Below are 72,089 nucleotides of genomic sequence, written 5' to 3'. Positions count from 1 at the left end.
TTACTGGAATCAGTGGGCCTTTTAGAGGGAAAAGACCATAAAGATCATACACAAACCAAGAGAGTTCTAAAGGCAAGAAATTCAAGTACTTTTAAGAATATTTGAAATATACACAGGGAAATCTAAATATTATAAGGATTAGTTTTACTATTAGAATGAAGATTTAATTATTAGAATTATTTCTCAAGTAATTTAAAGTGCAAATGAAAGTATTGGGCCAAATTCTGATCTCACAGTTTTGTAAATTAGAAGTAACTTGACAATGTGAGTCCATTAAAAGGGAGACAGCATCAACCTTGTCATGTTCAGGCACAGTACAAATAGATTTAAGTATTTAAGTAAAAGACAGCTTCTGTGACACACACATTATGGAACTATATTTCAAGTCAATGCTGGCTCATGACCAGTGTATTACAACAGGCTGGTAAAAGAAACCAATGAAATCATTAGATACTGTGGCCTCGCATTCTATTTTCTGTGTACATAATATGAAACCCTTATTAATATCATCATCATCATTGTTATTGTTCTAGTGTTGGGAATTCTTGTAGTTTTCTCATGATATTCCTTGAAGCTCCAGCCACTGGAATGAGGTGATCATCAGGAAAATTGCGTATTTTTTTTTTTAAATGTAACTCCCTAGTTTTCCTAGTTGTAGAAGGAAGTTCAAAACCATAATTTGAGTGCAACTCAAACCATCTGATTTTATATAACTATATCAGATGAGTCAAAGTACAAAACTCAGGAAAACCAGTCTGTGTGAAACGTAGAAGCTGCCCTAAAGGCCCCAGCATTTAATTTAAACTAACTCTGTTGTCACCAGTGCCAGTAATTACAATAAGCCTGGCATTCCTTGTTACCCTGTGAAATTACCTGCAAGGCCTTTTCATATTGTTTCCATGCTGTTGTTTTCATGCTCAGCAGAGCATTAAGAGTCAATGATGGGCAGCTCTTGTGTTAGTCTATGAATCGTGGAGCATTTTCCTTTGGACGCTATTGAAAATCCTCAAGGTGTTTATTGACAAATGTTTCCTATGGACCGTTATAATAGAAAATTCTCCTTTCTGCCTGCTCCACAGTTCCTACAAGGTCCATCTGCTCCACATCTACGCATGCTGTTTCAAAAAATATAAATATTTTTTTTCAGTACCCTCTGTAATATGCCTTCAACAGAAGCTATGGATCAAGTATGCTTCCAGACCAAAGGCACTCAGTCCTCCAGCTCTGAGCAGTGCACTGCCATTTCCCCTCCATTTGTTTCTATGGTGCTGACTATGTGTGCGGTCATCCATAAGGGTGCTGAGATACCCTGGAGAGAGAAGGAATAGCTGTAGCTATTTTTCATTATTATATACTTCACTTCGTAACAAATGAGATCCATAGCATGTGAACACTGGTCTTGTAGATCATCATATCAGCAAGCACAAGGAACCTTATGTGCCACAAAGCTAAATAAAATAAAGTAAGCCTGCCTGAGAAAAATAGTCTGGTGAGACAGCAGAGTGTTCAGAACTGTACGGTGCATCCTCTCAGACTGAGAATGACGTTAGGACTTACAGTAACTAGAGAACAATTAGTTTTAAAGCTAAAGCCACGGTCCATATTTCTAGCTTATCACTATCTCTATTAATATACATAGATAACAGAAATGTATAGGCTTGTGTTTCCATGGTCTTGCAGATGTCTTTGGGATAACAGAGACCAGCAAACAACTTGTGATTCAAAAAGAAAATCACAGCACAAGCAACGGGACTCTTGTTCAACACTCTAATTGATGGTGAGTTGTGGAGTTTCTGTATAGAGCAGACCAGATCAGATCTGAAATTTTAAGACCATGGTTATAACAAATTCATGTTTTGCAAAACCTCCCTGGGCTTACAGGTAGGGTATCTGTCTGCATCAGAGCACATCAGGGTTGGATGGTTCTGCTGAAAGCCTAAAGTAAATTTTTAACCCCAGTAGACATTTTGACCAATAACCCGAGGATGGGAACTATTGAACACCTAACCAGTGCTAAGAAAATTATGGTATCTATTTCCTGAATAGCAGTTATACTCCAGGAGATGAACTTTGTTGTTATTTCCTCAGATCGGTGATGCTTTCGTAACTCCAGCCTTCTCACAGTGATCTATTTATTGGAGCAGATAAAAGCCAGTCCCACGGCTGGACTGATTTTAGGGATGCAGGCAAGTGTTAGCACGAAGCTCCAGAATACCAAAACCTAGTTCTTGAAAACTAAATTTGGGGTCACAAAATCATCCCAAAGAACAGGAACAAAGAAAATCTATGCAGCATTTAAAAGTAGTGCCAATCTATCCAGACCAAAATGATTAACGCCTTAAGACTCAGGTTACAGGAGACAGACCCAAAACTTTTAATTTTGATTGGTTTGTTCTTTTCCTGATCTATTTTTACTGATTTGAAGGTGTTACTCCTGTTCTGAAGAAGGAACAGGACTTCCCTTTTAAACCGCTGAGTCCAGTGGCTCCATCTATCTACAGCCCATAGCCTTTCACAGTAGAAGAGGTTGGCTTTCTATTTTTGGTGGGGTTTCAAACCTCATGGTGGGTTGCAAACAACAAGCTGATAGTTTCATTGTAGTTATGGCCACTCTGGTGTATGACTTTTGAATATGGGAAAACAGATAGCTGGGAAGTCAGTCTTTCCCTTGAGGATGGTGCACAGAGTCTAGGGTTCCACAGAAAGAAAAGCTAGAATATATATTGAGGATTTCTGGAGGTGAGGACACTACCTTATGATTCATTTGGCATCATAGCATTATAAAATCACACACAAAATCTGACGCACACACACAGTTCTCCCACTGTTTGAAAATTCAGTGATTTTCTTCACTGTTTGCCTTGGAGTGAGTTGAGAGAATTCTGGTTTGGTTAAACTTTCTGCCTCTCAGATAAAAAACAGCAGCAATTTTCTGCTTGAATTTCTCTGTGACTAAATCCATTGATCATCCTTTCTCTCTGTGAGTGAGGAGTGTGTTTTCTCTTTAATAACTCCTATCCTTCTCCCTGAATATTTTTTCTCTCCCCTTCGCTTGTTTGTGTTGTGTTGGTCAGTCCACTGCACTATTCCTCCGAGAGACAGAGAGAGCGCAAAATTGAAGTTATTTTATGCTTGGTCTCCCTCGGTCCCAATTTTCAAATCTTCATGTCAATTTTCACACATCAGTGTCATATGGTGAATGCTATGGAAATTTCAGTGGGGTCCTTGGGAGACAATTTATACATGACCCTCTATTCCCTCCCCCAACCAGGCTGCAGCCCCCGCCTTTACAACGAATAAGTGGATTTGTAATTAATGTGGATTTTAAAATATAACTACATTTGGAAATTTTCCTGTTATTTGCCTCTTTTGTGATATGAATTCAAAGGAATACAAGCTCTCTCCCTCTCTTTCTCCACCTCCCCCCCCCCCCCAATTGGCTCAAATTAAGTTAATAAAAATCGCAGCATGTTGAAAGAAAAGATCAACTAATCATTAATTTTACTTTTTTTCCCCAAAATGTACGTTGATAAAGGTTTATCATGCAACTAATTTGGTAATCACCAGTTAGCAAATGCACTCATTGCCACCTACCTAGGTGAATCAGAAGGTTAGTAGCAAATGAAATGTGGTATAGTTTGGATGGGTAATTATATCTTCTTGTAAACTAATGAACATACATTGTCTTAAGAGTCCTTGGTGAATAAAATCCTAGCAACAGACACAAAAGCTCAGCTGACACCACCAGAGCATTTCAATCATTGACCTTAAAATGGGCCCCTGACATTGGAAAGGGGTACACAGAACCTGCTGCATTTTACAGTATTAATTATCCTCTCTGTGGGGGGGGAAGGGATGACAAATTGTCCAGATTATATCTCAGAGCATCTTAAACCTTAGCCATTCAGGAGGAGACCTAAACTGCCCCTGATCCCCAGTCTTTTGATTTTACTTAAAGAAGGTACCAATGCATCACATGTTCTTGCTTCTCTGCATCACCCACCGCTGGTACCTAAAGAAAGACTTTCTAACACTGTCAGCCGTGCAGTTTCATTTTATGGAGTATTTTTTTTTTTTCAAAAGCAGAGTAGACAGTAACAGGGAAAACCTGATGCCTGACTTTGAAAGAACTCCATCTTCCCTCAGCATCTGCAGCCTTTGTGGACACTCAGCACCTTTTGCAGGTTCACTGCTCTACAAAAAAAGACATTTTTATCCCTCAGTCCCTGTATGTCCTTCCCCTCATCTTTGTCTGATTTTTCAGTTTTGGAAAACTGTCTTCAGTATCACAGTGGTAGTGTAATGGTTGAGGGAGGTTTTCTTCTGAAAACTCTGGGGATCAGGTTTAGGCTTTGCAATGCAACATCTCATCCAGGAGATGTAGAAATCAGAATCACATCATCCTCCAGTTTGTTTAACTTGCTTCAAAGCCAACTGGAATGTGTACAACATCACATTGCAAACCTCCACGAAGCCCCCTTCCCTAGTGATTTCGTGAGCAGGCTCTGGATGGGACAGCTTTATCAGGACCGTTAGCCTCCTTCAATGTGGCCAGAGGGAAATGAACTAAAGGAGCACTCTGCTGCGCCACACAGAGACCAGCCAACGCTCTCCACAGGGTGTGCAGGCAACAACACACTGTAGCTTGAAGTTGTTTTGCTAACACGATCCTTGGAAGGGCTGTTAGAAAATATATTTGTTTGGCATGCTGCCACTTTACTGCTGGCTGCAATCTTATCCCGTCTCCCAGTCTAAGGCAGGGGGAGGCCAGGTGGATTCCTGAAGGTCAGTTCAAGAGGGGAAAAAGAATATATGGTAGGTCCTGGGGCTGCCTCATCCCTTGAGGTGCTGTTGTCTCTGGAGGCACTACTCAGCTGGTCTTAGAGGTCTTTTGGGAAACTGAGGCCTGGAGGAACGGTCTAATGTAAAGCTGAAAGCTGTAGGAAATGTTCACTGTAAACCATGTGAAGACCTCAGTTTTCTGCCTTGCTAGGCACAGGTGTCTTGGAGCAGTGACCAAGATTGTCCCAATTTATCAGGGACCTGCCCATAGCACTGTTCTAACAGGTCTTCTGGTGGTGGATGAGGTGCAAACTCTGGGACAACTTTTCACTGTGCAGTTATAGGACCATCAACTAGAGAGCTGCAAAACCTGCTGTTCTCACCAGCGCCACCGAAAATCAGAACTGCCTGTATCTGGGGTTAAATCATCCGAGGCATACTGACTGCTGGAGGAGTCTGCCTTACACTGATGTAGCTGACAGAAGGATAGAGCCCTTAGCTATATTGCGTACAGTTCCGTAAAGACAGAGCAATCCACCAGAGCAAGGCACTATAGCACATAACTCACAAACGGGCGCGTGCCTCTGTGTGTGTGTGTGTGTGCGTGCACGTGTGTGCACCTGGGTATGTGAGAAACAGAGAGAAAGGTGAGCTATATTGGGAAATGTATGAGAGACGGGACTGGAGAGAGAATTTCCAGAATGTACAGCCACCATCAGAAACTCTGTCTTTCCAGCTGGAGGGTTTTGTGCTGCTGGTGCTTCCCTCTTAACTTGACAGCTCAACTCTTAGCTCGGGTCATGGTCACCGCCTGTAAATTTAATTAGAATGGGGGTAGGGGAGGTACAAGCCTGTACGGTACTTGGCACAGCACTGGAAATAACCAGCTTTAATACCTTTGACATTGAAGCACCTGCTAAGGGCACAGACTGCTGTACAGCTGACCGACCCTTCTCTGAAAACGGGATGTGTCACTTCGCTTGTCCTCAGAATGTGCAGCCCACCCTGACAAACCAGGGGGTCGCATGCACGGCTCTGAGGCTCGGCATTTTGCACAGCACCACGAGGCAGCGCTTCACTCTGGAGTAATCAGAGAGGGATGTTCAGCATCCCTGACCATGTGAAAAGGGAGACACTCAGCCACCGCAGCGGCCAGTCTGCCTCATGTATTTCATTTTTCTCTTTCTGATGTAGCGGGCTATTTTCCGCGTCTGCAACTAAGCGCTGCACTGCAGCCAGCCGTGAACATTCCTGTTGGCCCAGCTGGCTTCTTGGTTTAATGCTGTTCTCAGGGCTTTCCCTAGGTAAAGCAGTGAAGTAAACAGATTGGAACTTTGCCCACGCATATATATTTAATTGTGTGCTGATTTTATTCTAGGGAAATGTAATAGCCTGATCACTTCAGGCAGAAAACTCCCAGCTGAGGCAACAGGTTAGAGATTTCCCCCACTTCTGGTGCTTCTTGAGTTGTATCAGCTCTCACATAGGTACTGACTCCTTGACAGAGATGGAACCTTTTACACCATTTCTGATAACCTCCAGGCAGTGAGGAAGCAATTTAGGGATTTGAGGGTTATTTGGCCTCTTCTGTACGCATGCTGCAGGGATCTACTTGTGATCATGGCTTTGGGTTATGATGTCTGGAGATTTCCCAGCTGAGAAGAGAAAACCCCCGAGCTCTTCTCACAAAGTCCAGTGGTGACACAGTGTCAGAATACAAATGCAACCTGGACCACATTTGACCTTTCTACCACTGGTAAAAGGCACCAAGGATGCTGCTAGAAAGAGTTTTCAAAAGTGTGATTTATTTTTTTATTTTATTGTGGTTGAATTCAAAACAATTTTAGTTCAAATCAAGTTAGTCAAATTCAAATCAAAATCAGATTTAACTCCCTGCCCACACACACAAAAAAAAAAAAAAAAAAAAGAAGAAAAGAAAGAAATGCGAGGGTATTTTCATAGCTGTCAGGGAAGGATTCAGTGGACCTGTCCTTAACTTGAGGAAAAGACTGCTAGTGTCTTGAAACCATCTTCATCAGCTCCTTTCTTTTTAGGATCCCTCTGCCACACATCATGCTGCCTGGCTATGCCCCTCTGGTCTGCAACCGTGAAGCAGCCGCCACATTTGCTCAGGTCTGGGCCCAAACCAGCACAGCCAGCCTCTGAGCGGGGCACTGCACCAGCAAGAGGGATGCACGCAGCCTTTGCATAAACCACGCAAGACCTCAGAAGGCAAGTTCAATACAGTTTAAATGTGCTATTGAATCGTGCAGTATTCGACCTATTCAGACTCAGCAAATGCCTTCAGGAGATCAGAGCACCGAGCACCACGAGCATAGTTGTGACTACGCAACAGTCCATAATGCAACAGCTCTAATGTGAAGTTATTACCGGAGGCACAGTGTTGATACCTGTGTTAAGCCTCTGAGCATTGCCCAGTGTGAACTATGTGTTTCCACAAGACTGAGCAGACCCAGACAGAGCTGATTGCTCTTGCAGTTAATAAAAAGCACTGCACTTTCTCTCTTGACAATCCCGACACCTGACTGCTTCCTACGTATGACAGTTAGCACATTCTGGTTGCTCAGTGGCCTGTGAGAAATGAGCCTCTTCTCAATTTAGTTCCTATCATCAGACAAGCCATACACACAATAAAAAACACACCTTGACAGCCAGCCCCCAAAGTAGCCCTAGGGACCGAGGGTCCGGACTTCCCTTTCTCTCATACGCAAACCCCATAAAACTGATATAATTTATTGGGCTGGATTCTGCTCCCTACTGCCTTTAGGTAAATCAGGGTAACCTCACTGAGGTCAAAGGAGTTGCCCTGGTTCAGTGTCAAAGTGCAGAATAGCCTAGAGGAGGGGAACCTTTCCTGACCCCACCATGTTTCTTCTTTAGATGGAGCCTGCCAAGCTGTCCTGACTGCGGTGGCCTGTCACAAAGTCTCCTCGGTCAGGACAAGGTAAAAGCAATGCCTCCACTCGTTAGCTGAGCATTTGGCCCAGGAGCTGGCCTTCCTGCAGCAGAGCGTCAGGATGTGTATGGTCTCTGTCCTTCCCGGAGCAGTGAGAAGGGCGCACAGCCCAGGCGCCAGCGGGCTGGGGCAGAAGTGGGTGGATGTTGCGACGGGCTTCGCTCCAGCCCAGCCCAGCCCGTCAGGCCATGTCAAACAGAGCTAATATAAATGTCAGTGTGCCACTTTCCATTGTGAAATCTGTTTGTTGTAATGCAGTTCATTTTCAGGCTTCCAGCTCTATGGATGCTATCAGCTGACATGTCTGGCTGGTATCCTCTGCCAAAAATACACGCGCGCTCAACATTTCTCAGGAGTTGTTTCACCACCCCCCTCCCCATGACACACTCATGTCAAATTTCTTCCTGGCTCTGTGAGACACAAGACTGTCCACACCTACCAGATAATGAGTTTAACATTTCAAGGACAGAAGCTCTCAGTCTGAGCGAGATACAGGGTGGATTTGCAGGCCTGATTTGGAGTAGGTGCCAAAGGCAGCAGTGCTCTTTTAAGCTTCTCTGGCATGTTCTCTTCTAAGATAGTCAAACCCAGCAGAAATAGATGATGCGTAGCTCAGCGTGCCATCAGCATTATTGTTACAGTTAAATAGTATGTTGTTATTAACTGTAGCTTAAACTCTTCCCCCATTGTTCCTTGCTTTTAGAATAAATTCAATGACCTTTTTGCAGGCCAAGCTGGAGCTGGAAGCTATTCGGCTGCCTGGGTCCTCCTGAGGGTTGTCCCATCCTGACCCTCCGATGGTAGAGTTATCAGGTCCACTCCAGCCTCACTTTCTCCACACCTGAGTCATTTGCCTCCTCTCTCCTGGTGGTGATCTCTCTCTGCCTTTCCTCCAGCCCTTGGTCCCCATCTCTCACAACTTCTCCCAACTGCATTTTTTACTTCCTCCTCAACTTTCCCCTTTTTGTCTTTGTTTATAGTAGTGTACAGGCTCTTGCTGATTTTTCTGAAGAGAAAATTGAATCACGTTGTTTTTCCCTTCTTCCTCCCTCTCCCACCACAGTCACAAACATTTTTCTTCTTTTCTTATGCTTATAACTCAGAAGTCTAATTTCATCTCTTGATCTCTTGTTTCCCCTCTCATTTCCTTTCTCATACTACTGAACCTTTCACTGTTCTCTGTTCTCCAGCTCTCAGAATAGAGTACTTTATTCCTTCCATTTGCAAGTGTTTTTCTTTGTTTGTCTCTCTGGAAATCCTGCTCCCTTTCCTATCTAGGCTTGCTCAATGTGCTTTCCCCACTTTCTCTGTCCTGTGTACCCAACCTTACATCCCACTGAAATGGCTCTCGATAAAACCTTTCTGTATTTCTTGGGCAAAACTTGACAGCAGTATGCCAGCCCCAGCCTCTTGACCCATCAGCAATTTTCAGCATTATTGCTTACTTTTTGAAATCTGTTCTGAGCATCTGTGACTCAGTTGTCTATCGATGCTGCTCTTGTTGACTGAAGGATCCCCATCATCTCCCCACTCTCCAATTTTGTGTTGGCTTCACAGGTACCAGTCCTTAGCTTCTTCCTCTTCTGCTTCCATACCTTTCCCTAGGAAACCTTATCTGCATATACAAACTCAAGCATCACTGCTATGACAATGACTCACAAGTCTACTCCAGACTTGTTTTCTTTTGTCTAAAAGTAAAATTTCATACAGTGCCTTTGACATTTACTCACTCATGGTGAGCCATCATCTTAAGCTGACCATGAATTTCTAATTTCCACTAAAAAAATTCTACCTCTTTGTCTCTCCTTTTTTCTATCCTGACCTCAGACCCACACTTACAGTTACTAAGACTTCTAATGCAAGCAAAGTCTTTAACTTGCTCACATCCCTCTGATTTATTACATACAGAATGTTTCTACGTCTTTCTGAGTTTTATTTATAACAAACAGAAAAGATGCTGACTTTCCTGGTCCTCCACACAACTGAAACTCTTACAGAGGCTCAGAGCGACTTGCATTTTATCTGTGGAAACATCCTGTTTTCTGGACAAATTGGATCACATGCCTGTTTTTCAAAATTGTTCTGTAAATGTAATTTCTCTATCTTATTGGTGTGACCAAGTTGTTGCTGCCTTGGCTTCCTTCCCCTGGATTCATGACAGTTCTGTTTCAACAAATATAAGCTACTCTTCAGTTGGAAGACACTATCCTAACGCACTTACTTTAGCTTGGTCTGCTGGAACACTGCTGCTCACAGTCAGAAACAGGTCTTAGGGGCAGCCAAGGAGCCAGAGCCCTGTCTACTCTTTCAGGCTGGTTGGCTAGAACATACAAACTGTCTCTTTACTGAAAGCAAGAAGTATGTTTGCAAAGGCTCCCTTCCCTGGGTGCAGCTGTATTTTATGCTGGTGCAGGTTACCCTGCTATTTCTTCTGCTCTTTTGACAGTTCCTCTTCCCTTGGTTTTGCTTGTGCATTTCTTGGGACAAGAACTAAATTTTGTATTTCTACAGCACAAAGCATCGCGGCTTACTGTGAAGAGGACTGTGAGATGCCTCATGCAATGCTGGTAATAAATAATATAAAATAGAAGTGGAGTTTGAAATGGCAGTATGGGGAGAGAATGGGACAGTAACCAAAAACAAAGCTCCAAACCTTGTGTTTGAGACAGCCACATGTTGACCTTGATAACTGGTGGATCAGCCCACCTGACTTCAATTGCTGTGGCTATTACACCAATGTTTGCAGAAATGTAGGATCACAGAGATCAGAATCAGTTCCTCTGGCCAGTGAGTGACAGCAGTGCTTTTATTTTGGCAGGCCAGCGTAATTCCAGCAACAAGCACGGGAAAAAACATGCACACACGCAGCCCTCTCCTGCCCATGGCAGCACAGCACCTTTCAGACATCCTACCTCACCTGCTGACACGATCCATCAGCGCCCACCGAAATCAAATGCAGCTAATTGGAAGGTGATGACAGCCAAGGGACTGCTGGATTTGCATGCTAATTTCTCTGTTTTACCATCACACAGCCAAGCTACAGGTAAAATGAGACTGTGCACTTCATTCCAGACGATTTCCTGTCTTCTCCACAGCACACATTCATACACACACATACACTTTCTCTTGGGGTTTGCTGTCCTGAAGCCAAAAATCAGCTGGAGATTGCATTACATGTGCTTTCCAAAAAGCTGGCCAAGAATTGCAAGGGGCAACATGTCTTTGTCCTCTTGTTAGGATAGGGCTGCAAACTGCAACCGTAGATGAGTCTTTAAATGTCACAGCAGCACAGCGCACGGTGGGGAGAACAGAGCTCTTTCTGCAGGCTGGGTTACAGCTTCCTCAGGCTTTTTATGCCAGGGCTTAGAATGGATTTGTGGCTCTTGTTTCACACAGTATTGTTGAAGTTTTGTTTCGAGTATCCAGCCTCCTCTCCTGTTCTACCACTGGCGTCTGCCCCTGCTCTAAGTCTACCAATTATTTCCTTTAAGTGTCAGCAGCACACCAGACACACTGAGATATAACCTTTCTTCAAGTTGATGCTGTTAAACTATTACTTGAAACTGAAGTCGCAGTTGACAAGTGCTACTTCAGTCACTAATAACTACTTCAGAAGTGCTAGTGGTGTCTTGGCTCTTAATGTTGTGGCTCAGGGCTCAGGGAGTGTCTTTACAGGTCATTTAGAGCCATCCATCTGATCTGAAACAAGATTAGTCAATCTCTCCTCTGGCTCTGGGCCTCGCTTGCCGCCAGGTTCTCTGTTCATCCCCCCCAGGTCTGCAGCACTGGTATGTCTGGGTGACTGTAGTGGCTGCCCAGATCCTAGAAGACCCCACTTTGGGACACACTTGTGAGACAGAACCTGAATGTCAGTGTTTGCAGCAAGAGGAAGATGAGGGCTCCAACCCCTGGAGGCTGAATATGGCCCTTTCGAAAGAGAGGGCTCTCCTCTCTGTGCCCCAATCACTTTTTTTCTTTTTAAAGCAGGTTGAACACCTTCCTGAGCAAAACAGGATTTCTCCATGGAAAGAGGAGGAGTGCTCAGACACACGCCCCGGCTTTGCAGCAGCAGGTAGGAAATAGCTTTCCTTTCCTTTCACACTCCGCTTTTTTAAGGCTCAACTCTTTCAGTCTAACCAAAACATCTGAGATATCTCAGACCCAAAGGACTCACAGTTTGGCAGAGGTCACAAATATTTCCCTTATATTTTGGCAGGTTTTTGGCACAGTCGTAGGATAAATTGGGAAAAGAGTAATATAAGACAAGGCCAGACCATCTCAGTCACTGAGCCTTACGCCCTGTTGCTGCCGACAATCCTGTAAAAAATGTTAAATCCAGAACAACCTCCACTGTTCCTTTGCCTCCTGCACATAACAAGCTGGCATAACAAACTAGGTCTGTTTTTTTTCAACAGAAACAAGATATGTCAGGTTTTAAGTCTCCTTGACATGACAATGTCTTCATCTAAATCCCAAAGCCATCCTTTGGACAGCCCAGCCTTGGTCTAATGTCTTTTAGAAAATGATGCTCATTTAATTCCTGAAATGTGAAATCTCAGGTCAAGAGCATCAATGTTGTTTAGCTGAAAAATTCAGATCCGTCAGATTCTGTCTGTAAGAGACTGTAACTTTTCAAACTTTGTATTGCAACTAGACTCTTACTTCTATATATAGTCTCTTGAAGAGTAGGATTTAAATAAAAATATCCTTGAAGACTGGGGCACTTTTTATGCTCCTACCCCCACAATTTGTTGGGAGACAAAAGACTTCTTCAGGGCCAAAACTTATTTGCACAGAACAAATAGCCAGACCTCAGCTTAAACTCTATTCCTCCTTTTCTCTGCATCTAGTCCTGAATTCCTTCCCCAGGCAGGATTTTGATGGGACTTGATGGGAGAATCCCTTAAGCCAGGCAGGGTCAGATCATACAGATGAAGGGACCTGCTGTCATGGGAGATATGGAGGCACCTCAGCCAGACTAGGGCAGCTGCTTCATGGGAAAAATAAACCAAGTTCTTATCTTAGTAATTGTACAGACAAATTAAGTCTAGTCCCAAGCAATTCAGGAATCACCCCTTCATTGTGACAAGATGACAGACCTCTGGCCAAGCCACATACCCACTGGTAGTAAAGTGATAAGCTGAATCTCTTGCCAGGCAAATTTCTAACCCTCAGGAGCTATGTTGGTTATGGGCTGGGTGTATCTACAACACAGAAATTTTCATCCTCAGTGGGAAATACAGCTGGGCCAAAGGAAAGCTCATATTGTACCTGTATCTAGCACAGATCGTATATGCATATGAGTATCCAGAAGGCAACAGAAAGTCTATTCATATGGCAATTGGGTCTTTATATCCTCTCCATGTGTATGAATTTATGGTTGTATGAACAGCCATATCCAGTTATTGAAGTATTTGATGATCCAAAGTGCTCAAGGCCTTCTTATTCCATCTCATTCACCATTGAAGTTTTGCACAACCTTTTTACTAGCTTTCAGCCCGCAATAAATACAAATGACTTGCCAATAAAAGCTGGTGTCTCCCTTCGTCAGGAGGACTATAGCATCATTGTTATTTAAGACGTGGCAGTTTTGACACAATGCTTATTTAAAATTCGTAAAAGAAAAAAAGATGATGTAATAAATCTGCACGTTCTTCCTAAGCAGTCGTTGAAAGTCTGAATGCTCTTCCCCTTTCCAAAAGCATCAGCCGTTTAATGTTTCCTAAGTTGTTTTTACATGAATTAGGGCGTTTGAGTGAAGCGCTGTCAGTTACAAAACCACACTGTTGTCTCCAGCTAATTTTGTGTTAGCAGCTCTTTTAAACTGCTAAATCTAGTTTTTAGTGTATGATGATTTTGTTTTGTGATGGTGTAAAACAGCTGCTACTTTTCTGATGAGTTGCCTGTTTTCCATTTTATGTCTCTGCAAGATGTTGGGTTTCATCATGGCCCAGTCTGACAGGCAGCTGAGAACAACCTGCAAAAAACCCAAAACACAACAAAAAGCAAAGATCCCCAAACCCAGGGGTTCTGCCATTCATAGATCCGAAATTCAGGGTGATCGGTCCTCCTCCCTCTTCACTTGTACCCTGAGATCATCTCAAGTTGGACCTATACTAGGATGATCTAAATGAGAAGAGGAAAGCAGGGTTAGCAGGAAAGCAGACTACTTGCTGCTTTAAGAGGACATGTGAGGACATCCAAACCCTTCTGGCCGTTTCTGGGGGACTAGTGCAGACTGGGATGGCTGTGCTAGTTGTATCACTGCTCTGTGTGCTGCTAGAGGGGGAAACTGCAACTCCCTTGCAGCACCTGACAGAGGAGGTGGCACCTGTAGAGGAATGAAGCTGGGTTAATTAGCACTGATAATATATAGATGTGGGTTGGCTTGGGGGGGGTGGGTTGGTCGATGTAGATAAGGTGAGGTGTGGCTGGTTCTGTTAAGGGGTTGTGAGCCAATGAAGAGAGGCAGCAGAGGAAGAAGCAAGAGGAGAGAGAAAACATGCCCTGGATGAGGTGAGATGAGGAGGAGGCAGCAGAGGGACTGGCATGAAGAGCATGTTGGTATGAGATGCTAAAAGACCTTGTTGCAGCTTGATAGCTTGGAGAGTGCTGCAACAGGAACCTACCCAGGCTTTTCTGTGCTGGGGGTCAGAAGAAAGATGTCAAGCAGGGTGAACTGCACTTGAGCAATAGGTGCTTACTTCACTTGATTCACCCAAATACCAGAATAAGAAATTAGAGCCAGACACCATTCTAAGACTAAGATCTTTCCAATAATAAGCCACACCCCATAAAAAGATCATAGACTTGCATTGACAGGTTGGAAGTAGCTTGCCTCCCTGATTGTTTCTTCCCTTTGCCCTAACACCCCTCCCCAGCGTAATACGCCGGCTTTTCCAAAAGCTGTGCAACCCACAGAACAGCGGTGGTCTAAACTGTTACGGAGCTTTTTAAACTGCTGAATTGTTACAAGCTAAAATTGATTGCAACTGAGCCTGTGAACCAAAGTGCTAGAAGTGCATAGAGAGAAGTGGGGACAGGGTGCTAGGGATTTTGCTTCTTTATGTTTTGCATTCTTTTGCATTCAACACCATCATAAGCTTTCCAAGAAATCATGCCTTAGTGAGTTCTGCATATCTATCAATAATCATCGGACAGTTTCTCCTGGTATTTCCAACATAAAAGGTATTTTCAGTTTGTCTTCTAATTTGCTTGTTGCGGTGTCATTTCTGAAGCACTGTGCAAATGCTTCGAAGTTGGATCCAGAGGGTAAAATCAATGATGTGGCTACTATGATATTTACTCTCCCTCGAGCTAAAAAAAGCCTTTTTAGCTTTTTAAAACTGAAAATCCTTTCTTAGCCTGTTTCACTTTATTCTGCATTGGTTTTATTTGTACCCTCATCACCAGAGCATCTGAACACCTTCAAGTAGTACATTAAACAACTTGACTAACATCTGTCACGTATAGTTTACTCGCGCTCTCAGCATCCTTAAAATGAATTTCGTGTTTGTGCTGGATCGATAGCGCTGGAGACAGACAGTCTCTGCTTAGCCTTGGTGCAGGCATGGTGTGCCTCTGACCCCCCCAGTGGGTGCCCCCAAACTGCTGGCCCTTTGCCCTCTCCCCCATGTGCCACCTCATGTGTGCAGGGAGCAGTCTCGAAGCAGCAGCTCTGGACCAAATTTTCTCCCAGTGGGAAAAGTGTGAGCAGTCTGGGGAGATCAGATGAGGCTGTCGGTGTTTGTTTGCTCTCAGCTGCATGCTGAGGGACACATGTGTGATCTTGGGTGCCTGCAGTAACAAAACTACTCGGGAGTCCAGGTGGATCCAGCCACCACTGATTTTTCAAGGTTTTCTGCCTTCCTTGGGTGTCTCTGCTTACTTTTGTATCAGTTACAATTTACGGTTATTGATGGACAATGGTTTCTCACCATTAAAAGCTTTTCTGCTAGATTTCTGCCACTGAAAGCCTTTGACAGAGAGAGTGGTCTCAGACACTTGAATTCAGGACAACACAGGTCCCATGCTGAACAGGGCTGGCAGCCCTCTCCTGAGAGGCAGGTACCAGGAGCAAGATCTAGGCGTCTTGAGGCACTGTAATATCAAGCAATATGTTTTCTTAATGGGCCCAGTACACTTTGCCTAATTTTTCTTTCAGTGCATGGGATTGTTATTGCTAAGTGGCCTCAAACAGGTGTTTAAGCAGCTCGGTGATGTGATTTTTTTCAGTAGCAGCATAAGATTTTATTGACTGTTACCTAAAGAGCAACTTCAGAGGAAATGAGCATTTGCAGCCAGTTGTGATGGGTACATGTGGAGCTATGACAGAACGCTTAGGAGCCGGTGACCTCTCTGTCATGGTCTGTTGTGTTTGGGGTAGGAGTGCAAAGTAACTGAAAAAGGACATGGCTTTTCATGCAGCAAGAAGACTTTGGAGGAATGAATTTACTAATTTATTTGTTTCCCCAGAAAACTGTTGGCTTCTCAGCTCTGATAATACAAACATACCAAGGATAGGTCAATAGGTAAATTAAATTCCAATGTTTGTGAGGATATGAGGGTGTGGGGTTTATTTTGGTCTATGAACGTGCATTACATGGCAAACTAGGGGACTCTGGTCTCTGAGTGGTTGCCTAAATTATAGAGCTTTTGGCAAATAAGAGACATCTGACCCACAGCTTGGCCTTGTTCCAGTTCTATAGTAGGTCAAAACTCAGGTGCGTAACAGCCATTTCTCCTCACTGCCACCAGCCTGTACCTTGCCATCCACAAAAAGGAAACCCAGGTGCCTGGCTGGTTGGAAACCCTGCACCCTCCAGTAGGACCCACTCAAGGCATGTTCCACAGCTTGTTTCTCTGGACAAGATCTGAGACTGTGCTACTGTGTCAGCAGCAATGGAAACATGAGTTATCTGATGAAGAAAGATTAATACGTCTATTTCAGAATACATAATCTTACCACATATGTGAAGTAGTTTAACCATTAGCAAGTTGTCAAGCATTATTGAATGGAATTAGCCTCTTTATTTCTGGTCAGGATCAATCTTTCTTTCCCCTTCCCAGTACAATGAGTGCTTATATGTTACACATTGCAGTGCCTGGGGCAGATGACACTTGCCAAAGGGTTTGATGATCACTTCTGAAACAAATCTGACATGAAGAGACTTGAGAGAATCTGGATCAGATGATCAACAGCAGAGGTAAAGCCACATTTAATGCTCTTAAATATCTGTGTGTGTTGTATCCACCTCAAACGTATTAGTATCCAAAAGCAAGAACAGTGCGCAAGGATGGCTAGTATGTGGATGAAGTACAGGGGTGAGGATGATATTTCACATGGCTTTCTGAATTGAATATTGTGGCAGTGTGGGATTGACAGTCCTCTACAGAAGTATGATATTAATTACAAAACTGTGGGGCAAAAAATAAGATAATGGCATCTCGTCCACCAACTCTGTGGTACGGAGACCGTGGGCAGGAAAACCACTTTCCATGGGTTTTATTCATTGAAATTCTCTGCTAGATTTGCACCTCCAACTCGGAGATGAAAGAGAGACCTATTACCAGTCCCAGACCTTGGAGCCATGCCTTCATTTACCACCAGTCGGCTTTGCTCCTCTCCCTTTTTCTTGCCAAGCCTGGCTGTATATGAGTATTCATGAACGCTCTTTATTATTTTTCCCCTCACAGTTGCTTTTTTCTTCCCACACCTGCCAATATTAGCTCCTTCCTTTGAATCACGCTGCTGTACAGCCTAATGCATGTGATCTCCATGCCAAGATGTTATTTAATTTCCCAACAAAGTTCTTTTGGCGTGGAATGAGCCGAGCAGTAAAAGCACAGGAGGGGAGGCATAGACGAGGGTGGGAAGGGGAGCAAGAAGGAAGGGGGACTCAAATTCACGTTGCCTCTGGCTTCGCGTATCAAAGTTTTGTTGCAAGTGGCTGGGGAGCGGTGTGGGTGGGGTGGAAGTGGCAGCAGGGGGTTCATCGGTGGCAGGTTGCTGAATCAGGAACCCTGACACTTGTGAAGTACTCTGTCAGGAACATTAAGTATCCAAAAGTGATAAAGCTTCAATTTGCTAGTCCATTAGACTAATTACTGCAATAATTAAGTAACTACTTGATTAGAACTAATGGGTACCTAATTATCCAGGAGAAAAGTATCAGGTGGCAATTATCAGGTGGCAATTAATAGACTGGAGTTAATGTCTTAGCACTGTCTTTGTATGAATTCATAAGCAAGGTAAAGAAAACAAACAATAACTTATTAATATTTATTGGTGCCACAGTGTTTTTCAGCTTGTTTCATTTACACAAAACCAATTAGTGAAAAGACAGTTAGTGTTGCAAAGATGTAAAGTGACTGAAGCAGGAGTTTGATTTTAAAGGAACAGGATCACATTAGCACTTATAAGCAAAGACAAATGTGTATCAGCCAGGGAGTTGGTTCTGGTGCTACTAATTCATCAACAGAAGAAATCGGAGTAATTGAACGCAATATTAATAATGAAACACACAGGAAGGAAGCTCCTGTCTTAATGGGGTTTACTTTAGTTTTGGTCCCTCCCTGAGTCTTCATCAGCACTTTCTACATTTCACGGGAAATGGAGGGAGCATCTTGGTGAACGAACGGGAACTTCCCGCTGGCGTGGGTGGAAGACACCATAATAAAATCTTCTAGATCAATGCTGCACACTCTATGAAGGAGACAAATTTCCTGGGCAGCTAATGCTTGTTGCAGTGCTGCTACAAATGCAGTTTCCACAATAAAGGCAAGGTGGTAGAACTGAATTCCTGCCCATATGCTGTGTTTACCTGTGTAAAGAAACCATAATGACATCTCTGTTACCGGCAATTTCCCCTATAGCTGAGCACCCATTTGAAACATCACTGCTAGGTCCCACGAGTGAATTCTAAAAACAAATCTAACCTGATTTAGACCTCAGATCTTTGGGTGGATTTGTGTTTCTTATTTTTTTGGGTTTGTTTTGGTTTTTTTTTTTCACGCCTGTGCAAAGGGTCAGCTTCTCAGATTACATGTATTGACATCGAAAAAACAACAGCAATTTAACTGCAGTGATTTATGCAGAATCAAACTATGGCCTAAGATCTACTTTTGCCACTCTCTTCCCCAAATTCAAGAGGTTTTAAATTTCCCAGCAGAAAAATGAAAAATCCCAGGGAATTCTTTCCTACAGATCTTTATGGCCCTAATGATCATTGCGCCTCTTAAATGAGCTTCAAACCAAAAACCGTTGTGCATGCAAGTTGTCTCCTTGTCTCTCTATGGGAGCGCTTATATTAGCAATAATTACTCTCATGAGTAATAGTTTTTACAGTGTGATATGCAATGAGCTGGCAACTGCTTTTAGAGCACAAGATGGAGAATTCCATTATAAACCTTAATCCTTTAAAATTCAACTGTTGGCAAATGAAAGACCAAATTCTTAGATGGATTTATATCAGTGTATTGAGATGCAGCTTTGCACACTACATGGGTTTCTGGAAGTTGAAGATCTTGCCCCTACAATAGCTATTTCCCCCCCTCCATCCTTTTCTCTATGGTATAAATAAATGAAAGGTGTCCTAATAATATTTTAGACTGTGCGCAGAATCACACGCTAAACTGTAATGTCTGTATATTAGAACATGAGGAATGATAAATGGAGATAAATCTAAAATTTATAGAACGTGAACATTTGCATAAACTGCAATATCCAAACATATAGGCTGTTAAGTAACAATTGTCACAAAGGGCATAAAAAATTCAACTTTGTTTCATGAAAAGAACTCAGATTCCTAACATGATTAAGATAATATATCATTTGTTCCTATCTTATTAAAGACATAATTGTTGTTAGACACAGAAGTGGCATTAACTCTAATCTGGCTTTATATATGTACAAATAGGACGGGAGGTGAATGTGAAAATTGATGCTTTTGGTGATCCATAGGCATTTTATTAATGTTTGAATAATAACTGCCTGGAGGGCCTGTTATAAATTAAAGGGACGAATTGAGATATAAATTTTTATGAGGACTAGTTATACATTTCCATTATGTGTTTAAAAATGAAGGAATTACTGTGAACACAGCAGAACTCACATTTATTTGAGGTGATTTGGACGGGAGGGAAGGTGCAGTGAAGGAAGCTGCATGCTGGCTGTAAGAAAGATGTATCTGTCCCTTTGAAAAGATATATCATATGTCATGCGTGAACTCTGTTCTACAGGAGACTTTTCTCTGCAGCTGATTTTGCATGATTATTTATTTGACAACAGCAAGTGATGATATAGCAGCAAGTTTTAGGCCACTTAGAGAAGAATTCTTATTCCTAAATCATAGAGGAGTTCCCAAACCCCAACCACTGTCAGACTAGAGTTAATGTAAGAGAGGAACCCGGTAATCTCTTTGGTATTTATTTCTCATTATTCCTCCTGTCTGGATATACACATCTTCATTTGCTGTGCATCTCTGGGACCAACAGCATATTTCAGAGCTTTCTCCTGCCTGGTGCTGTGGCTCTTTGTGGGAGCTCCGCTCTCATTGCTCCGCGAGCACCAGGCCCCCTGTGTTATCCACCAGCACAGGTGCCCTGCAAGATCCTCAGATAGTCCCATCAATGTGCTTTTGATGTGACATAGTGGGTGATGATAACCCCCTGTCTTCACTCAGGCAGGCACTTTCACCCCAAACCACGTCTGCTCCTAAGGGAGAGGATGCACGATCCCAGTACTCAGCCAATCACTTAATATATGGGGATCTGTTTTCCACCTCCTTGTTTATTGTGACTGACTTGGAAGGGCAAAGGCTTTTCGATCATGTTATCCAGGTTATTTAGTGTTTAACCCCTGTTTAAAGGCTGGATTGCTCTTGATTTCAATAGGTGCCAGCAAACTGATGCCTTGGAGGTGCTGAGCTGTATTCTCTGTGCCTCAGTTCCCTGTCTATAAAATGACAAGAGGCACAGGAGTGGTTTAGGGGGGAATGTGTTTGTTGCCATGATGCCTGGAGAGACGACGACGTAATATTACCTGCAGACATGCCACACCACTGTAGCAGCGGCACTAGTGTGTTCCAATGGTGCTTTACTGTAAGATCTGCACAGGGACCTTCCATTTTGCAGTCTTTCCTGTGAGTGAATTAATCAATTTAAATTTTATAAGCCTTCCCCCCCCCCCCCCCCACTTTAATCAGACTCACAAGGGCTAGGTGGGTACCTTCTTTTTGGACTAGGTCTGACTCATTGGGAAATGAGTTTTGCTGATGCTCTTGTCTTGCAGAGAGCCTGAAGCATCAATGAATCTGATAACACGTTGAGACCTAGCTCAACCTCATTTCCCACCTTTGAAGCATTGCCCTTGGCTCTACCGTTCGTGGAGATCACTGTGCACACTGGGAGAAGAGTGGTTGAGAGTGTCTTTTGATCTACAAACAGTAATATTTCCCCACCACCACCACCCCCCAAGGTGGAAATGAGTTGGTCTACGAGAAATATGACAAAATGTCCTCGTGGTTGTCATTAAGGTTCCTACTTTTAGCAGCCCTTGGAATTTGGCCCGGGTCCCCAGGCAGCTCACTCTACGACAGTAAACCTCAGCTCTACCAAGTTTCTTGTTCGTTGGCAGAGTTGGTTCAGCTTTCCATGACCTCAGTTCTTTGCCTCCAATCTTTCAGCTGAGGAACCCAATTTCTAACACTCCTAATGTTACTCAGGTCAGGTTCCTTCTGCTACTTTCAAGGATAGTACCATGGCTGTGTCTATCCCTTCTCTAAGGCTACTTACATAATGCAGGTTATTTCCCATAAAATCATACAAACAACCTGATTGCCTGGAGTTGTGAAAATATCATCCAACAAGCACCAAAGCAGCAAAAAATATTCTTCAGTCAATAGGAGCTTTTTCTAACTGCATTACAGTGCTGGACAAGTGACTACTTAGGCAAGAGTCGTACTGTCTGTTTTTCAAAACTATGTTTTTTTCTGCTTGTGTTATTGAAGGGACAGCTTCACAAGAGTTTCTTTAAGGAAGGTGCAGGGGAATGTTGTAGAGAGTAAGTTCTATGACAGAATTAGCAAATGTATTAAGTACAGTGCCAATCTGGTATAGCAGAAATGACTAAATACCCATCAGGGCCTGTCACTCGTCAAGAAGTGAAATCTTAGACCCATTTAAGTCAATGACAAATGTTCACAGAATCTGGCTGCAAGTTAATAAATGTTTGGAGCCTGTATAACTCAAACTCTGATATTTGTCAGATTAATTATTTGATTGATCTTATTGTCTGTCAGATAATTTCTTTGTAGAGTGAGAATGCTTTGTGTTTTATTATCCATAATTTTGATTAAGAAAACATCATACAAGTACAGAGATACATCATTGCAAGTTTTATATCGGGTCATAGACAGTTATTATACATAATATGAAATCATATAAATAAATACAGGACTGTAAAATGTTCAAAATGGGCCACAGCTGAGGCTGCATCTTCTGCCTCCTTTGGGTCATTTCCTGGATTAGGAGTGCTTTACTGGGCGACCTGGATTTTCTTTTATCTTATTCTTCTCATTAGGCTGCATATATGCAAAATGAGAGAAAACAACTCTACATGCTCACCAATTCCTTCAGCTTACCCTTGCCTTTAATACAAAACAGAGGATTTCAAGACTATATACATCAGGTGTTTTCAGCAAAGTAGCAGCAGCAAATCATAGACATTTGTCATTCCTTGGAGCTGTCTGACAGTTCTGACAATTCATTAGGCTGGGCTGAAAAGGGGTTTAGAAAGCAAAGGAAGGATCACAGGTAGTGGAGTTGCTTTTGCATGATCCAGTAATAGCTGATTTCTATCATTTTTGGTGATGGATACACTGTTCAGATTAAACTCAGCTGAATTTTTCCCCTTTATTCTTCTCTTTTTTTTTTTTTTTTTTTTTTCCTTTCTCTTTTTCCTCCAAGAGGAACTTCTGGGCACATTATTCTAGATTTAGACTTCAATTTATCCTAAGAAGGAGATGCCAAGGAAATTCTTTCTGGTAGCTACTGATATTTGTGGCTTACCAGAGCTAAGGGGAAGTGAAGTGACTTGCTATTCAGTTTCTACCTAGCGAGGTTTTTCTTTTTCATCATGTTCGAGTTTCATTCTTTTCTGTGTTTATACCATGACATGTGCCATTCTTCAAAGTCAGAGTCATTCCTTCCTGAATGTATGCAAACCAAACGCATGACTCTGTTCAGCAGTAAGTGCCTCCATTATCCCACTCCTTCCACTTACTGATTTGCTTTTGAGACTCATACACAAGCAAATTTTTGACTTGACGGGAAATCCTTTGCAATAACGCTGAATCTGCAGAATAGGCCACCTGGAAAACATTTGATCTTCTGTTGGAAAACATTTCCCTTTTCCAGGTTGGTGGACTGTCTCAAATCATGCGACAATGTAAAATGCTTGGGTCAGATTCTGAGTTGATGAGGCAGTGCTGTTCGGCCAGAAAGTGTCTGTGGGGTCCGACAGATGATGGTCTCAGGGATCAACTATATCACGGAGCCCACTTAGCCCTGCAGAGAGTGAATAGCTTTCTATCTCCATTCTGTCTATTTTATAGCTGCCACAGAAGAAGCAGTCTGAGGTTGATCCTGACCCAGTAGTATTATATGCAGGTTCTACAAGAGCAATATTTGCTCTTGGTGACCATTGGAACATACTCATTTTAAGAACTCTAAAATACCCTAAAAAAACCCCCTCTAAAATAAAAGAAGGCCTTGTGCACAAGGTTTTTTTGTTTGATTTTTCACACATGAGGTATCCCAGACCCTCAAAACCATCTGAAAGTTCTAAGTACTTTCAATTATTTTTTTTTTTCTCTAAGGTCCAAAGTGCTGACAGCACCACCTCACCATCCATCTTGGATGCAATTCCTTCAAGCAGAGTTGCCTACCTGTCTCAGCCAAGGGCTTTGCAGCGTTTAGCTGCTGAATACCCGTAGAGACATGAATAAGGCTTTTCAGCTGGACAATCCCAGAACTAACTGCAAATTATGTTAGCATGCTGCTTCTTCCAGTGTGTCTTTCTGGGCATAAAGTCAGCCTCTTTCTTGTGGAATTAAAGATATTTTTGGCTGCCTGATCCTATGTGCAGGACTAGGCAGTATAAAGCAATTGATGCTGACACTTGTGGATGCTGGCTTATGTATCATGTTGTCTGATGTGCCTCCGTATTTGCTTGTAGGTTGTGTGATTTTTGCAGTTGGTCGTGAGCAGCAGGCTGCACTTGCTGGTTTATTATTCTGGTGTTGTGCATGTGGGTTGAACTGTTGGCATTAATTATTTTTAATAGTGAGTCAGACACTGAATTACAGGATCCTACCCACGGATGTAAGAGCAAACAAAGAAACAAATGGCCTTCCTCTCCCTCCCCTGACATAAGTCATATTTTGTCTCCTACGACCTCAACCGGCCCTTTAAATTTCATATCAAACATTAGAAAGAAAGAGGTCAAAGTAAGAGCCCTGTTGGAAAATAACCCACAGCCAACCCAGATATGAACTATGGGAACTTGTCATCTTATCATCCTAATTGAAGTCATTCTGCAATGTATGACAGTCCATCATATATTCTGCCAGTCAGTGTGTCATACATGATGTGTAACAAGAGAGCTCATAAACCCAGAGGGGAAGCCCCTTCTTTTTTATTACTTTATTTGATCATTTTCATAAAAATTCCCCTTGCTCAATACAGAGGGACGTGTTTATTAGCCCCATTAAAGCTTTGTCCATTCATTTGACACTGTGATTTACACAGCTTTACCCACAAAAGAATCCCATTATTTCCAGTCTGGAGAGGTGTCTTTTTTATTGTGTGATGAAAAATAAGTATTTAATTCCACAGGTGAAGGCAAAGAAAGAGGACGTTGTTGTCAGAGGCTCAGAAGTAAACAAAAAGATGCTTTAGGTATAATTGACTCAGAGAAAGAAAACATGCCCAGTAAATATAGAAAAATAAATAAATAAAGATGCTCTTCCCAAGGAATAGGAATTGAACCGGGCTCAGCTGAACTTTTTTTCCCTGTGTGCCTTCATTAAAAACAGCAGAATTTGGCAGAATTTCCCTCTGTGTTCTACTCATGAATGTTTCTAGAAAATATCAGCTTTCATACGCAAATATTCTTGAAGTGAAATTGGTGGCTTCCTTTGAACACAGTTAGTGCCTCAAATCCCATCTGCTTTTCCTACAACACGCCCACTCATTATCTAGCTTATTTGGCTTTATTTTATTTTTTTAAAATGAACACAAATTAAGCTATTTAATCAAATATGTACATGATTACATGGCATTTTTGCATAAGAGTTATACACCCACGGAAATCATTAATCACAGATAACAACACTATGTTAAAATTAGACATTTTGCTTTCTTTTTGTGTGTGTGCTTTTTAACATAATATCCTGTGTAGCTCTAATTTCACCTCTACCCTCATTTGAATAAAGCAGGACAGTTCTACATCAAATTATTCATTTGTCTGTAGCTCTGATAATTTGTATTTATGTTTAGGCTTGATCTCAGAGGAACAAAAATGCAGCCCTTGAAAATAAAATTGGAATGGGTCAGGTCTCTTTTCTTACTTACTTCTTTATTTATTTTCCCTCTTTTGCTTGCACAGAATGTCATCATGAATGTCCATTGGCAAACTGGATAAGAAAGAGTGTCACAGTGCAGGACAACCTAGAAGATGACAGGTATTTCCAGGCATAGCAATGATGAGATCAAATTCCCCTCAACCTGCCTTGTTTGCTGATCTTTTAATCAGATTCAACTTCAGTGCAGCTACAGCACAAGATTCCCTGACAATGTATGACAGCATGTGACAGAATTTTTTTTTTTTGGGGGGGGGAGGTATTTGATACTATTTCAGATAGATGCTGCTGGGGCTTCAGATTTGATAAATCTACCAAACTATTTTAGTGGAGGTTTTAAAATGTGTATAATTGAACCGGAGAGTTTGGGGGTTCTGTTCGTATGTTTTTAGTGAAATCCAAACAGGAAAGTGGGGAAATGATCTAAACCCTTTGAGGTTAACATGCCATGAAAGAGCATCAATGACCGAAGAGGACATTATTAAAAAGCAGCCAGCCTAGCTCAAAAAGAACCACTGTGTGAAGCAAGAGCCCACAGAACAACACCCAGGGCTGTCTGTGATCCCACAGGGATATGTATTTCATCCCCTGTCTTCATGTCTCCAAATTTCCTCTGAACTGCTTCTGAGCTGCATTCTTGAAAAAGAAAAACACCAGCAACTATTGAATGCGTCTTATCAACCTTTTCCCTACAATCTGCTTCTTATTCCTCTCACACCCGTGTTCTCACAGTGTCTTGGGGAAATGCTTGGATCAAAGATAAGAGAGAACAAGGAAAGGAATGAAGCAAGAGACAAACAACAAAACAAAACCACCACCCCCCAAACTTTTTGACTGAACTCCTCTGTGAATCGTGTGCATGATTACAGCAAAGTTAAAACTGCCTTCTTCACCAGTACTTAATTCCTGCTTTTAAAATCAGGCTCTCTTTGATCTTGAGCATTGAAATGATCTGGAAATGAAACAGCCATTGCTTTGCAGAAAATCTGGATAGGCTCCCAGACATGGCTTTTACCTGGAAGCCTTCCAAAATAGGATAAATTTCTCTCTAGTTTCAGAACAAATTGCAAGATTTTTTCTCTATGTCTAGTCCAAGTGTGGAACTCTAGTCCCAATGTCTGCTGGTTCTCAGCAGATGTAATGACCTCTTAGTTGAACTGAGAGCATTATTCCCCCATCTTCTCCCCTCCAGCTCTTCTCTGAGGGTCAAGGGCTGGGAGAATTTTATTAAAGTGGAAGCTTAAAGTTCTGGACAAACTTAAGATGAGGAGACAGTTGGTTATAACCCAGGCTAGAGCCAGCCACAAGGGTTGGAAGTAGACAGAGGACCAGGAGCATCTGTAACATCTGGATCCTGCTGCAGGCACAGAAATATCTGCCTAGCTTCACGTGACCTGGTGCCAGAGACAAAAAGGCTGAGAAATGTGGTTTAGAGACACTGGAGCAGGCTTTGCCCTAGCAAATAAGTCCCACTGCGAAAGCAAGCACGTCGATAGTTTTTTTTGGAGTGTTTCTTTTAGTTAATATATTTCCATATGTTTCATGAATATTTCTATTATTGGTGCTTGTAAATCCATCTCATACTGGTATTGGGAGGGCTCGAGCTGACAGATCCCTACACTGTGCTGTTACACAGGGACCTGGACTGCCCTTACAAGCACGGGTAGGTGGTTGGATAGAGACAACTTCTCCTCAGCTGTCTTTTTAATTAGATGAACTTCTCAAATCAACCAGGACAACCAGGTTACTTAGTCGATAAGCTCCCACAGTGCCATTTTTTTACATTACAAAATGGGTATGGGCTCTGTAGCTGAGCATAGCAGTCCACAATAAAGAAACCTCTCTCTTTGTGCCGGATAGCCAGTTGCTGCTCAGTGCAACAACCCTGATCTAGGAAGTGTAAAGTAGAAAGGATGCCTGGACATCAATACTAAGCAGAAAATGTGCTGAAATATACTTTGCCAAGACAATAAGAATCACTTTCCCTTGTATGTGTTATTAAGGAACTGGGGAATAATTATCTACTTTAATACAAGCTTTTTCCTTCTGCATGATTAACTTCACTGATATCAACAGAGAGTGTGATGACTCTGAAATGACAGCTCCTGGTAGCACGTTCTGGGATTAGCAAAAACAGGTTGTCACTTTACCCCAGTCAGGAACAGTCAGTCACTTTGTGCTGAGTGCTGGACAGAAGAGCCGGATTCTGCACCAGACATCTGACAGCCGAAGCATGCAGCAGGTCCAGCCTCCTGCCAGGTGGCTCTCAGGTTGGGCGTGCAGGGCTAGCTGCTTTGGCAGGAGACTCGGCTTTCTGATGCAGCACCATGTGATTTTTGCCTGTGCAGCTTCCAGACTGAAAGCATTATGTCCTCCTCGTGCAAAACTCTGACCTGTATTAGCCTGGAGTTCTCTGATCAGCCCCACTGCAAGGCACAGGGTTCTGTCTCTCCCATGTTCACTATTCTTTACAGCAGCGCACAATGCATCGGTTTGAGTTGAAAATATTATGTATTTTAAAGTGACTGGCTCTAACGGTAGCCCTAACTCTGACTACTCAACATGCAAAGGGACAGCGCATACACCAGTCCATGGAAAGGATGGAATGAGAGGTAGGACAAATGTGCAAGAGAGTAAGTCAGAGCAATGACGTGAAACAACTAAACGATCCTTTCATTCTTACTAAAGTTGTAAAAGGTCTGTCACGGCTTCTGTGGAAATTAATCAATATATGGAAAACTGCATGGCACCTGTGGGGACAACAGGAACCTGCCTATAAATTAAAGCAAGCTACTGTGAGTATGCAGAGCTATCAGGGGAAAGCACTGGGGCAGACTAGCAGGGCTCAGTGGAGCCAGGACAGGGTCCATGGAAAGGGATCTTTTGGTAAAGTCCATGTTTTGTCACTGTCAAGGTATGTAGAGGCTGTAAAACAAAGCAAACTGTGTGCATGGAAGCAAAATAGAAATTCAGTTCAACATCACATTTCTTTGAAAATGTCATAATCATTTTAAAAAGACGATGAAATATCGGTATATTTTTAAAGAAAAATAGCAGGTAAAAAGGCTAATTCTCAAAATTGGTGAAATAAGCAGTGATGAGTTATTGAGGATTGTTGGTGGGGGTGTGGGGTGTTTTTGTAATTCTGTAGGCATCTCAGTCCTCTGGTGAAATGATGTATGGGGCAATCGTCTGGTAGGGGCTGATGGGATGTAAATGAAACTAATTAAGGAAATGTCAAACATAATTAATAAAACAGGTTTAAGTTGCAAAAGCACTGTCAGCTGAATGAATGGGGAAGAATGCTGCATTCCCATTGTTTTGGGGCTTGCTTGCTTATTTATATATTTATTTATTTATTCCTTGCCCACCCCTTTACTCTCCCACCAGTTTTTCAGCTGCATCATTCAATTAGATCTCAGAAAGCTCTTGGTAGCCTCTTGCATTTCCACCTTGCCCCCCTTCTGAGCTGGGGTCCCATAGAAAAGGAAGAATATAAATTTACCCTGTCGGCTTGTAGCCTGGGAAGAAAAAGAAGAAAAAAATTAATTGCTAACTCCTTGTCTTCCCCAAGTACTACAGGACATTAACATAACCAATTTGCTTGAACTCCTCACTGGCTGCTTAATAGAGCATCTGACCAGCTGATAAGACTTGGGTGCTGCTGCCTGTGATACCTTGTTATTAGCATTTTCATAATATTCAAATATTACAGCCCCATAATTCACTAGCCTCTATTCATTATTGATAAGTACAAAAAAATAAATAAAAAGGGTTTATAAATAGCAAAGGGGGGTGAGTGACCTATAATTATGGCAAGCAAATTAGGGTGCATGGTAGAGTCAGTTACATTTGCCTAGGAGTAATGATGCTCAAGAACTTTTTCTCCCCAAGGACCAGAAAAATAATGGATTCCCTGGCAGCTGCAGATGGCTAGGAAAGGCTGTCACCCAGGACACTGTTTATATAAGTTAGGCCGAGCATATGGCTCTGCGTCCTGCCTGTAGCCACCTCCAGATATTGCAGTTTCAATGAAAATAAATAAATACATAAATAAAAATAGCCCCTTGCTGGAAGGTGGTGGTAAGGGGATATGAAGAGGAGAAAACTGGAGGGGAGAAAACATCAAACAACCAAAGTGAGTCTGCTCAGAAGTTTCTGTTGAGAGCAATCCCAGCAGCTCAGGGATCAAGTTGGGGTGATATCCTTAAAACCAGAGGCTGTTTAGCTGCATCACTGAAGACAGAAAGATGAAATGTGACTTCTGCTAAAGCAAAATCTTTTCCATGTTGCAGTCCAAGACAGTCGTACTTATACATCGAAGCTTTGAGCCTGAGATGATAAAAATCATGGTTGCAGTTGAAAGTAAGATCTACTAGAAATAACCACTGGATACTTTATAATTTAATCCCTGTGGTTTTATTTCCATTAATCCAATCAAAGGCCTTTTTTCTTTACTAATGAAACTGGAATGAAACACAAAAGGGAGGCTGACCTGTTAGCAGGTGACTGCTTCTTATAAGTTATTCATTAAAAACACCCTAATGCTCTGGTGCTGAAGGAGGCTGTACCCGCTTCTGTATAAATTAAACATAAGTGAGTTAGTTGCAAGGAAAAAAAAAAATATATTTCTCCTAACTCCAAATCATTGTACAGCATGCATGTAGAGGAAACTGAACCCCTGCAGACAGCTGCAGAAGACTGAGGACTAATCCTTACATACCATCTCCCCCATAAATTTCAGTTCCAAGCAGCTCTGAATGTCCAGTTCATGCAATACATGAATATTACCAATACCAGTTACTGTACTTCAGGTACGACAGGAATGGGCCTTGGCTTGGCCCTTCTGGCCAACGTTATAGAGTAGGCCCAGAAATAGAAGGGAAGAACTTTGGCAGAAAAACTGCAGTTCAGTGTTTTCTCCCTTTAATTTGTCTTTATTAAATCTAATTAAAATATTAATGTGACCGGTTTTGGTGTTATATTGTTGATCTGCATCATCCAGTCCTTCTATTTGGAACTTTGAAGAATGTGCCGTTGACATTTCTTGAAAAAAGTCTTGGAAAACGTCAGCTTGCCTGTAAACTTAACAGGGTGGGTTTTTTTCCCCAGTATTCCCAGTGTTATTTTTAGACTCTCCCAGCATCCCTATGATCCAGGATTATTAGCACGTATCCTCTCTGGACTGCATTCTTGTCTGAATATACAATTCCTGAGAACTTCCCTGCATCTTAGCAAAATGAAGAGAGGATATTTATCAGAGCAATCTTCCAGTTAGCCCCCCTCAATAGCCTGTGCCTGCACACTTGTCCATTTTAATGTATGCAACAAAATTTTCAAACTGAAACTTATTCATCTTTATTCTCTGAACTCTGATGAGGTTTACAAAATAGACACAAGCTCAGCAGTGGACCGTACTTCTGCAGCAAGCTTTCTCCCCAGAACATCCCCATTCCTGTGGAGGCTCAGGCCTGGGTCTGAGCTGTCCATCTTCAACACATGCATCCATCTTACAGAAGGATCCTTAGGCGTCCTGTAGGCTCTGGTCTGCCTTAAACCTCACATTAACATCATCGACAAGAAATACAAATTTAAACTGACACAGACTTGCTTGTCTCTTCCTTTGTGTTTAAACACAGATGGTTGCTTTTGTTGTGCCGCCACATTTCAGTCAATGCAAGCAGCAAAGTACTTAAGTGGAATTTATATCTCTTCTCCAAACATTCAGAATTTTTTTGTAGGTGAAAAATCATTCTTAAGAATATATACAGTGTTTTCATGCATCTTGATCTAATGCACTGGTCCTTATAATTTATTGTTAGCTGCTTGGATGTAGGAGCCATGAGAGCTTTGAGTAAAGCATTTAAGCAGGCATCTGCTTTGTATAAATTACAGGAACCTTGGTCACAGAAGTTTTCAGAGAGAGGCAAAGGTCACTTACCAACGTCTGTAGCTTTTGGGATAGCAATTTTTTTTTAAATTTTTTTTTTTTTACTGTAAGAGGCCTTCAATCTTGGAAAGAATAAAACTACCTGCAGACTTGTTATTTGCATTTCTATTTGGTATTGTGCTAATGGCTCTAAGGCAGAAGGAACGTGATTGACAATGGGGTTGGGAGCTGGAAAACACTTTGTTAGTCTCAAATCAGCTCCTTGGAGGCTAAAGCCCTGATTAACTGTAACTGGAGTGGATTGTCTTAATCTGACTGTTGTAGTATTTTATGTCTAGTCATTTAGGCTTATTTCTGTAAATAAATAAGCTTGAATCAATTACTTCAATGTCTCCCTTTGTCTCCTGCCATCAGAAATGGCATGGTGTCACGATTATCAGTAAGCAGAATACCAGAATCAGGGAAATGACGCCTTGCGTGCACTGAGCAAGGAAGGTGTGTGTTAGAAAAACTTTTCCTTGGAAGGTGGTTTCTCATATGTGAAGAAAGACATTTTATGTTCTTGCTTTTTTCCAAAAGAAAACCTGATAACCTGGTAAGGTTAAAAAAGCAATGTTATTCTGAATATTAAACTGACCCAAAATAAAGTGACAGGCCTTTATCTCCTCTTTTGATCACTCTTTCTGGCTTTAGACTGGCCATGAGACATTTGAAAGGGCAGCAGGACTTTTGCTGCTGATACGCAGTGGACCAAAGGGCTGATGTGCATATGCTCTTGTTGCCTTCTCACTTGTGCTGCTTAGATTAATTTGGTTCACTCATGAAGCTTTACACATTGCACATCTCCTAACTAAAACCGAAGAAGTCTGACAGAGCAAACTAATTGAAACACAGTACTCCGCATCTCACTTTGGCACCATCATTCTGTGCTGGAGTTGTGCAGTTCAAAGTTAATAGAGTGCCATGTCAGGCATGCCACTCACCGAGGTGAAATGCAAGGCAATGGTGGACAAGCCTGGTGAGTGGTTTTCCTCTTCAAATGTAGCTTGGAGACATGACTTCACTCTCTTTAGTACCTCTGGATGCACAAAGGCATAGCTGTGAAGGTGACGGGATCATATCAAATCTACCCGAGTGCAGAGCTTTGGTTTAATTTTTTTTTATTATTTTTTTTTTTTTTAATATCAATGGCTGGTCTCAGCTCTAATTAACCTACTCCCCTATCAGTCCATTCCCTTCCCACATGCTGCCTTTTCCCTTTCCTCTCTGTGATCTCCATTTCACTGCAGAGATGGCCTGGCAAAGAGACATTATTCTATTTAGAAGCTGAGCACCTCACTAGGGGTGACAGGCCTGTTTTTAGGTCATTTATCTAATTGCTCTTTGCAGATAAGAATTAATTAGCCCGATTATTTTTCTTAGTTTTTGGATGGGTTCCCCACCTGGAGAGAAGAAATTCCTCTATGTCAGTGATTAATTGCTGAGCCAGAAGCTTTCTGCCTTGCATTTGTAATAAATGCCGACTGGTTCTTTAGGTCGCATTAGGAACCAGGCAGATTGTGGTTAAAATGCACAGGATAATAAAGCATTTGTACAAACAAGATCACTGCCATTAGATTTTGATTAAATATTTTAATTTATCTGGAGGTTGAGGGACTGCGGGAATCAAAAGGTTTAAGGTCTCCTATTCCCAGCACTTTCTGATGAGAGCCGCCCTATAGCCCTTTGATCTAAAACAGATGAACCTCATGGCAATGCTTCAGTTCAGGATTTGGCACAGCTGGTTTGTCTCATACTGGGCTGAGTGCTCAGAGGGTCGTGAGTGTGTAGCCAGCTCAACTCAGTTGTGATAACATTTTGTGAACTACAATGGAGCAGGAGTTTGGTCGAACTGAGGGAGGAAAGGTTAAGATTTTGTGTGAAATTATGGCAGGTTTATATCCAGCTGAATTTAACACAGTAGAAGTACCTCTTTTTCCCTTTCCCTTCCTTTTCCTTCTCTTCTCTTCTCTTCTCTTCTCTTCTCTTCTCTTCTCTTCTCTTCTCTTCTCTTCTCTTCTCTTCTCTTCTCTTCTCTTCTCTTCTCTTCTCTTCTCTTCTCTCTTTCTCTTTCTCCTTTTTCTTTTCTCTCTTTTCTTTTCTCTCTTTTCTCTTCTCTCTTTTCTTTTCTTTTCTCTTTTCTCTTCTCTTCTTTTCTCTTCTTTTCTTTTCTTTTCTTTTCTTTTCTTTTCTCTTCTCTTCTTTTCTCTTCTTTTCTTTTCTTTTCTCTTCTTTTCTTTTCTTTTCTTTTCTTTTCTTTTCTTTTCTTTTCTTTTCTTTTCTTTTCTTTTCTTTTCTTTTCTTTTCTTTTTTCTTTTCTTTTTTCCTTCTTTTTTTTTATTTCCCTTTTCTTTTTCCTTTTCTTTTTTCCTTCTTTTTTTTTTATTTCCCTTTTCTTTTCATTTCCCTTTCTATTTCCTTTTTATTTTTCTTTTTTCTCTTTTCTTTCCATAATGATTCTGAGCATTCAGCCCAGAGAAAATGGTGGGTTTCTGCCAGGATCTACTAAAGAAAACATCACAGTGGCCCTGAATCACAAGCTGGTCAGGGGAGGACAGGTTTCCTTTCCAGGAGCACACAGCAAGTCAAACAGTATGATCTCTTGTGCCCTTAAAACATGTTTTCTGCCCTAGACAGTTCATGGGAGAAAATTGGAGTCTTGCCATTTATTTCTCTGTGCTCATGAACTGTTTGAAGCCCCTGATGTCACAATAGGAGAAATTAATTGCTGGAGTTGGAGCAGTTTCTCTAACACAGCTTATCACAAAAGACTTCGAGCTGCCACCTTTATGGTGATCGCTACCACCTCGGAGAGGCGAGGGCAGAAGAATGGGATCCTGTGTCATCCCTGGGTCTGGCTCGCTCTGTCTCACAGCTGAGAGACGTTCGGAGGGCAGTATCAGGGCATATAGCACTGAATGCCTTTGCTGGGTCTGTTCTCTAGAAAAAATAAAACTTCCTCATCCTTACACAAGCTTTAAATTGGAGAGAAGTAAATGATGGTCCGTGTGTGGAGTTTCACTGTTAGTAGGAAGAGTCATTTTACTGGGGGCTTTGTCTGGTTGGTTTTTAATGGAAAGGGGGGGGGGGGGAAACGAGAAAAAAATGAAAACATGACAGTTTTTCTCCTGACAAGTGGTCTGAAGACAGAAGAGGAGAACTGATATTTCTCTAATGTATAGGAACAATATTGCATTGTGAAAAGTAACTTTCTATGGAACTTTGATTCTTACTCAACGACAGTATTTTGAGAATACCATTCCCAACTGTGAGTTAAAGACAGAAAAATCTAGTGCTTCACTGATGGTTAGTCAAAAATCAATGCTTAAAAATTGCTCCTACCTTCAGCTTTGAGCTATGGGATGTTATTTTGGCTTTAAGTATTGAGTAAAGCTCATGTGTATTGGATATAGCTGATATTTCTCACTACCTACAGAACGATCAAAATTCTTTTACCTTTTCTTTTGTTAAATTGAGATTTCATTCTGGTCACTGTTGCTGCCTACATTTCATAACTAGACTGGAATACACACTCAAGACAGAGCACCTAGCTGTTTTCTTTACTGGATACCCAAGGGGAGTCAGATACTTGAATTTCGTGGGAGTAGAGCTGCTAAATACTGGTTTTGATCTTAGCTATTGGACTCTATTTTAACTAATCCATTACATAATAATTTGGGAATAAAGACAATATCTCACCATGTCACTGGGATGTTACATTACAACCAATTTTTCAGATGTGGAAATTGAACCCCTGTAAGTCTGATCTTTTTCCCTAATGCTACAAAATGTGTCACTGGAAAAACTTCACACAAAACCTTAGCAATGTCTGCTCTTGTTTTAAGCCCACACCAAACCATTTAATTTAAGCAAGATTTACCTCCCCCACCTGCAGTGTCATTTCTGGCACCGTACATGAGGAAATTTAACAATATTGAGTGGCCTGAGTTATGATAATGAAAGATGGTTGCTAAGAAAAACCATGATGATAGCCAAGAAATTAATATTACAGAGATGAAAATCTTCTTATAGAACCAAAATAATAGATGTTCTGTATCAATATATGACTAATCAGCACTCAAGGATTTATCTTTCAAATTACAGAACATAGTGGAGACATTTAATGCAATATGGTCTCCCTTCAGAGAGATACAGTATGTGACTAAATATCTCCAGTGAGTAATATTCACACTTACTCAAGTACTGTAAATATATCCCTGATAAATCTGGAGAGCGAATTCTTGTAAATTCTTGTTTAACACTGCAAGGAAGCTTAATAACTTTCCAATCTATCAACATGTTTTAATTTCCTACTGTGTAGTTCCTAACTGAAACAGGGCATTTAACAGAAGAGATTCAAAACTAACTGAGAATGGGCTATCATGCGTTACAAAACCTTGGTATCAAATGTGCCACTGAATTGTGTGGGTTTGGGCAGGACGTTTTCAAATGTGAATATTTCATTGATGCTATGCCTAATTATGCATGCAATTTTTCATGTAGAATTAAGTGCATGTGCAATGTGCAGATTAAAAATAAAAAATCTCTTTCCACTAATAAGTGGAAATAGCTAAAGACCTGATAGATAGCTGCAGCCAGGTGGTTACATCAGCAAGTTACAGTATATGTACTTATGCATGTTTTCTAAGGTCCAGAATGCAGGCTGAGTAGAATACTCAGTAAAAATCATGCCACACTTAACAAAACCAAGCTATTTTTAAGTGGGATTTAATAACGTTAACCTACATGTATTTTACAGGGCTTGGAAGGATACGGACTGGTTGATTAGTAAACCAGGTTTATGTGATGTTTCAAGCCCCTAATTTTGTCTGGGTTTGTTTTGGTTTTGGTTTTTTTTCTAAGCACGGGTCTGGTGTGCCTGACAAGTGTACCTCTACTCAACAACTTAAATCCAACAAACTTATTGACATCAGGCTAGGTTTTGTTTTTTTTTGTAGAAGACTGAACCTAATTTCTTTAGCCTCTTTTCTGAAAAAAAAAAAACAAACCAAAAACCAAAAAACCCAAACCCCAACCACCATTGCAATGGTGTGCACATGAGCTTGTCAGAGGGAAGCCAGGGCATTTGGGCTTGCTGGGTCTGGAAGGAAGCAGGTTTTGGAGTGAAGATGCCATTGCTGTGACATCCTCAGGACAGGGTTCATCTCCCTTAAAGCAGTGCATATTCCTAGGTTAGGGTAAATTGCATAATGCTATGTTCTCCTCCACTGCCGTGAGAGCAGACGAATTTATACTCAGGCCTTTAAAACAGCTGGGACATAGGCTGTGCAAAGCTGTAAGGAGCACTAAGAGGAAATCTGCGCAGCTCCTTAAAATCTAGGCGACTGCACTGCAGTAAAGTGTCAGCAGCCATGCTGCCCAAAATCTGAGCTGCCCAGTAGTTTTCAGATATTGCCCCAAGAAGGGAGGTCAGAAATAATCAGAGCTGGGGTAGCTAGATGTCTGAATTATAGCTGCTACCATTGGGTGTTACATGAATCAGTCTTTACTGATAAAACTGAAAATACCTCATCTTTTTTTTTTTTTTTCCATAGGTGGTAATTACCTTTGGTTATCTACATTTTTTTTCCCTAAGCATTGGGAATTTTTCTAGGGAATGAATTTCAGAAAGCTGAAGTGGCCCTTTACATGAGCAAATATGGCAATGCCTGTATACTATTTTACAAGGTGTGCAAGGTTTTTTAAAAATATAAATTATTCAGTTATGATGCTGATGCTGCTACTGTGTATATAAACGTTTCCAGTCCCAGAATGGGCATAAACTACTTACTCTGAATAGCAAACATCAAAGAAAACAACCGAGCTGAGAATTAATGATCACTATTTCTGTTTTTTCAGCTCTAGGGGTCTCTGCAAAAGAAACATCTTCCTACAAGTGATAGTATGAAATCTTCCTGTTCCTCCTACTTGCCTTTTCCTCCATGGGGTCTTTAAACTTCAAGTATTTGAAAAACTTCCTACATTTTTCTTATAATGTTCCAAATCAGGTTTCCACAGTTTGTTGAAGACATTTTAATCTCCTGCTACCTGACAGGATTTTCCACTGTTCTCTGCAAAATTGATAATATCTGATTTTTCTTCTCTTTTTTTTTTTTTTTTTTTTTTCCCTGCATGAAAATGTTAGATGGGGAAATAAACACAGGAAACCAAGTACTCAAAACTTTACAGGACACCTGCAATAGGCCAAAGAATGAAATCGTTATTTCCTGACCCCCTCAAGTCACCTTTTGCCTACCACAGTGCAGAGAAACTTGGGACTACAGAGAGCCACCTCCTTTTTGCCTGTTAGCCATGTGATTAACAACGTTGCAACAACTCACAATAGTCTTTCAAATGTGATTATTATCAACATTGGTGCTTCCATTTGAATAATACATTCCTAGACATCTCTTGTTATGATTCACAACTGTCTGGTGGAATCGAGCCCCTGGTAACTCTCTCAGAAGTTCTCGAGACTTATATTTATTTCCATCATTTCGGGGCACTCTTTGTAAAGATGAATATCTTTTAATACCTTTTGCCTGGGTGCAAGGGGTGACCCTGATTTTTGCAAAATCTCATTTTGCAAAACACATGCTGAGTATATTAAGGCCCTGATGAGATACAGCACTGGCGAGAGAAACCTTCAAACATTACTTTTTTTCCTCCATAAAGTGGAAAGCTCTAAATGATATTGTTGATTAGATACAACATATTGGTAAAGGTCTGGCTGGCTCTCCTGAGCATGTCTGCTTGACTTCTAAATTCGCAGCACTAAAATGTTTTCATTCCCTTTCCCTTCACTCCCCACTTAATCCTTAAGCATTTTCACCTTAATCCAGAAGTTTTCAAATGCCCTGACAAACCAGCTAAATGTAAAGAAATAGCTGCTTCTCTTAGCTTTTTTCCTGTCAATCATTTAAAACCCTGCAGAATGTGTGATGAGGATGACTCAGTTTGTAGAAAAGCAGCAACTTAGCAGTTGGCTAATGTTTTGTGAGCTGCTCGGCTTAAACAGATGGAATACTTGTATTTCATATCTTAGCACCATCCCTGATTATGGTTTTTCAGTAGTCCCAGGTACTAACTACCTCGGCATCAGAAGAGATTGGTGGCAGTCTGGTGTTCACAGCTTACTTGTGATTCTGTAAGGTTTTCTTATTATATTCAATAGTTCTGTCAGACAGGTGTTGAAGGGAGGCAGTTGTGCTTTGGGGAATAGCAGGTAAATTTATGCATCTTTAAAGAACTGGCAGATTTAGCTGCCTATATATGATTTAAGGGCCTGATCCCAAACCCATTAAACTTAATGGGAGTTTTTCATTGACTTAGTTGGCTTTGGATTAGCTCCTAAGTGAATTTCCAGTAGAAGGCAAAAACCCAGCCAACAAACCTGTCGATTTCTTGGCACACTCAGATCCTTTTAGTGAGCAGTGGCATAGCCAAACCTTGCAGAGCTGCCCAGTGGAATTATTCTGACAAACACAACCTTTACCTGCAGAGACTTTTACCCCTCACCTGGAACCCCCAGGATACTTGTTAAAAACATGAATGAACAAGTAAATATATTACAGGATTTTCCCCACAGAAACGTTGTTAAAAATGGGGAAAAAAGAAATGTAGGCTTTATTTAAATAAATTAGCCTCTGTTGCCTTAGAATAGAGAATTGCTGCATCATGTTGGACCTAAAGGCCATATAACCCGGTGTGCTCTCTGGATTTGGCTAAGAGCAGCTGTGGAACAATACAAGGATATTTTTCTAAAATACTCTGCTGTTTTTCAGTGGCCTGTGGCTCAGAGACTCTCTGAACAAGAGATCTCTATGCATTGAATAGCTCTCAATGTTTTTTTCTTCCATGAATTCCTCCACAGATTGTTTTTGAAGCTATGCAACCACCCTAAATCTTGTTGCAAGGAATTTTACAAGTTGCCTTTGTGCTACAGAGAGAGAAGTCTTGTTCGTTTTGAATATACCCCTTGCTAGTTTCATTTGATGACTTAAATCTTAGACTTCTAGAGACAGTGAACACTCATTATCTATTTGCCATTTCCAGGCCAGCCAGAATGTTAAAGACCTATATCTGACCTCCTCTTCCCCCTCCTAGGTTGTTCTTTTCCAAGAGAAAAAGTCTTGATCTATTCAGTTTAACTCGGAAACTATAATGTAACTTTTTCTAACCTCAAATAATTATAGACCTGCAATTAAATTTTGTGGTCAGCTTGTATTCCATCAATACATTAGGCTTACTGGACATGATGATATTTGTTCTGGCTTTTTTTTTTCTTTTTTTTTAAATACCAAAATTAGTCTGACTCAGCCTCTCTCATGAGATATTGCAGGGGGAAATGTGTGTGTGTGTGATTTTTATTCTGAGGATTCTTGCCATTGCATTAGTTAATAATGAGGGATATATTAGTATTCTTGAATTTCCTATAGTCACTATGCTTCATACAGAGCTGTAAAATAAAACATCCATAGCCATTAATATGCTAATGTTATATGCTATGACCATGTTGCTCTCTCTCTTGAGTATCTCCACTGTCTTCCTATCTCTTCCCATATCACATTAACACTCCCTGGGTGAAATCCTGACCCTGTTGAAGTCAATGGCAAAACTCCCATTGACTCCACTAGTCAGGATTATCTCCTCCAAGAAGCCTTATGACTTTGCTCCTGACTGCTTTTCTGTTTTCACATCCTACTGTATCCCCTCCTTGCTCTACTTTTGTGATAAATGCTCACCTTCATGCTCCCATTTATTTTGGTCTTGCACTCCGAATTCTGCACCATTTTGAAATGAGTCTGTCAGCATGGAGAAGTCCCCCTCTGCTCTGCCTGCCCATTGACTCCTTCCTCCTGTTACCAGATCCTGCTTAACTTTTGTAGGGCTAATCTCTCACTGCTAGCCACTGTTCAGGCATTCTCCTCTCCTTTCCCTGTATCCGAGCATCATCTAGGATATAGTAAAACTGTGAGAATAGGTGAAAATTGCCTGCCTGCCTCCTTAGATGACTTCAGACAAAGTTTTCATAAGCAAGGCATCTACAGTTAAGGAAATGCTTCCCATGCATTTTCTCTCTCTCATTTTTCCACCTTGTATTCAGTGCTTGCATTAGATAAACCTGTAATATTAATTCCTCACAGTCCAGCCTTATATTTTTAATTTAATTTTATTGGAGTTATGCACAGTTATAGAAAAAATAAATTACCCTAAAATTTGCATGTTGAATAGGCTAAGGAGTATTTAGAAATGAGCAGAGAATAATGCTTTGTAGATAATTTATCATGCAGGCAAGAAGAAACGGTTTGCCTGACTAAGGACTTCAGACTCTTCATGAATATATAGTGTAATCAGTAAAGAGTTTGCATGATCAAGCACTAACCAGGAAAAGGTCACAATGCAAAGTTCATTTAAATCAATAGGGAGTCTCCAGTTGTCTTGGATAGAGGGCTAAGGAAGGATTTCAGGATTTGACCCATTGCATTACACTGCACAGAAACCTTGTAATGTGGTTGTGAGTTGGTTGGTTGGTTGTTGTTTGTTTTTTAAAAAATTAAGTACATAGGATGAGCAGCTTTATACTGTTGACTTTGAATAGTTTTGAGTCTAAGCTGAAAGACCCCAGAAACTATTAATACCCTCCAGAGAAATATCAGCCTGCAATAGTGAGTATGGATCCCTCTTGTTGACCTAGTTTATATCTACAGAATCAACCTACACAATTCTTTCCACCAGCTGCTCTGTGGCTTAGGGAGATGGGGTGTTAATTAATGAGACATTTGTTGAAATTTATAAGGGCTTTTCCTATCCAGGTTAGACATAAATTATGAAGGCTCTGGCAAAGTGGGCAGAATATTGTTGACTGTAACTGTTCTGCTTATTTTAGCCAGTACTGGAGAAAATAGGTCTTCAAAGAACAATTTACGTGCAGAAGCAAGCTTGATGAGAAAAAGAGAAGAACATTTGGGAAAAAAAAAAGTCTCAATATGAAGTGATTTGTTTTTTCCTGTTCGCTGTACTATTACTTTTTGAAATTTCTTTTTCAGTAGGGCCTCTTAGTCGCCGATCTGTTAGGTAAAGCATAATCGTATGCTTATGAGATTGTGATCTGTTTCAAATGGGTATGATGTCATACAAAATTCAGTATTATCTGCTGCCTGGATTCCACAGAGATAAATACATTGGAAATGCACACACAGAGAGAAAATTAGATAGATTCACTTTGAATAATATGTAGTCTCCTTTTTAATGTTAATTTCTCACAAATATTCTAGCATGGGAATTTAATGGCAGACGTGTTTGTAGAAACAGCTACTTTTAAGTGAGTGTTGGAGAACAGTGGTTTTCTTAATAATGAAAAGCAAATTTCCATTTCTGAATCATAACTATTGTCATTGTCAAGCTAATTCAAAGCCTGACATTTTATCAGTCAGGAAAAGAAACATGTAACATGCATTTAATTATTGTCTCCCTCTGAGGGTTCGAACACACACAGGAGTTTATGATAGCCCTTCATTTTGCAGTCTTTCAGTTTAAGCAGTATATCCAGATCTGGAGGTCCCTGTTCCAGTTCACCCCCAACCCTTTTCATTTTTTTATTGCGCGTGCCAGATTATACATTGATGGAGCAGTTATTTTGCAATGAAATATAATTTAATCAGAAAACGCTGATTCACAAAAAGCAAAATGTTACGTGGAAACATATTGCTTTTGATGAGCTTCTAAGAAAATACAGGTGGGCTCTGCTAAATGTTCATGTTTTTTCCATTCAGCTTGCTTGATTAGCTTCTAGGATCTGCTTGAAGATCTGCAAATGTTGAACTTTCTGGTCTTGAGATCTGATTATCAGTGAGATCCAGTCCTAGCCATCCCCCCACCAAGGAGACAGCAGTGCCTGAAAACCCTAATTCAACATTCACATCCTTGCAAACCTAGAAACCTTAGGGAAGCCTGTACAGAACTACTAATCTGGGGGCTTGGCTTCTGAGTTCCTTTTTTATTTTTAAAAATTTGCTTTTATTCCTAGTTTTGTAGAAAATTTTGTTTCATTCTGAAAGTTAAAAAAACGAAAACCAAAACCAAAATCCTTAAACAGTTACTTTCTTCCTGCTTTTTCTCCAGAATTTCTAGCAAAATGACATTTGCTTGATTCATAACAGTTTTGTCGATGAGCGCCAAACACAATTGTCTTACAAACCATTCTCAAGATGAGAATCTGAATTCAGTTATCAGATGGTTCCAAACACTAAAAGCAGCTACAAGCTGAAAGCACAGAGTTAAATCCATCAAGCAAATATCTTTCTGAATTACTGCTGTGGTAAATTCAGGCAGGAGCAACTTTCTTTCATGATTACTAGACCATTAACAAAAAAAAAAAAAAGCACAAGTCTATGTCCTGAAGGCGATGGTTCAGCCTTGGTGAAGGCATTTCATGAGCTACTGCAAATCCTGTTTTCCTGAGAGACCATAGGTTATCACAGACTCCGAAATCAAAGGCGGCCCTGTGTTCAAATCGCTCAGATCGTCCTTTCCTCTTTCCTTACCACAGTCTTCACCCTGGGACCCTGTTTTCCTGTGAGCCAGGTGGGCTCCTTGCTAGTCCTCAAATGCAGTCATCTGCAGGACAATCAAATAAACCATTCCATGTTCCTTGTCAGGCGCTGGGCCTCCTGATCTCTTATCAATTATCTGTCAAAAGAAAAGGGTGTTTTTCTTCATTAACACTTTGCAGTGTGGTAATTAACAACCAGATAGCACGGGGCTTAAAAAGTGGCCTCTCTTGACCGCATGTCAATAAATATTGACATAAGCACCAGTCATATGGGTCTGGGCTAAAAACAACAAGCAAGAAAAGAGAAGAAAGGCAAACAAAGTGTATCCACGAGTTGTTTTTTGGAGAAACCTTTATCAGGTTTTAGCAGCAAATGGAAACAATTTGGGCATTATTTAAGGCCAGGTTGCGCTGTTTCTTGTTTCTCTCCCGACTAAAGATGTGTCCCACTCCTCCTGCTTTTGGGTGGGGGGCAGAAAGGGGAGTTACCTTCCTGTTGAAATAAGCCAGCAAGAACTTTGTCAAGGAATGAACTCTTACTGTAACCCACACCTCATTTGTCACCCTGATGGGCTGAGGAAAAGTGACATTTACAAACTGAGAATGAAAGTACATCCATTTCACCAGTCTGACACCCTGATATAATAACTATTTACCTTGAGAAAGAGGGACTGAGATTTCCGATTCTTGTGAATCTTCTCACTTTGGCACTTATTTTCTCACTCTGTCAAACAGCCCCAGATTAATGGAACAATTTGTTCAACAAATCATATTAGCAGAAAGCGCACAGGGTAAAGAGAAGGAGGCGGGGGAGCAGGAAATTTTTACTCATTCATAGCAGTGGTATCTCTGCAAATAAAAATGTAGTTATGCCTGACATTTACAGAGGTACAATGTGAAAGGGAAAAAGTGTAATGACTTTGGGCAGTTGAGAGATCACTTTGCAAGAACAGTAGCGCTCAAAAGGGAATAAGATAAAGTTACACATAGCATCTAGATTGAGCTTCTTTCTGGAACATATTTGTCAAACACAGCAGGATCTGTCTGTTTAAAAAAGAGTTTTCCATTAAAATTAAGCACCGTGTGCTTTCCTAACCATAAAGGAATGCTCCCTTACAGTCTGCGTTTCAGAAACGTTAGGTAAAGAATTAAAGTAAGCTGGAGCTGTATGGTGAATGCTATGCATCCTCCTTGCTGGCTTCATACTGTTCAAGGGACTGATATAAACTCCATCTAAGTCAATGGAGGTTTTTCCATTTACTTCACAGGACTCCAAACTGAGCACAGAGCAATCAGAAACCAAATGTTTCTTCTGCATTTACTCCTCATTTACACTGTATTATACTGCTGCAATAGCTAAATAGGCAAACAAGGTTTCTTCTGTTTTCCTACACATACGTAGTTCTTACCGTGGAGGTGGGAGAACTGAGGAATGCAACAGTAGTTATTCCAGCTTGATAGGGGCACAAATGTAAGTATAATAAATCCTGAAAAGTCATCTTGGGTGTATGTTTTGTTTAGGAATTGGTAATGAGTTAAGACTGTATTGATAAGTAATTCACTGGGCAGCAAACCATACTTACTCCTCTCAGTGCTTTAACCCAGAGCTCCCTGCAAAACTGTGTGTCGGTATTTATAGTATATACAGAGTAGATTATCTTTAAAATGTGTTTCTTTTTAAGTCTGTGTTGCCCGTTTCTGCTAGCCATGAAAATATACAGAGCAATGTGGCAACATCCCCCAGCATGCACACTCACACACTTACAAACACATTTTAAGAGGACACTCTAAGTTTGCCATCACGTTAATTTATTTCTGTTAGCTTGGTACAGCAGCACTGTACCCTGCATCTTCAATGAAAATTGACGCTCCCTTGTTCCACGTTTCTTTATGCCATGACCTTGGGTGTCAAGGGAAAATATTGCTTTGCATCCTTGTGTTGCTTGAGTCCTGCTTCTCTCTTTATAGCTTATTACTTGGCACACTTCAGAACACCATGTACTGCAATGAGATATGCACTGTACAGCTGGCAGCGTAGGGATACTTCAGACTATGGAGATAGGAAGAGCTGAGTCTGCTGCACAAATAATATTTTGCCCCAAATTCAAAAATTTAAATGTATGGTTCAAAGATTTCTGATGGTAAATTTTTGCTTCCTTAATAAAATTTCTTCTTTTATTGCTTGTTCCGTAGCCCAGTGAAATCATAGATCAGCCCTTCTCCGTGAAGATGCTGATTCTCTCAGGACATTTTAGGTATTTTTGCATGCTGAGCAGGATGAAGGGGGAGGAACCTTCTACATGACTAGGAAAAGCTGAAAAACCAAAGTCATTACTTATTAATTCAACTGGGTTTTACTTGTGTTAGTGAATAAGATACATGCAGAATTTGCTAAGGATCTGAAGGAAGGAAATCAGCACAAGGAAGTCAGGATTTACAGTAGCACCACAGGGAGCAGAATCTGTCCTCTTCAAAATACGGTATGGGTAAGGGTGTTCACTGCCAACATTTCCCGAGCAAGCACAGAGAATGAACAGTTGCTAAAGCTGATCTGATTTTAAGTGGCTCAACCTCTTCAACCTATTTCAGTAAATTGAGAGCTTCTGAGAAAATGTTGCCCCTTCCCCTCTCCACCCACACCACGCTGAGCAAGACCCAGACGTTAGGAAGGCTGCATAGTCTCTCTGCTGACCCTTCTCCTCCATTTGCCCCTACGTACAACTTTACTCTTTATAGGTTTTGTGAATTCCTGTTCTAGATGGCCCTGAGGGCAAAAACACTGACATCCCCTATGGCTTGAACAGTGACCAAGGATGAAAGTAGCAGAGACTTCTTGGCTGCTCTTCCTTGGAACCTCCAACCTAGCACACACAAGAGTAACAACATAATTACTTCAGAACAAAGGAAGCTTTGTACACTTTAAGGTTTACACCTCACTGATCCTTCTGGATGCATCCCTGTTCCATGGAAAGTAAATTACAGCACAAGGACTCAGTTGCAAGAAGTCTGGAGACTTGGCACATGCTGTGGTCAGATGGCAGGTTCTCCTGCCAGTCTGCAACCCCCGAGGTAAACAGAGATCAATCACAGCCTGGTAGGAGGAGTTTCTGGGTATTTTGTTATTTTTTTTAAACAGCAATCCTTTTCTCTTATTTTGGTAAACTACCACAAGGGGGAAAAAAAAAACCCTGGTTTTCTATCTTGAGGGTTCAAGAGACTATTGGATTTTTTTGGCAAATTTTAGATTTTGTGGATGGAGCATCTGGACAGTTTTTTATGTAGATGTGGAAATGATCTCCCAGTGAGGGCTAGTCTTCCTTATGATAGCATTAAAAGAAGGGAAAAGGAGGTGCCAAGGTGGCTATATTGCAACTGGAAATATGCCATAGGGAGGCTAAAACCAAAACAAAACTAAGAAACAAAACAGCCCTCCCTCTCCAGAGAACTGGAAAAGAAAGAAACACAAAGCACTGATTGTGGGTCTGTCTCTCCCAAAGCATCTCTGTTTGCCAACATATTCATATTACAGAAGCAAGTGCTCTCATCTTTTCCCAGCTGGGGATTCTCCAGCCCTCCAGGCCTGTTCAATCCCATTTAGTCACAGACGTAAAGATGGGCTAGAGGTGTTTGACACCTTTTCTCATTTTCTAGGAACGACTAGAAAACACAAAGGACTCTATTTCAGAAATGGGCTCCACAGCCGAGGTCAGTTTGAAGGCTGTATGAACAGTGAGGTATGCTCTAAGAGATGGCCCTGAACCTCTAAAACAAATAAAAGCCCTGAATCTCAAAATCTAAAATCCACGAGGGGTCTGTGTGTGTGTAGCACTTTCTTCAAGAAGAGTAAATCATGTATTTTAATTTTGACCTCTTTGAATATTTCAATTTTTATTGTCATGGCAACTGGTATTTTTCCTTTAGAAATATCAACGATTCAAACCATAATTCTTTTTCCTTTCCTGGCTTCTCCATGTCACTGGATCATTTGCTCCAAAAAGTTGTCTGTGCTCCTACTGTAACAAGGAGATGAGGCAGTGGAATACCATGTACCTGGGTACAAACGCTTAACTGGGCACTGCGGTAGCTCTCCAAGTCAGAAATGGATTTTGGCAGAAGCCAGGACTTCGGGTGCAATCACAGCTGGCTGAGTTGGAATTTTTTTGTTTAAGCAACACTGCAGCCCAACTCTTTGTATGAACCTCAATACCAAGGCTGTACATATATATTAAAAAAAAATATCCCACAAACAAGCAAACAAAAAAATCATGAGAAAAAAATACTACTACTTTCCTATATTAAACCATATGTTAAGCCCCATGTTCATAATTGAATCTTACGGGGTTTAATCTTCATGGGCTAAAGCTGAAGAAACACCCAGGACCATCAGCAGAAGTTGTGCTAATCAGACCTTATTCTGGAATTTTATTTTGCAGAGCATATGGGCTAAAGACCTCTCTCATGCATCACTCTGACCATTTGGAGGGTAGCTTTAACTCTCGAATAGTAATATTAGTCCTTGGGTCATGTGAGATAGTTTGGGTCACGTGGGAGTGCAATGTCCTGAAAGCTCAGCTCTGCCCAGAGCTGCAAACGTACTTGTGTATAGCCCAGAGGAGAATTTTGTAAACTGAAAAATAAAACCCTTTTAAAAAAATAAATTAGATATATGTACTTTATTTTTTACATATATATATATATATAAAGTATATATCTTGCAGTAAAAAGAGTAGCAGATTAATGTGAAATATGAGTAGCATTTTGTTTCTGTGGTGGCATCCTTTATGACTTCTTATTCACAATAATTCTTTAGATGTTGAGCAAGCAGTTCCACAAGTACAGGATTTAACAAAGCCTAATGAAGATTTTTAATGGATACATGTCTTGTAGCTGGGTTGTCTTTGTTTTCTTAAGGTGAAAATACTGACAGAAGCTATTTCTCCAGGAAGCTTTTCCTGGGCTAGGGACATTCATAATGCCTCTCTCCTGTGTAAATTATCTGATGTCTAATGGTGACAGACGCGTACACACATACACAGACTGTGATTGCATAAGCCTTGTTTCCTGACTAAACTATGCTGAAAGAACCCATCAAGAATGCTAATCAGAATTTGAGACCTTCAAATTCTGTATGATGTAACATAGCTACAGCTTTCCATGTAAAGCTGCAAAACATATATGCCTAGGTCTATATACGTGTGCATTTAGAGTTTGTAGATATATGTGTACATATTTGTGTGTGTGTGTGTGTGTGTATAATATATGCACAATTTTCCATGTACTAGAAAGTCCTTTCTTCAGGCAGCACATTACCCGTTTTGTTGCCTGTGCCATTGAACGTGTATTACTGTGATGTGACTCAGCTTGCTGTATGATTCATCCCAGTCATGAAAGGGGCCAGTGGGTGGATTGCTATTTACCCGTAAATGAGCCCTGGAAGCCCATGTATTTAGAAATCCGACATACCTGTGGAACTTTTTTTCACCCCTCTGATTAATTTGGAGACACTTGTGTGAGTTTTATACACTCTACTCATCAGGCCAATATATAGAGACTTGCTGAGCTGAGACATAAATATGGCCTAATCATCAAATGTGGATTCAGGTCTCCCCTGCTGAGCAGGTAACAGTCTAAAGTGTTTAAACTGATACCTGCCCAGCATGTGGTATCTTAATCAGCATCACATTCCTGCACTTCCTCCCTCACTTTGGTCTACAGAGACAATGACCTCAGTAAGATGATTTTATTTTAGTGTTCAAATTTGCCTATATGAATATATTTTTAACTCCTGCATTGCCTTGTGGATGAGCACTGCAGCATCTGTGCAAAAGGTCGTCTGTACAAAGGGAATTATAAAGAGAGGTCACCAGACAGAGAGTTGAAAACCGAGAACTTTAACAAGCAGTTTAAGAGTTCACGTTTTTTTTGTACTTTTCATCATTTTAGGCCAAAATCAGAAGCTGGGCTGGTATGGAACAGATTTACAAATCACATTCTTCCTCTGCAAACCACAGAGTCACAGCATGGCTGTACACAGCTGTGGTCAGCCGGGAAGGTCTGAGCAGGAGCAGCTCATCCCTGAAGATGTCGTCTCCCCATCCCTCCTGCCGGCAGAGATCCAGTGGCTGGGGACTGCTGAAACCTGCATATACCATCGTCCTTCTTTCTGGCAGCTCCAGCCAGAAGGGAAAACTTGTTTTTCCTATTGCTACGCAACTCCTGTTGGGCATGGACAGGGTGTGTCTGGACTTCTAAAGAGGTCCAAATTTCAACCCTGTTTGTTGTGGTTAGGGGCATGTTTCCTTGGAGGAGGGCTGGTGTCACATTGATGCCTGGCTGGAGGCAGGGACCAAGCCCCCAGACACCCAAGGATTTCAGTTATGACTGGAATACCCCTTTTGCACCCCAGTTTTAGGACAGGCTAATGAGCTGGGAAGGGATGTGAAAATTTCAATACCTGAGCCCAGACGTGAGCATCCTTCCCCCATGCATCTCCCCAGAGGCTGGGGGGTTCCCCACGCACCCACTTGCTCCTTTCCAGCAAGTTGCCTAGTCCCTGTCCTCCTAAACCAGGGCTGGAGACACTGAGTGTCCCCTTCCAGGTAGAAGAGGTCCTGGGAGAGCAGGGGGAGGCTCCCGGGTGCCGTGGCTTTGTTTCCCACTTTCACCACAGGCAGCAGAGCCGGGTGGCAGCCGAAGTGGCGGGAGGGCTTATCTCCAGCTCCCAGCATTTCCCCCAGCGTGCGTGTGGGAGCTGGCGTGCCACGAATTTCCAGAATGAAGGGGGAGAAGGGTGGCCGGGCCAACAGGAAGGCTCTCTCGCCGTGCGCCCGCATGCCCCGGCCGTGTCCCGCCGGCCACAGGAGTGCAATCGGGCAGCTGCAGGGATTTCCCGTCGCTTCCGCCCGGGCGGGTGCAGGCCTCTCCATCTCTTCCTGCGAGGCCGGCGGTGGGTCGGCAGCGGCCGCCAGGCCTCAGGAAGCCGCCAGCCATGAGCAAGTGGCGGCAGGCGGGCAGGCGGGGGCGAGGAGGTGATGGTGGCCAAAACCTATTTGTTCGGTGGCCGCCACACGGACACGCGCTGGCCGGGCCGGAGGAAAACAAAAGGGGGATGTCTGCTTCAAAAAGGCAGGAAATGAAGCAGCATGGGGGACGGAGAGACCTACTGGGACTGGGCTGGGGCTTTTCTCTCTTAACCTATTGTTTCATTATATATTAAAAAAAAAAAAAAAAAAGAAAGAGAGAAAAAATAATAATAAATTGAACACATCCTGTGACCTCTTATCAAGCCATCGGGAAGAAAAACAAACAGCTCATTCATCTAAAGGCTGAGGGTGTTTTTGATGTGGCTGCTGGACTCGTGAAATCCATCAGGGCAGACGGGCTGCAGAGGGGTCGGAAGCATCTCCCCTTCCCTGCCCCCCCCCCCTCCCCGCAGTCCCCCTTTTTTTGGCTTCAGTGCCAGGCAGGAGCTGTTTGTTTGCGAGGGTTTCTATATACGGCGCCGGGCATTTCCCAGCTGGCTGCAGCCCCCAGCCCCCTGGCCTCTGTTCCCAGTCTGCAGGAAGTCTTTCATTCCCCCCCTATCTGCAAACCAGAAGATTTTGATGGCTGATGTTTCTCCTGATCTGTGTCCCCTCCCTTTTTTTGGCCAGACACCTATAATTTTCCACTCCTCTTTTTCTTCCAAAGGAGGTGACATTTAAGGGAAAACAGTGCCATTGCTTTATTTAGCTCTTACCTACACATTTCTTTTTTAATTTTTCTTTTATGGCTACCATACTCATGAAGCATGGGACTTACAGTCCAAATAGCTACAGATCTGACCTGGCAAAACCTCAGTGAGTCCTGGTTCACAAGCACATCCACATAAACTTGTTTACATCTTGCCTATAAAAAAGCCATATTCACTTCTTGGATCTTTGGCTAAGCTCTTAGATTTTTAAAGCCAGAAGGGGTCATCGGGTGACCTATGCAAAGGTGCTCTCTACTAGTATTTCACCCATTTCCAAGTGCAGTAAGCCTAATAAATCATTTTTAGCTAAACAATAGCTTTCAGAAAGGCATCCATTCCTGTTTTGAAGGCTTCAAGAGGTGGAAAACCCACCATATCTGCCTGTAGCCTGGGTTATTCAACTTTTGCAAAGCACTTAAAATATCTTCGGAGTAGAAACTGGTGTACTTTTCTGACACAATGCAGTCTTGCAGACAGATCTTTTTCAGATTCGGAAGAGCACAGTTAAGTGACTAGCTCTACTGACCAGACATGTTAAGGACATAGTAAGGAGTCATATTATCTGATTCAACCAGCTTAAAACTAATGAAAGTTGCAGTTAGCATAGATACAGCCCTTTCTTTGTGGTGTACAGCATGCTTGCTGGCTTGCACTGACCTCGCCTGAAGTCCCTACAATAATGGCCATGAAAATGTAAAAGGGAACAGTATAAGTATTATTGAAATCCCAGGGACTGGAAAGGTGCCTCAGGCATAAATGTGAGGACTGTGGCTTGGGCAACCTGGAGGAAGGGAAGCTGTCCATCCAAAAGGTCTTTCATGCGAAAGAAGAATGTGTTTTTACTACTATATGACCTCCACGCTGAGAGGAAGCCCAGGTATTCTCAACAAGATATTTTATTCCCCTGTCTGCTGCAGATGGACAGTAGGGATGTGGGCTGTGCTGACTTGGTCCAACATCAGAAAATCCCACACCTACACTATCTTCATACCATAGCCAGTCTGTTGAATAATTAAAACATCAGCAGGTACCTGCAAACAATTAGAAGGTAACCCCAAAAATGTAGGCTGTCTAGGTGATAACACTGATTTAAAATTTCCAGCTGAGATAACAATCCCTACAGGAAATGTAAATGAAACTTATAAAAGCATAACAGAAAATCGGTCCATAGCACAGTTAAGGATATTTCTTTCAGTGCATCATGGCTACTGGTCCTTCATTTTCTCGAAAGCAGACCATGGTAAAAGTGCAATGATATATCATTGTGAAACATTGTTTGGAAGCTCACTTGACCTTTCAATCTTAGTACTTTCTATATTAATCCCATGATGCATAAATTATAAGAAGGAAGATAAATATTTAGTTTCTTACTGTTCTGAACAAAGTCCCACAATGTTTTCTTTGCAGGCTGAAGCAACTCAGGCAACCAGGAAGGAGGCAGACAGCCCAGTTGTCTTCCCATGATACTGGTAACACAGACTGCACATCTAATTGGAAAAACAGAGAATAAGGAATGGAATTGCAGGCAGGGTTTTTTCAGATTTTCAGAGAGACATAAATACAATAGAGTGGAGGAAGAAAGGGAAATAGAAGACAAAGAAGAGGATTTTATGTAATTCACTGTCAGTGTGGTACCTCAATTTGCTCTAGATTTATGGTAAAACTTTCAGAAGGGCACAGAGGAGTTACACGCACACACACAGAGCTCAATTAATATTCAGTACAAAATACTCCGAGAGGCTTTGAAAATTTCCCCAACAAGTACTTTAGAAAAGAAAAACAAACAAAGAAACAAACCTGCAAAACAAAACATACAACTCGGAATCTGATTTTTTTTCTCTGATTTATCAGCCTAAATTAGGACTGGTTGATATGAAAATTTTGCCCAGAGGATTTATATATGTATATATATGTATATATATAAGCATTTTTCCTTATATATATATATATAAGGAAATATATATATATATATATTATATATATATATATATAAGCATTCCCACCACACTGTTGCATTCAAAAGCATTTCAAGAACCTGATAAAGTTGCCCAGTAGGTTTAATGTTTAACTCGAACTAATTACCCTGAGTAACATCAGTGTTTTCTTTAATTTATCCTTGGCTATCTTCAGTGAGCTAAATCTGTGTCCTAAAGCTGCTTCTAAGTTGCCGTGAAGTTTAGCTCCAGTTTTTGGCTTCAGCAGAAGCAGAAATTGCACAGTGCAAGGACTGTGAGTTAAATCACTATTGCAGACGATTGCAGATGTACAAGGGAAGAGGTCAAGGGCAGGTATTTGGTGTCATTTCTGAAACTGGAGGGACAAGCTAAAGCAAAGCAGCAAGGAGGGAGGGAGACAGCTAACTGGAAACTGATAGCCTGTAATTTCTAGGAAGTTTGAAATCAACTGTTTAACTGTCTCTGTTTTTTACTGATCTTGCTGACAACCTTAATGGCTGATGTTCCGGACTTCCCAGTTTCCAGACTCTAGCAGAATCAATGCATATCAAATAAGCATTCAATTTTTGTACGGGCCAGACTTGGAATCTGTAAGGTCCGTTCATCTGCTGAGTCTCCTTGCCTCTTAAAACCTCTTCACTTCATTAAAATCACAATATACTGATGGTCCTGAGACAAAAAGGACTTCCAGAGCCTTTAGAGGGAGTCCTATACAAAGAGCAAGTGTGAAACTCTTGAAGGCTATCTTATCCCCTCATCGAGTGTTAATGGGATTTGTATTGATTCATTGATGGGAGATTAAACTCCTTAGTGTCTTTGTCATTTATACTTATTGGTAAAATGTACGACATGTGGAAGGTCAATATCTCATCCATATATTTTTTTTTTCCTAATTTGGTTCCTCATAGTTGGAAAAGTGGCTCTGAGATAACAGCCAGCTGCAACAGGGGCAGTTAAAAGAGGCCGCAGCTACCAGCAGCCAAAAGGAAATCTTCAAACATTGATTTTCACACACAGATTGGCTCTACTTCTTCCTATACATACAGTACCAGAATGATAAAAAAAAAAAAAAAAAGTTAGATAAATATTTATACATATGGCTAATGAGAACACCTGGCATAGCAGGCAAACAAGCTAATGGGAAAGAGATGGAATGGATGAGGATCTCACAGTGTGTATTGCATCCCAAGCAGCTTGTTTTCTCTACTGATGTCTCCTTCAAAGAGCCTTTTGCTCCATCGAATGAATGTGCTAGATCTACTGCCCTTGAAAGCAGTTGGGTTCCCACTCTACCTGAGGGCAAAAGTGAAAACCACCCTGCTTTGGAGGAAAGCTCATTAAAACATTCAGGTACCAGTCCTTTGCAGAGATGTCTAGCAAGCTGGTGATGGCATTCAGATACAGACAGATGTCTCCTAGGACCTGGGCTGGCACCACCAATTTATCTCATGTTGACCACAAAATAACCATCACCTTATAAAGACTTTCATTTATTAGTAGTGACTGGTGAACCTCTGGAGGTTTGCTTGGGACAAATACCAATTCAGCTGCCAAACCTTATCTGAACTATCTGAACCTCTCCTGTCTAAAAAAATTGGGCTGGAAATCTCATCAGATAAGGATTTGCTCTGTGATTGACTGTAGTTATTGCTTCCAGATGGGCTAGAATTACTGACATAACTGCCCTTTCACTTGGTATTTGATGTATCCAATTCTGGCTCAGAACCTAGGAAAAAAGTATAGGTGACCAAAAAAAAAAAATATTACATATAAATCTTAATTGATCTTATTTTTTCTATGTTTCCTTCTCCAGTTTCTAATTCCTAATTGTTTTGAACTGCAGAGAAATATATTTTTTTTTCAGCAGACAGTCCTCTGATTCCAGTGAAATCTTTTGACGTTGGCCTGCCTTGTTTTGATAAGAGTAACAGTAAAAGTAGGTAATCAGGAAGGACAGGAGGATGGTCATACTGGCTCATTTGTGAGAGTTAATGAATGAAAAGTCAGTATACATACAGATAACTGGAACTGCGTGCCTGAACTTTGACTCTTTTTTTAAAAATTTCTGTTATGAAAAGAAGCCAGATAAATATTCTGTTCAAAAGATGCCCCAAACAATTCCATTTATAAATATTTCCTTTGATTATTTAAATATTTGCAGTGTACTCAGATCTTTAAATGTAATGTTTCATTCAGTCAAACAAGTGTTTTTTTCTTTTTTCTTTTTTTTTTTTTCTTTTCCTTTCTCATTTGTTGGTTTACTGGCATTTTTGGAAATCATTTATTGGTGCTGATTGACAACAGTTCCCACCTCTTTGGCCAGACTTTTTCTGAAAAAGCAGAAAACCAAAAATTCCTTTGTCTTACTCTTATGGAATAAAACAAAGGCTACTGTAACAATAAAAAAGCAATCAAAATCCCCCAGAAAGACAATATCATTGGTAGGAGGGAAAATACTGGTACTGATGATGGGCCAGGACCCTGAGAATGAGAAACTTGAACTTTACATCAGAATTGCAAGGATCCAGAGAGGAGCTGAGGTTGTTTGGGTAGGTTTTTAGTGTCAAATCTTGGCTTAGAACGTGTTAGGGACTAAAAAATGCACCAGAGGGCCTGGGACAAAAAGGTAGCAGAAGCTGGTAGGTTTGAAAAAGTAAAGTGTGTCTTGCAAATGAGAGGAAAAACTGTCCATTACTGTAAATCTGTGGTATGTCCACAAGCACCATGTGATTTTGATGGTGCAGCATCTTCATGCAGGCTCACCTAGTGATTAGAAAGGGAGGAATTCCCAACTGAGTACAGGTCAGTGGTCCTGCTAGTTCTCTAGCCTGCCTCTGACAGTGCCAATTTTGAAAGATGAACTGTAGAGTGGTTTCCCAAGGGAAGCAGTGGAAGTCCCTTGTCAGGGGACTTTTACAACTAGACCAGACAAAACACTAGAAAATGTACTGTAGCTGTAGCAAGCAATTCTGCATCAGCAGGGAGATGGGTTGAATGATCTAATATGGCTCTTCCATCTGCAATTCCTGTGAGTCTATGAATCACATTTCTGTGTGGCAATGCAGCCAAGTAAATACAGTGCAGAGCAGCATCATCAGCTATCTTGGTAACTCTGTAACAGTAACATGAGTAAATTAGGCAGACAAATTCCAAAAAGGGATATATTTGACTCTCTGGTTCTAAATCCATCTGTTCAAACTGGCTATAGTACAGCACGCTACTGCTAATTCCTAAGTGGTTCAGGCTGGATAACAAGATACTTTGTGTCAGGTATGCTACTAGCAAAGAACTAAACCTTTATTAGCTCATGTTTAGTTGTACAGAGCTAGTGTTTCCTGACTGAGCCAGCACATTTCGGATTAGTACAAAGACTGACCCAGCTATCTATAGCCTCCATGAATTTTAACTTTAAACATATGGAAGGATCTTGCAAAAGTTGACTATAAAAATTGGAAATATGTCAGTTTAAGATGCAAAGTGTGTTCTGACTGGAAAAGCAAGGGTGGAGGGATTGAAACATCTTATTACCAGACAAATGAGCTCAAGCTTTATCCTGGTACCGTGCCCAGATGATCCAGACATAAATGAATTCAGGGACGGTTGGGTGGGTGACAAAGCTAACCAGATGTCAGACTAAGCAAACATTTCTTTTGTGCACCCAACCAAGCCCAGTGGTCCAGCTAGGCTTGGAAAGACCTCTAACTTGGTTGATTAATTTGGGAAAGGGAAGTATCAAACCTGACAAACTTCACCTTCAACAGTAGTCACTACTGAACAGACTTTTGTGAAACATATTTGCATGATACTTCTATGGAAATAAAGGCCATACGCAGAGTATGTTATACAGTAGACAAGTCCAGTGTTTTACTCTGACATATCTACTTAACAGAAGAAATTTCTCTAGCAGCCAGGAAGATACTTTTAGCTGTTTGGCACAAATCAACAGGAAAGCAAATTTTTATGACTTTTTTTTTTTTTTTTTTTTTTTCTGGTTGCAGACTCCTACAATCCCAGCCACCAAAGACTTATTTTTCTCATCACAGCTCAATCCCTCCCCTCACAGCCGTAATCTTTCCATGGCACTTCTTAACTACCTTCATTAAGCGTTACTGCATTGCCTGGGTTTGTAGTGTGATGTTTCTGCCATGCCTGTGGGATCATATTTGATGACTTGTTGTCCCCAAAAGCTTTGTTCCCCTAACTGGTTTCCAAGAGTGCAAGAAAGACTCGCCTCCAGAGCATCACTTCTAATAGTGGAGGCCTGCATTACAAGGCATTAGAATGGCCAACCTCATTAGATTTCTGAGGTTTGCCATTACATTTGAAGTTCTTCCACCTCAATTGCAAATAGTGTCATTTGGGAAGAGTGATTATTACTGCATACATAGCTATCTGCGTAGGTCTGTCCATGTAGGTGTATGCTCACAGGATGTACAGCACATCTGAACAGAAGGGCTGGACATTTACATGGGACATCATTTGCGACTGTACGCCTACATATCTTTGTGCATGTGTATTCCAACCACACCACTGAATGTGCAGATTTTCAGTTGTCAACAGGCCTTCATGAGTACCCTGACTGACTATTCATGAAGATACTGGAGAATTCAGTTTCATGACATTTAGACCTGTTGATTTATTCATTCTGAACTGCAGCATCGTTTCTTCACTATTCTTCATTCATTTTTCCCTTGTTTAAAAAGTTTCATTCACCCAATCATAAATAAGTAAGTAAATAAATAAATAACCAGCACGTGGCTTGGGTAACCAATTCCACACCTTCGTGGAGAATGAAATTGAACTGTTTATAAATAAACCATAAGCTGAAATGTGTTTGCATAAACTATTTGATAAACACTTAGGAAAAGAGCTATTGGGGGAAAAAATCCATCTTCATATTTTTTACTGCGAAAATGAAAACCATTTTCAGGGAGGGGAAATGTTTGCACCTTTTCCTCTATTTTTGGACTGACTCAGTATAAAATCCATTAACAGAAAATGTTGAAATTGATAACAGATTGCTGCTTGAACTTAATAGTTAAAAACATAAAAACTAAAAAATTGGGTTTTCCACTAATACTAAAAAAATGAGTTGGTCATGTTTAATAGTGTTAAGGGGGACTGTCTGCCTGTAGCTGTCTTAAGATTTACCATTTGATCTGGACAAATCAGCCAAATTCCCTTGACAGTCATGGAAAGAAACAGGACTACCCAGCCCAGCCCAGGAAAGATGTCTGCAGAGGATGGTATGAAGAGTTATGGAGAGACAACCTGGACAAGTATCTTTGACATCTAGCTTTTGGTTGGCTAAAGCTGGATTAGATGAGCCAAATTTCCTCAAATTTGGGCTCCTCAAATTTAAATTCTGGAAACTTGGTTAGATCCCCTCCACCATATGACCGTTGAAGTCTAGCAAGGGATTCATCCATGTCTTTCTGAAATTCAGGGCCAGCATCAACAGGCCCTCCAGCCTGCTTGCTCTTTGTGTTGTATTCTCTGATCTTGTCCAAGGTCCAGTCAAACCAAGATAATATTTGTTTCTGACATTATTTACAGTTGTTACTCAACTACCAAAGGACCTATGAACATCAGATGAACTATATTTGTACAAACCCAGTAACAACAAAATACAGGATCTTTGCCATAGTTGTATAATGAATGCCAGTATTTAATAATTAGATGTGTATGTTTACATTATACCTGTTTTGTACCTGGTTTTACTAGAAAGGAATCTACAATTACAACAAACAAACTGTTTATACAATTATGGGGCAAAACAGATTGCAAAGGCTGCAGAATTCAGTAAAGAATTTTACTACCTGTAGGTTTCTAGATTAGGCAAGGCATATGCTGAGAGGTTTGTACTACAATATAGCCCCCAAACTTAAATGTTGTGACATTAGCAAGTAGCTTATAATTAAAGTATGTTGCCATTTCACCAGGCTTTCATTTATAGGAGAAAGTGCAAATTCTATTCTATGTGAACTTTAGATACATCCAACTTTTTTCTTTGTTCTTTTCTTTAAAGCTTTGCAACAAATGCATCTCCATATGCTTATATTAGTTAATCTAGTATTAAACATATTGGCTGTGCAAAATGTTGGCATGCATTAATAAATGTTTTCATTTTTTTATCCTTTTTTTTTTTTTTTCCCTTACTTTAAATTCTTCCTTTGACTACACAAGCAACAGCTGTCTAGCTTCCTGTTCAGTACTGGATCTAATGCCTCTACAGAAATCTAGGTCAAAACACTTGGAATGCATGAATATCAAACAGAGTTTTCAAAACAGCAAATGAATACATCTTTAACTGGTGACATTTTCCTGTAGCATATGGCTGCAAGCTCAGGGGACTGCATGCTTTTTTGATGAATATGTTCCGTCAAAAACTAAGGAATGGCAGTGGGCTTATATCACCTTCTGTTTTGCCTTATGAAATGATAATGCAAACTCATAAATGGATACTACTATCACAAGACTTCTGCCTTTTGTCCAATCCCAAAGTAGTACAAGGCCTAGTGGTTAAGAGCCTAACTCTTTGGTCATGTTAAAGTATAAAAGATAACTGTCAAAGATGCTTTTTTGTAAAGCACTTGCCCATGTCACAGAGGGCATCAGATTACCCGCATTTCCATACTAGTGGAAAACAGCAACATACGGTACCAGGAAAGAGGTACCTTAGATTAATTCTAAAATTCTGCAAAGGCATTAAACCACGTATATAATTTCTGCAAAAGAATGTCATGATATAACAAAGGTAATATTAATATAGTTTAGCTTGACAGCACAAACGTGCAGGAAAAGTTGTACTTTCAAAATGAGAAATAAGAGAATAAAAGAATAAACTAGAATTAAAGTGCCGGCATCTCAATAAACCCCATATCAACATTAAAGTGACAGTCCAAAGAAAGCTGCTCTAACAAGCTTGTCTGTTATTCTCTGAGAAGAAAGCATGGGTTTGGCAGCAACACCAGAGCCTGTTGAATAATTAACCAACCACCGATTCTGACCAGTAGGAAATGATGGAGCTATTATTCCTGATCATGCATTTATCTTCTCAAATAGCAAAAAAACCCGTTCATGCCTAATATCTCTCTAGGTTGATGAAAAAGGCAGAAAATCACCCAATTAAATGCTCTCAAATATTCCATAAGACCTAGGGCTGGAGATGTATGTCAGCTGGAAGCAGAGTGGCTCACTCGCTGGACGTGCAGGAGGTTGTGCAGGGGTTTAAAATGTGGCTGTGGCCAAGGTCTTTGCAGGTTCTGACCTCCAGTACCCTGTGGGATGTAGTGGGCAAACAAATGCTGACTTCAGGCTCTGTTTAAAGCAGCCAGCAGCTTTTTTTTTTCTGGGTTGACACACATGGAGCAAATGTGAGAGCTGAGCACACCTAGATAAGCTATGAATATGTGAAATTGCACTTTTATATGAAAGTCTGATTTGGGTGGAAGATGGAAGGATGGACAAATGAAATGTACAAATAAAGAAAGGCTATCATTAGCCTGCCTATACACTCCTCACAGTTTATAGGAAACATACATGTTTTTGAAGCCATTGCAGGTAAATGATATATATTTTGCAAAAAAAAAGCCATTGGTTAAATCAAAAATGAAAATTATCAACCCATTTAAAACAATTTTATTTCCTCTTTATTTTTCTACCATTTCTAAAGTGCAGCTTTGGAAACATGCAGCCTCTTCCCCCCACCTGTGTCTCCCTTGCTGTCTTTATGCATCTTACTGTCACTGAGATGAAACTTCATTACATTTAACCCTAGAAAGGGAACAGTATTTAACCTTCACACTATGAATAAAAGTATTTCTTATAAATATCCCTATCAACATAATATCTATAGTAGGGGTTAACTGATTAAACTATGTATGTATTTAGTCACTGGTGAGCCCTTCTTTCTGTCACCCTGTGGTCCACTTAATATTTTGTCTCAGGTTATATATGAGAAATACTAACAATTAATCCCATATTATCCATTTGAATTATGGTCCTAAAGTTAAGCAAAATAAAGAAAGTCCATTTTCACAAAACTTTTCTAAGAGGTTGGGTAAGATTTTTTGAATACATTCTCTGCTTTATAACACTGCAAAAATTTATTTTTGTAATGGTTTAACTTAGGTACATTTGTTCTATCAGGAAAGTAGTCACATCTACACTCATTTGACGTTAGGTAAACAAACCAAAATGCCTGTTTGGTACAGAATGAAAAGTAACAAATCAACTAATTTCATTTTGAAGGTGAAGATATATTTTCTCTGAAATAACAGAAAAAATACTACAACTTAGTTGTACTTTCTTTAGTTCTAGAATTCCTCTATTTAAACTAAACAGAAGGATCTGTATACTTGCATATCTGTCTAGCTATGGGAAAGAGAAGTATAGCAGAGCTACACAGCTAAATGAGTAGGGACAGTAATGTTTGAGCTATGAAAGCAAAGCTCATTTATGTTGTAAGCTTATTTTATTTTTCTTAAATCAACATTAAGAAGGAAAAGTTGAGATATTAATTACCCGTTTACTGCCAATGTAGCGGAAAATGTAATTTATAGACCACTTGCAAAAAAGTGCTTGCTTAATTTAGGAACTCAAATTATTCAAATAACATTTTGAATTTGATTATTCGTATAATTGAAATGTTGCTCTTGCAGCCTGAATTGCTTCTCTGAGTTACAACCTGAGCAACAGTTAACTAAAACCACACTCACTGTAGAGGTTGTCACAAATGCAAGCAAGAAAGGAAGAGAGACTAAGCCAACGTACAGCATTTACCTGAAGAAATTTATGGGTGAAGCATCAGGTGTAATTTGAATTTGGAATTTCCACAGGCTTTAGCAGTTCTGTACACACACAGCTGTTGCCACTCCTGTTATTTTTCCATATGGACTAGGACCAAATTTGTTTGTTCCCACAAATCTGCATCCCTGAGATGAGTGATGTGAAGAAGCCAAATCATCTATGTCTGAACTGGCGACCTGTGCCTTTGGTCAAGCACCAATCACTGCACTGTAACCAAAGCGCAACCAAATTTATGTTCTGTTCCCTCAACTCAGAGATTTTGGAAATGCAGCTGTATAGATGTCTATCTGAAGTTTGCCCGGTCCTGTAAGACCTTCCTGACATGTCTACAGAATCCTGCCACTAAATACATTCTGTGGAAAATTTACACTGAAAGCAGGGATTCCACTTCAGAAATTCTGACATGAATAATATAAAATGTATTTCCCTTTTCTGCAACGCCAAGAAAAATGGGACAGAATCAATACAGCTAGATATAGGCTCTCTATTGAGCAAAATCTTTATTTTGCTTAGCAAGGATGCCTTTGAATTCAAAGATATCAGCGTGTATCTTTTCAATTTCAAAAATGTTTCTTGTTTGTAATAAGAGGGAGAATGAGATTAAATGGGATGAAGGATAAATGCAACATTTCATACTTGGCACCTAAAACACCTCATGGAAATACACCTTCTGAAGCACAGAGAATAGGAGGCTTTATAGAAACTGGAGAAGACATAATTTATATTTAAAAAATGGAGTAAGATATTTAAACAAACTTGTATTTATAAAGAAAGAGTACCACCTGGCCTAGGGCAATTTTGATTCCAATGCACCTGGATTTTCTTAGTAATAGCATCTCAGCTTTTCCACGGTTTAGAAAAGAGATTCAGAGACCTAACCCTGATTTTTAAATTCTCTACAGTAAATGCATGTCAATTATTTTTTACTTAATATGTAAAGGATATTGTAGTTATTTGTTAGATATAATAATTATTAGTAATTTATTATTCTTGGCACAATTTCCATGATATTCCTCTCCTCTGTCTCCACCTGGTTGTAAGTGAAGCCAAGAGATCCACCGGAGATGCAAAAGCTTATGGTTGGGTGCCTGACTATAGAAGAAAAACCTTAAGGTTTTCTTCCCACCAAAGAAGGAAGCTCAGGTACCTGACAAAAATCTATAATGGGATATACATCCAAAAAAAGTTTCTTATTTCTCATGTGTCTAGGTGGAGATGAATGGTACACGTTCTTTAACTTGGGCAAGCAATGTAACTTCTTTCAGTTTCTGGAATGACTGAAAACTTCTTAGCTGAAAAATTTAAATAATAAAAATGAATACCTCAACCTGAGGTATACTCAGAAAGCTTAGGAGGTATTTATAAACAAGTGAAAATAAAGGATTGTAATAAAGAAGTGCCCCACAGCTTTAGGTGTAGGTATTTTTGCTTATGTTATATATGACTAGAAGTTCTCAGGAAAATGTCCATCATGAAAACTCTTCAGACCCTGATATTGTTATTACAAATCTAAAGGCATCCTGTTAAATCAAACAAATCAAAACAGACCTTAAACTGTGGCATTTTCAAAGGAAATTTGATGATTCATGTCTCATTGAGTTTAAATACCTAACTGCATCAGAATCTGAAAATCTTATCCATAATAGGAGCCTTAGTGTATAACATGTTGGAAGGCTTTTAAATGACAGATAAGCTTTGAGAATTATGGATGAAATTAAGTAGAAGCTTTTTTTTCCCAAATTCTCAATGTCTCCAACAACTATGCTTCTTACTTTGCTGCCGAGAATATGAAACACTTGGACAGCCAATGGCATGATGGTTTCTGTTATTTTTTTTTTTTCACACCCTTCTTTCCCAGCTTGTCTTTTCTTGTCTAGTCTTTTCTTTTCTAAACAAGTCTAATTCAGTCTTCACATTTCAGCTTCCCCATCCTCCAGTCTTTTTTATTCTTTCCTTCTAGGCAGCCTGCCTTTCAGCTAGGAGAAAGAGGGGTTAATAAAGCCATGATTAAGCTGTAAAAGGCTGACATTTTCGATATCAACTATGAATCAACAGCTAAAGCATTAGTGGAAATTATTTTTCAATTTTCATCTCTAACATGGGCACCCTTTGCTGCAGCTCTTGTCTTTCTTATATTCCACTTTTTCAAGGTGCAAGGGAACAAATTGTAGGTTTTGTCACTACAGCCATGGTCTTCCCTATCGGATGCTCGCCTTCCAAGTCTCCATGATAAAAATCCAGAATCTTTTTGCCCTGAAAAACTAAAGGTGGGGTTATTAAACACAGTGGAGTGGCTTATCTCGGGAGCGTTTTAGCCTGGCTCACAGGCAGCCAACGGAGGCACAAGCCAAACTAGACAGAGAGAGACGGAGGAGAGAGGCGGCACAGAGACCCCATTAGTGATTCCCCTGCCGCGGTCTGAGTGGCAGCTGGGAACAAGGCACTAACTGTTTGCCCGTTGCCCATTCTTGTGTTATTGGGTAAAATAAAAGTTCTTTTCTCTGAGAATCTTTGTACAATAAAACAACTCTCAGTCATTCGCGAGTCAGGGGAGAGGAGAAAAGGGCCTCAGTGGAAAGTGCTGCAAACTGGCACATTGTTTCCAGTCATTTTCTCACTATTCACATATAAGGGGAAAGAAGGGGGGGGGGGAAAGGGCAGAGGGATGAGAAAGGAGGGGGAGGGAGAAGGGGCGACTCAGGGTATCTTTTGACAGAAATGTCAGATGCGTGGGGCTGCTGGGGGAGGAGAGGGTGAAGTGTGTGTCTAAGGAGGGCAAGCTTCGCCTCAAAGTCTCCAGCTGAACTGGCCACACGCTTTCCCCAGCTCTGACTCTTTGCCCATCCCCGGTTTCTCTCCGTGGCTAAGATGGCATAGAAACCAGCTTCTCTGAGACCCAGAGGTCGGAGTGATCCAAATGCTGCTCTGCAGAGAAAGGAAAAGATGGGCACTTCTCTCCCTCCCCTTGCTGCATTTCTCATGGTTTTCCTAATAACAGACACACTTAGCAATTTAATTAGCCGAAACTCTACAGAGCTGAAGGTCTGACTCCTGCACATGACATCTTATATTTCCAGGGATCAACAGCATAATAAATAGCCAGACAAAGATTTTTAATGAAATCTTTTATTCAAGAGTCTCACATGAACTTGGCTCATATTACGCGTTTCCACAATAATAATAATTAAAAAACAAAAGAGCCACGTGACACTAGTTAAAGCACAAAGTAGGGCACAGCAGCTCCCTAAACCACAACAGAATAACTTCTCTACCACCTGGATGAACGAGCTTCTAGAAACCCTGACCACAGCTCCTCTGCTCAGAAGCTACCTGCTGAGCTTGGGAGAAAAGCATTTCCTCTAGCAAAAATTCAGGACCTTTAAAATCGTTGTGAACTGATAACACAAGTGAAGACAGGATTAGTGGCACTACAGCAAAGGTTTTGGTATATCCTTCAAGGTTCATCTAAAGTAGGAACGACAAAATCATCCTAAAAAGGACAAGAAAAGTGTGAATCTGAAAGTAGGGGGAACTTAGAGGAGTTATGAAGAAGTGGTAGGTAAGAGTAAGGCATGCCACCAGGAGACATGGAAAATTATAGCACGCTGTTAGCTTGATGACTAACGTAGTCTCATGCCGTGGTCTGGGTGCAGACCCAGTCTGAACAGAAAGGCTGCTGGATTTCCTGAACATGCCTGCACCAAGCCACCGCTAAGACATGGTCCATGGGTTGGTACCAATGGGAGGCTGCAACTCCCCCAAACCTCTCACTCAGAAATCCCATATATGATTATACACATCATGAAGTCCTCAGTGAATGTCCCTTGTTACGAGTCTCACTGTGTAACTTAAGTTACTGTAAGATTTTAATTCAGTAGAGGGAGCTGTGGGTGAGAGTGATGCAGTTCCAGCCCAGGGAAGATTGATTGTGTTCATTCAGCCCCCACAGCCTGAAAATGCTCCCTATTTATTTTATTCAAGTTCTTGTTACAACACATCCCTGAGTTGCTAAGTCATTTTTTTCCACTAGCAAAAGTCCTTTCCTTTTCCCTGCTCAGCTATGTGATACAATCAATCCCAAGAGCACTCTGGTATTTCACTCTATTTTTGCCCCCCAGTGCCTAATCTGTTTCATGATGGCTACGTGTATTACACCAGAGAGAGTTCAATATTTTACAGAGCTCATATAGGTTTGGCTGCCACTTGTTTTATATTTAAATAAGGAACTGAGCTGGATCAGAAACGTACCCAGCTTTGGGATAGCCAGGACCCATGATGTGAGCAATTCAATCTGGGTTCCCTCTAATGCTATTGGCAAGCTTCTTTGCTTGGTAAAGTGGTCTTGAAAACAACATATACAGTGATATTGTGTCATGATTACAATGATTTCATAGCTTCATGGCCACCAGTTGAGCCATACTTAATGCTAGAGAAATAGGTTTATCAATTGAACTGTCATCCAGTAAAAATAAAAATTATTGGCCAGAGACTAAAGGATAAAGTAAGTTCAAGTATTGGAACAGAAGTTTGTGAGCCAGAACTGATCCAGCAGAAGCTATAAGTACATTTGCACATAAGCTAGTAAATTATGTATTTGTCCACTCAGTAAGCATATAAAACCTCAGCCCACTCAGCAAGAGAAGAGTGTTTTGCAACAAGACGGGTGCCGTTTCCATCAAAGCAGTGGAAGAGCCCCTGTCTTTCCACCTTCCCATGGTATCTGAAAGGTTTCTTTGAGCACAACCTGCAAATTGTATTAGGCAAGGGCTGGCCTCTCCAGACTCTCTCAGCAAAATTGAAGTAGGTTTCTCCTCATGGGCTCTTATCTTTTGAACATAACCAGTTTTCTGAATTCAAAATTGGGCTGACTAAATAATGCTGTCATTAATAAGTTTCACAAAACTTTTCAACAACTGAACTAAACAAGAAAATAAAAAATGGCATGGGAGCAACAGTCTATATGCACTACTTTTCCACGAGCTTCCATTTGTCCCTTCCTCTTGCTTCACATGTAGTCTATCAAGGCTGAAAGCTCTGCAGAGAATGAACCATGTCTTTATATTTGTAATTAACAAATGCAATCCATGCTGATGTCTATCCCCATCACTCAGCAACACTAATGCACTAACTTGCTCCATGAGTTCAGTTGTGTCCTTACACAAGACAGTGATAACAGTTTTCAACAGAAAATTGCAGATTAATGGTACATGAAGTAAGGACATCCTATCAGCTCACATCTGATACTACTTTTTGTCATGTTCAAATTTGGAAAAACCCATGAAAAGTCAGTTTTACACTGAAATTCCTTGGTAAGATTCCTGTGCTGTTCCTGATCTCTACTTGAATTCGAAATGAGGGCTGTAGCACTGGAAGCAGTGGTGGAGAGAGTTTCACATTCCAGCCCTGTGGCTGAAGGTGGATCTACTTTCCTATAGAAGAGTAGAATAAAGCTCAGACACAGGTTTGGAAAGTTTCAAAGAGAGAGAGTTGCCCGTGGAGCAGAAACACTCACTTGAGAGTTCACCTCTGTTTAGTGTCAGATGAAAATGACCCGTTTTGTGGTACTTCACAGCACATTTGAAACTGCTTTGTTGCATTAGCCCAGTCAACAACCTCTTGCCTATATGAACTATGAGAAAACTTTATGTTCGTCAGCACTGGATTTAAATATAGTGAGCAAAGCAGGCAGGAGTCAAACATTCACAGGGACTTATTGAGTCTAATTTTGTGCCATTAAAATTATCACCACTGTCAATACTATTATTGCTATTACTATTATTATTATTATTATTATTGTTACTGTTATTATTATGTGTAGCTCTACCATGACGTCAAAAGGCTTTAAAACAAGATAAACATGAAATGTGAAAAACACTTCGACATCAGCATGCAGCTATTAGAAAAGTCTGTAAAAAGTTATGGCCCTGTTAATGCAATGTTGTGTGAAAATTTTCTTAAGACCATTTGCCTTGCAAGATATCACAATGAGCACACAGGAGTTTCAAAAAGATGAAGGGATGGAGAATGAAGAAAAAAAAAAGTGCCCATTGAACTAAGAAAAAAAAAATCAAAGATTTTCCAGTATTAAATTTGCATCTGGCTCATACATCTATTCAGCTGTGTACCAGCATGACCTGTAGTTTTTCTTTTTTTATAATTATTACTCAAGGATTTGCTTTATTTAAACCTATACAAACCTCTCTTTTCTGGGAGTTCTGGGTCTAGAGCCAATGAAAGCCAGGGGTGTCAAGTCTGTTGTTAGGAGCTCCTGAACGTTGATCCTGCCCCTGTTGCTGATTCACTAACTGATTTGGAAACCATTCTTCCACCTTCCTTATGAATAACCACCCTTACCCAGCAAAACTAGCGGCTGTATCCTTATTAATCCCGTTACTTAATGCAGCAAGTACATTTTATGGAGGTAGAGGTGACATACAATTTGTAGTGATTTTTTTCTCCTTGCTGTCCCATCTTCCATCTAGTTAAAAATCAAAGGCCACAGAAAAAATAGGAAGGAAATAACAAATTCACCTTTTAAGTGTGAATTGCAGCAGTTTTCCACAGGCCTTTGGATTCTAGCACAACTTCATGATTTCAGAGGCTTATAAATGGCAGTAGAAATTTAAACTTAAAATAGATCATAAAAATGAAACTGGAGAGCTTGCTATGCTATTCTGACTTTGGAAAATATGCTATATGGCAGAACCTTCCAGCTCAAACATCTTTTAGAAGTCACAGTCAGAGCCATGACTGAGGTACAAAAATGTGCTGGTGCTGTCTTGAGCAGAAAGTTGAGAAGTCTGCATCTGTACCAATGAAACTATACATCTATAAGCAATATAAGCTATATATATACACAATAATATAAAAGCTATAACAATATTTTATGCTATAAATAAATTTGTATTAGTTATTGTATTTATATAAAAATAATATTTGTGATTGTGATCATTGCATTTTCAAAGTGGTTCAAGTCTGGCTCTTTGTGGGTCTCCAGGAAGTTTTGCAAATGAGTTCCATATCATCTGAACTATTCTTTATACTCCAGCTTCAACTTTCAAATTACTTTCGTGAATACCACTACAAATGCAAGCATGCCCATGGTCTTTCCTCTAAATATGACCTCTGGGCCCCAAAGGACTGAACTTAGTTAAGAATCATTTATCTGAAAAGCAGTCTTTGTAGGATTATCCTTCTATCTTTAAACAAAAGCAAGTATACACAAACACACATCCATACAGATCCCCGAATCTCTGAATAAACTCATAACTCTTTGTGTACAGTGTTACTTGGAAGAGCTATAGGGCTGCATAATTACCCCAACTCCAGCATCAGGCAGGGAAAGTTAGTGACATGTTGAGTGAAATGCTACACTGTGTTAATAACGGTTTTGAAAGAAATCAGAAAAGTTAATCATGTGTGGACACAGGGTTAAGAAGCAATGTAACAGACTATTAAGTTTAATATAGATATGTGATATAAGCATATGCAGACAGCCATTAGCATAAATTCATGTTACAGAAGAGCAGTGCAGCATACCGCGCAATGGATTTATAGCATACGTGGTGTGCAGGGCGGGCACCAGAATGAGGGAGAAATGGGTCAACAAATTCATAGACAGGTCTTGAGTCAGATTGGCAGAACCAGGGCAAATACAACCAGGCTGCTTTTCAATGGTGATGTCTCAGAGTGACTATCTATCATATAACAGTCAAATTGCTTGGCTGCTGTTTTCTGTGGGTTTGAGCATGAAGACGTCAAAGTCTGGAGTGCACACAAGGTCCTTTGCTTTGCATTCTTACTAGGTGATGAGGACAGCGCTGCAGATCAATTTCTGCTCCCTGTTTCTGTAATGGAAATGCTGACAAATTCTGCAAAAGCAAAAAGTTTGATGCTGCTCACCAAGAATAAGAATTGCAGAAGCTTCTTTACATTTGTCTCATTTACCTGATTTCAGGATCCCTCATTCATAGTGTTGATTTTGCCTATTAACTAACAGAGCTGAGTGAAGAATCTGTAACATGTTCTGTGAATTTGCCTCCTTTTTCTTTTCACAGAATGTCAAAATTATTCATTACACAAATTCACTGAAGAATTCCCCCAGTTTGCTAACTGCCTGCCTTGCTATTTGACATCATCTAAACATATGTGGTTAAAACTGGCTCCTGCTAACTATTCTTACTTGTAATAATTGATTGCAAGCACATTTCCAGAAGATGACTAAAAAATTAGTTCAAAATAATTTACAGTTAGATTGCCCCCAATGAATTGTGTCATATCCTAAAAGAAAACAAGATGGAATAACGGGAACTCCTGAAGTTTGTTTATAACAACCAGCATTTTCCCTCCTCATCTCATGGTTAGTGCAATGAAGAGTAATTGGTAAGAGGCTACAACTGGACTTTTGACAACATTTATAGCATGTATAAATTGCACAGAACCACTTGTCCTTCATAATCCCAGAAAGAGCTTTTATACTTGAGATGCTTCCTGCATTGTGTGTTCCTCCCAGCAATAAAAGCCCACAGCAAAATAGTGGTAGGGCCTGATTCAATTTAATAGTGGTCTCCTCACAATACCTACAACTGTTTAATGTTATGAATCCTCAGAGCTATGCTACTTTTTCATCAACAAAAGAAAGGGTTACAACCTTCCCCATGTACAATGTTTTTATTGTATTTTGCCTTTGGGAATTTCCAGCCCAGCCTAATCTCTAATTGTGTGAGGGAGAAAGTCTCCCATCAGCTCAAAGGATCATTGATATTCAGGTGAGATTCAAGCTGTTTTCCAAAGTTTGATCATTCCTTCATCTTCAAGGACTGTTTGGCATCTTGTCCCTCACATGTGAAAAAGGACACAGACTGTCCTTTGTGAACTTCAGGGTGGGTCCAAATTTTTTTGTATTTGCAAAATACAAAAATGTATTTGCAAAAATCACCAGATTTTACGTATGTTAGTTGACCTTTAACTTGGAGCAATCTGCAGCTTGCTAATTGTTATTTCAATGAATTAATTAAGACAATTTTTGTCCCTCCCATAACCCTGGTGCCAAAGACCAAACCCATCCAAATTATTGGTAGCGTATCTTATTGGGAGTGCTCCAGAGACAAATCTACAACGAGAACAGGTGTAAATTTAGTGCTGAAGCACGACCTTCAGTTCTGAAACACAAGTCTTTGGCTGGAAGAAAGCGGTTTTCATGGATGCAAAGTTGTCTAACGATTTTGTGACATCTGGCCTTTCCTGCATACGAGGTTATTCTGGATTCTAATGAACTCCTGGGTTCTGCATCACATATGCTTTCTGAATGCTGGTTTTACTACTGCAATTAAAAGGAAGAGGATGGAGAATAGCTGTGTGACTGAAAGGACACCAATTGGTGGACTAACCAAGCAGACTTCTGCTGACTGTGTACTGATTGCCAAAGAGCAGTTTGGAGCCAGCCTTCTTTGGGGATGGAAAAGCATTGGCTGGGACGATTCTTGGAACCACTGCTGAGCCACTGGTTCTATATCATAGGCTCAAGATGATAGCAGCAAAAAAACCTTACACTGGCATATTGACATACTAGTCTAACACAGAGAAGAAAAGGGTTTCTCATTTTTGGGGGGAAGGAGAGGAGAAAGAAGGGAATGATAGACATTCTCAGCCATTTGTGCCAGATATCTTGAAAAATAAGGAGAAAAGAATGGCTGAGAGAAAATGCAACCTCTACACTGGAACCAAATGCAGGATATGTACAGATTGATTTATATAGTGCAGATACTTTATAGATATTTTATGGCAGAATTTTAGTTATGATATTCAGAATTTAGCATTTCCGTGCTATGACCCTACTATTCCATGCTGGACATCTCCATTTGCCTCTACCACACAAATCGATACATCAGTAAGAAAAGAAGGTAGATTACAGAACAAGGAAGATTTCCAAAGAAGCCCAAATGCAGGTTTCATAAGAAGAGAGCACCAGTATTGTATTTGCCTTTCAGTGGCTGAAGAGCTCAGCTAACTGCTCTGTATTCCCAGCCTAGCTCCTTCTTCCCCACCTTAAATAAAGCCCTCCCATCATGCTTATTAACATTCCAATTCATCAAAGCAATTGTTAAAAAAAAAAAAAAAGGAAAGAGAAAGAAAAAAGTTATTTCAGTGCTGGCGGAAATTATTCTAACATTACATTTCAATAAAATACCCCCTCCCCAGGTCCTCTGTGTATAAGCAATCAATGGGTTAAGTTTAGATCACTAACGTATGTTCCATGACCCCAGAATGCTTCATCAAATGTACTCATTACCAACTGAGCAAGTGAATGAGTAGTTGTGAGCCGCAGTTTAAGCGCTGATGGGATTGTGTGTGAGCCCCAACGTGGCCGAGGTATTTAAATTTTGATTTTTGTAATGGGCTTTGACATGTTTCATTTCCTCCGAGGGAGCACTCAAGACCTCTGAAAGTAAATGTTGCTAAAAAGTCATCAAGGCAGAATATTAAAATGCCATCAAATGAAAATTTCACTAATGCAATCCGGCTAGGCCTTCAGGTACCCGAGCGAAAAGGGGAGTGTCAAAGGTCCCGCTTCTTTTAGTGAAACATTATTTGTTCCTCTTCACTGACTGTTTCTCCAAAATAAATTATTTAAAGTCTTATTTCTTTTTTCTCCTGGGCCCTTTAAAGTTCAACTACGCTGAGAGGAGATGTGGGGAGGGGTGCCGG

The 72,089-nt window shown here is 40.7% G+C and overlaps 1 long non-coding RNA gene across 2 annotated transcripts; it reads right to left on the bottom strand.

The window, feature by feature from the left end:
* Positions 1-42,428: 42,428 nt before the first annotated feature.
* Positions 42,429-59,800, bottom strand: LOC119151818. 2 transcript variants are annotated; one of them, XR_005105561.1, is made up of 3 exons: positions 59,696-59,800; positions 51,988-52,103; positions 42,429-43,021 (listed from the first exon to the last, which is right to left on the bottom strand). It is a non-coding gene; the product is annotated as an uncharacterized LOC119151818 (long non-coding RNA). The 2 variants fall into 2 exon arrangements; XR_005105560.1 differs by lacking the exon at positions 42,429-43,021 and adding an exon at positions 47,543-49,023.
* Between the last annotated feature and the right edge of the window lie 12,289 nt (positions 59,801-72,089).

This window comes from Falco rusticolus, chromosome 7, assembly GCF_015220075.1.
Source record: "Falco rusticolus isolate bFalRus1 chromosome 7, bFalRus1.pri, whole genome shotgun sequence".
Lineage (NCBI taxonomy): Eukaryota > Metazoa > Chordata > Aves > Falconiformes > Falconidae > Falco > Falco rusticolus.
This window is presented reverse-complemented; position numbering and strand designations above follow the sequence as displayed.